Source organism: Ruditapes philippinarum, unplaced genomic scaffold, assembly GCF_026571515.1.
Source record: "Ruditapes philippinarum isolate M1 unplaced genomic scaffold, ASM2657151v2 ctg797_1_1_1_1, whole genome shotgun sequence".
NCBI classification, from domain to species: domain Eukaryota; kingdom Metazoa; phylum Mollusca; class Bivalvia; order Venerida; family Veneridae; genus Ruditapes; species Ruditapes philippinarum.
In genome coordinates this window covers 30,477-86,130 of record NW_026860514.1, presented here as the reverse complement: position 1 = coordinate 86,130, position 55,654 = coordinate 30,477, and the positions used below count along the sequence as shown (strand labels likewise).

At 31.4% G+C, this 55,654-nt stretch overlaps 1 protein-coding gene across 2 annotated transcripts; it reads left to right on the top strand.

Moving 5' to 3' along the window:
• Positions 1 to 6,102: 6,102 nt before the first annotated feature.
• On the top strand, positions 6,103 to 33,147 carry LOC132760428 (dymeclin-like). 2 transcript variants are annotated; one of them, XM_060752406.1, is made up of 16 exons: positions 6,103 to 6,282; positions 13,969 to 14,108; positions 16,925 to 17,071; positions 18,057 to 18,184; positions 18,585 to 18,669; positions 19,350 to 19,475; positions 19,987 to 20,120; positions 20,953 to 21,147; positions 23,056 to 23,070; positions 25,297 to 25,478; positions 26,201 to 26,326; positions 27,050 to 27,163; positions 27,844 to 27,938; positions 28,523 to 28,649; positions 29,502 to 29,798; positions 30,427 to 33,147. In XM_060752406.1, exons 2-16 carry the CDS (start codon positions 13,969 to 13,971, stop codon positions 30,568 to 30,570), a joined length of 2,055 nt encoding a protein of 684 aa, XP_060608389.1. In that variant the 5' UTR covers positions 6,103 to 6,282; the 3' UTR covers positions 30,571 to 33,147. The 2 variants fall into 2 exon arrangements, with proteins under 2 accessions (XP_060608389.1, XP_060608390.1); XM_060752407.1 differs by lacking the exon at positions 23,056 to 23,070 and having other exon boundaries at positions 6,104 to 6,282.
• The last annotated feature ends 22,507 nt before the right edge of the window (positions 33,148 to 55,654 follow it).

The window sequence follows — 55,654 nt, the reverse complement described above, 5'->3', positions numbered from 1 at the left end:
TTCAAGTTTCTTACATGTCATATTTAGATAAGCTAAATAAATGGCCCTTTCAATATTTAATCTGGCACAATTTTTACTGAAATGTCTAATTAAGATTACCCACGATTTATACCTTTGTCTTTGCAATACTATCATGTTTCTGTAAAATATGTAAATAAAAAGGCGGGAAAATGATGCAATGATGGAAAATTTGAGAAAAATATTTTTTGAGCTGATAAATTGATGCAAATTTTTTATTTGATGAAAGTTATTCACTAAATGAACAAGATCATTTAAAATCCACTTTGATTACTTGAACAACTGATTTTTTTTTAATTAATTTTTTTGCTCATCTGTGTATCAGTGTATTGATCTGTTCCTCTGACAAAGATATTGTATACTTTAACTAAAATTTGCAGATCATGAACCAAAAAAAGTCAGAAAATAATAAAGAAAAAAACAACACTATCACACCTTCGGGGCACATGTTTTGTGTCAAACCGGTGTTATCAGTGTCTTGACAGCTAAAAACTTTAGAAAAATAGAACGTGTTCTTACTTCCTTGCAAGGAATTATCTTCTTGGATGTCACATAATTTCTCTTTCAAACTCATTCAAGTAGGGTGTCTACACTATCCAATACAAGAGAATATGATACTTGCATTCAAGACTTGGATAGGTGTAGACGGGCCCTAAAGTAGACCCAGTTTTACTTCGGCCGAGTATCTTTTTTAAAAGATACTTTTTGTTTCTTTTGGCATTTTACTTCATAGCATAAACGTTTTCATTACACACATATTTCAGTTACAAATATTCTTATTTTCCCTCGAAACATGATAATTTCAATAATTTTATCAGATCGAAAAAAACAATACGCCAGCTTATTTTATGATCACTTGACAGTAACAGTGCATTACTTCTCGTTATTCCCACGTGCATAAACTACACGTCACGTGTTAAAATCGCTTCAATAGTTCTTTGCCACATACTTCCCATTTACATTTTACTTTTTCATCTGTTGTTTACCCTAAAATTTCTTCAATAAATCATAGAATCTATACTCTGGAATCCAAAATGTCTGATTCGAATAAAACAACAATGGAACTTGAAAAAAGCAGGTCATTTGATCCTCGTGTGTGCTTCTAAACAGAAATATATAGACAAAATTCTCTCAGTTGAAATACAAAGATGTAATAGCATGCAAGGTGACCTGAATAATTTGAAACAAAGCAACTCTTAGTTAGGAGATGATATTCTATATTTGCAAGTACGATTGATGACGGACAATTTCTTGTTCTTTAACATTCCTTACCTAACAACAGACGAGATCAAAACTGTTCATTGTAAATTCTCAACTTTTGTGAAAACAATCTAGAAATGTCAGATGCTATGAAAAACATAAAATTTGATCGTGCTCGTAGAAAAGGGAAATTTCTGTCAAATAAAACACGCCCCATTGTAGTCCCCCCCCCCCCGATAGAGCTTTGATAAAACAACAAGCCACAATGTTATTGAAAGATACAGATTATCGGATTAGTGGCAAGTATCGAGACAAAGTGCAAGAAAAAAGGAAGGATTTAATTCCCGAGCTTATCAAAGCACGGGAAGAGGGCAATGATGCAATTATTTCGTTTGATCGAGGTCAACGATCAACCAGTATTTCACCTGAAGATATGCATGTCTGAGTAGAATATAACGGAGGTACAGTTAATGTTTGTCTTGTGGAATGTCCAAGGTTTCCAGGATTAATTAGATTACAATGATTCTTTAACTTTTATAAACAGATAATTATGACAGTATTCTTTTGACTGAAACATTGACTTCTTTCAGATCGAATGTATGCATTGATGGATACCTGAATTTTCTGTGTGCTAGGCGTAAAACTAATAAAAAGGCTTAATGTTTTAGCGGAGGTTTAATTGTGTATTAATGTTTATTACAGAAGTCATTTTAGCGGAAAGATTGACCTTGTTAAATCCGATAATATAGGTATACTTTGGTTTAAGATCAAAAGTGAATTATGTTATCTAGCCTGTGATGCGTTTTTCTGTAAAGCATTTTTTTTTTCGGAAGAATCATCTGTTTATTAACATGAAAATTCGATATTTTTGTTATGTGATCTACTTAGTCAAATAAGTGCCGACTTTAGTCGAAATGAAACTCACTGAGATACGTATTGGTACGGGGACCTGAACAGTCTAACACGGGAAACCCCAGACTTACATAAAATATAAATTTACAGAGATTTGTGGACATGCTAGAAATGCATGATGTTATGTTACCTGTAAGACAATCTGCTGATAAAATATGTAACCCGTTTGGAATAAAATTACTCTCTGTATGTAAGCAACATGATTTACTCATTGTAAATGGCCGATTAAAAAAGGGTGATTTTACGTATCACTGCTAAAATGGAGCTAGCGTTGTAGATTATCGCATTGTAAATATCTTAGGTTACTGTAATTTGAATACAATGAACCGAATTGATGGCTAAACATTTTTCACTTGTTTTAATAACAGAATAAATAAATGGTGCGAGACAGAAAATATATTTTGTGAAACAGTTTGGTTTTAGAGTTAAAAAATATACAATCGATTGTATATTTTTATTACATTATATTATCCAAAAAGTGTTACATGATCAAATTGAATTGTATTGCGTTTTTATAGACTTCGAAAGAGTTAACAGAGCAGCAGTATTTGTTAAATTGTTAAAAGAGGGAATAAGCAGTAAAATGGTAAATGATATAAAAACAATTTATGAACAGGTTTCGTCATTTGTCGAAAATGCTTGTACATTTTCAGAATTTTTTTATTGAAACAAGGAGAGCCACTCTCACCGATAATGCTAATACTTTACAGAATCACTTTAACTATGTATATCAATATTCGAAACAATTGGGTCTAAAGTTCAATATAAGGAAGACAAAAATTTGTATTTAGGAAACACGTAAATCTGGAGAGCAAAGACAATTTTACATTGATGATAATGTTATTGATATTATAGATAGTTTTTGTAAAGGGATCATTGAGATGAAGTATGATCCACTTCATTTTACTGACAAGCATGTAATTGTTATAAACGATTTGACATTCAATTCATCTTTTAAAACATTATTTGACTTAGGTTCCAAACAAATACGTCGTTTTCCTCACTAAAACTTGTAAAACAAGATCAAACATATCACTTAACAAGATACATATCTTAAATACAATGACTAGCGCTCGGCACAATAAGCATTGCATGTATGTTCCTACCCTATATAAGTCCATATGAATAAATTGACCCCCGGCTGAGATTTGGTCGATAGAGACCCAAAGGGCTTTTTACCAGAAAATACAACATGTCAAGTATCTTAGCCTTAGACATTGCTGTTACATACCGTAGAAATTTAATATGTTTTTTTCCTTTTTTTCAATAACTGTGAATTTAAAATACTATAGCAGAAAACATGAAAAATATATTCATGAGTTATAGGCAACAAAAAAATCGTACCATATTCACAGTAACTGTTGGCCCCAGTGAACCCCGGTTTGCACAAGCAAAGGTCAAAATCTAATGCCTGAATACAGGTGCCTCCATTCCGACAGCGGCTTAGCCGACAATCAAGAACCACTGAAATTGTATTCACTGTTGCGTAATTTGTATTCATAGTCACTAATAGTTTAAATATTTTTTTTACAAAAATGCATCAATATTGTACAGCCAACAATAATGTTTTTAAATCAATTTAGATATCTATCGATATTTTTATAAAAGGCAATTCGTCTATGATAGATGATCAGTATTTGTTTTGACAATATTCAGAATCATACCTGGCAACAAACCGAAGAAAAAAAATATGTTGTTGGAAATAAATATATAGCAGGTAATAAAGTGATCTAGAACAAAATGTTATTTTTTATCAAATATGATATGTGTTCATACGATATCATTTTTAACTTAAAACTCTATCAACATTTTCAGAAATATATCCTAAAAATATCCAAATAACAAATTTCTGTTGTTTTATGCATATTTGAAATATTTATGAAAAGTGTGACCATTGTTGACATTTTTTTTTCTAAAATTCCTATAATTTAATCTTTAAATGTCGGGACACTCGAAATTCTTTAAAATAATTGAAGGTATATAGGTACAGTATTATTTATTCTTTAAAGAAAAATCGATTTGGTATTAAGTTTCCCAAAACGAACCAATAAATAAAAAACATATAAAATTATTTGCATTTAACATAGGTTACAATACTCGTTAAATTCTGAAAAGGGCATGATATACATTAAAAAGTTTATTGGGAAATGGATTTTCCAGGGTATTTCTTTAGACAGTACAAATGTTAAAATTTGACTATTGCTTCCCAATGGCTTTAAGTTTTAGAATTGTTGAAAATATTTTTATATTTAGTAACTGTAACTGCTCATGAAAACATATCACATGTTTCCTATTGTTAAACCCCATTGTAGTAATTGGAAAGCCAGTTACCCATTCTTTCTTGCATAACACTTCACTAGATAGGTCCATTGCTCAAATATTTGGTAGAATCATAGTAGGACATGCAACAGCGTGTCTTTAAGGTTGATACTATTCGAGCGTTTAACAGCGCTTATTATTAAAAGCTCTTTTGGCAGTAGTTCCTGAAAAAGGAAGCCATGGTACCTTCATTAAAGATAGAGTAATATCTTGTACGTACTTTCTTGCAGTTTTCACCAGAAAATCCTAGCGGACATTCACATGTATATTTCACCAGCTCCTGCACACATTTCCCTTAATTCATTCAAACACGGGTTGGGTGAACAACAGTTTACAATAAATACAATTCATCAATTTATAAATTTTTTCCAAAAATAAAAAAATAAAAATAAATAAATAAATAAATAAATAAATAAATAAATAAATAAATAAATAAATAAATTTAATGATTGGATGGATAGATGGATGGATAGATGTTTGACAATTTAGAGATTTTTAGAAAAGAGCATCTTGAGATTAAATATATGTTTGTGTTAATGATCAAAAGAACAACCTCACTGAGCCTATCAAATTAGCTATCTCGTGGTCACGACTTAGTATCTCGCGGCCACGAGATGAATAAAAAACACACACATGTCACCTTTGTACCACCGTAGTAAACTGTTGTTTAAGCAGTATAAGATAGCTAAGGAGATAAATTTTTGCTTATATCATTTTTAATAAAGATATGAAAATCAAATGATTACCTTTCACTAGACAAAAGACTGTCCCTTTTAGATGCTTGTGATTTTTAGCAAATTGTAATACATTCCTGGTATAATATTGCACATAATCTAATGAGTAACGGATAGCTTTTGAGTGTAGATAGGCAGATGGAGATCACTAAGGATTATCTCAAAACAATCATTCATAAAGTACATGCCCTGAAAACATGTTCAGGAGTTATTGAAATGAAATTTTTTACATAAATTTTCTAATTGTAAAAAAAGGCAATACAATAGACGCTTAAATATTTCATGAAATTTTACAACAATTCCTCAAATTCTAAAATAATATGGTAAAAAGCTTTGGTAAACCTTTAGTTTTAATTACTTAATTGTGACAGTAATTTGACTAATTAAGTATATTTTGAGACCATTTACCCACTACATAGACATGAAAAATCCATTACTGACAAAATCACTTGCTGATTATTTTCAATTATACTCAATGACAATATAAGTTTTGTAGGCAAATGTTCGATAGAAATGATAAAAAAGTGTCATGCACCAAACAAGTCAACATTTTTATTGCTTTACCTGTCATGCACCAATATCTTGTTTGTTTATATTTTTCGAACGGCTCGAAAAAAAAAGTACTGCGTAAAATTCTAGATTACTAGTTCTGGTTAGTGTAAGAAAAAATAATTAAAAAACACAAAACAAAATTAACGGAGAAAATACCACTCTTTCAGTTGGTAAAATTGTTCAATAATTGTGACTCAAAAAGAGCAATTTAACTGACAAGCTATCCGCTTCGCGCTTAAATCCGCTACTCCCTCAACAACTGTAACTTAAGCCGGTGCTAAGTGCGAGGGAGACATTTTTTTTTTATTCATTACCGTAATACCGTATCACTTTGTTGAATACGGTATGATACGGGACAAAAGCGGACAGAAGTTAACCGGAAATACTCTTCAGCTGCGACGTGTTTTCCGACTGTCAAATTTTTGACATAATTTGTTTTTCTTCATTATTTCAGACATGAAACTAAAATAATACAAGAACAGGCTACAGTTTATTGCTTCTTTTATTACTGCTCATTAGAAAAGATACATTAACATAGATAACAAAGGCAAATACCTTTAAATCAATTGTTTCACAGTTGTTATTTTGTGGGTGGGGTGTCATCATCCATAAAATGTATTCAAGAAGTTTTGGTTGAATCTCTGATTCTGTGAGTTCTAAACCTGCCTGCCAAAGACTAAGCCAGTAAGAGTTGTCCCAAAATTAGAGCTGTTGTTCATTCGATGCAAATCATATCGATGATGTATCAATATCAAATGACAAATATTGATCTTAATTTTATTTTTGGGCCCGTACGGCTAGCCAAAAGTTCTAGCCGTACGTGAGTCACGTACGACTAGCCAGGACACACTGTATTGGCTAGCCGTACGGCACTTTTCAAGAATATATGGAAGGCGAAAGTGCATATGTTAATTATGACTTTAAGCGAGGATTTTAGTCAAGAATGTTTACTTTTTAGAGATTAATCGACGTGTTGGCTACAATAAAGAATGTACTTTGTCATCTCAAGACGTCGAGAAAAAAGGTAGTCAGACTATTCTCTCCCTTACCAGTTCCTCCCATGACGTTTCCTCCCTGACGATTCTCTCCCTATTTTGGGGGAGAACTGTCTGCATATTTGCAAATAAGCAGACGGTTCCTCCCCATTTTTAATTTTATTAATGCATTAGTATTGGAGTATATAGATGTTACATAAATGGTTAGTTTAATATTTATTGATATGAAGTGTCTAGATGAATGGGTATGTTTATTAATTATTAATATAAACTAGAGGGAAAAAATATTGTACTGAAGTATTTAGATGTTAGACAAATGGGTAAGTTCAATATTAATTGATATAAATTAATAAAAAAATATTTTATTGAAGTGTTTAGATGTTTTATAAATGGATAAATTATTACTGATATAAATAAGAGAAAGAAACATATATTATCAAAGTATTTAGATGTTTAATAAATAGGTATTATTACTAATTGATATAGATTTAATAGAAAAGAAAATATTTTAAGCATATTTATTTATTATTCTGTTGTTTTTTTTAATTAGATCTCTTAAAACTGATTAATGCATTTCAATACCTAAATTTCAAAACTTTTGAAGTTTTGTATAATGAAGAAAGGTGTTAAATACATAGTGCATTAAGTTTGCTGTCAGAGATAATTGAGGTGTTTATTCATTACTCAAGAGTCAAGGTGTTGATTAGATTAAAATAGCTGTGAAAAGGTGTTGACGAGTAAGTATTTTTATTAATTATTTGGTTCTAAATATTACTTCATGTGAAAGACTAGAGTGATGTTCTTTAATCAATTTAGTATAAAAGTAAATGTGAAATGCTTATTTATTTTCTAGAATATACTTGTTACCATGTTATTCTCTATATAACAAAAAAATGAATATCACTAGACGTTTACATAATTACAGGTGTATATCAGTCACTGGCCAGTTATCTTAATCTCTCACAATGAAGGTGTTGATAGGATTAAAATACCTGAAAAAGGTGTTAAATTTACAAACACTTTTCAGATAAACATAAAACATAAAATGCACTTAATATCAAACACATTCTTTTAATAGTCTTCATTGAGAAATATTATTGAATTAAGTCGAAACTAAAATAATAACTTAAAAAAATAAAATTGGGGGAGAACTGTCTGCATATTTCAAATTTGGGAGAGAACCGTCAGGGGAGGAACTGGTTAGGGAGAGAATAGTCTGTCATTCGAGAAAAAATAGCGTTTGGTTGCATTTAAATAACATCAATTGAAATAGTTTACAAATTTTGATAATAATCCTTTTTTGTTTCATTAAGTTTAGTTTCTAAATTGAAAAAAAAAACAACAACAACAAACAAACAAAAAACACCGAAAATAATTGTTGTTGGGTTCTGATAATTACGTCAATTACCGACGGTATAAAAGTTTGTCCACCGTCCATCATTAAGGAAAGTTTGCATTATTAAATTATTTTTCCTTTTCAACGTTTTTTTATACTTTCTTTTTATTTATTTATTTATTCCCCTCCGACAGGGTCTTTCAAATAGATTCTATTTGAAAGACCCTGCCTCCGATCATTATTAATTCGATCCGTGTGCTTAATTAACAGATTTAACAATTCATCTTTCAAACAAATCATTAGCATGAAAATTAAGGATGTTATAACATGAACTTCTTTGACACTTTATCTTATTAAGATAGATTATATAACGCTTACTCGTATTTTTTTTTTCAAAATTGCGGAGCATCTTTATTAAAGTGAACACACTAGGACAAATGCGGAGATTTGATTAAAATCGTCGTTTAAGGACACAAAATAACATATGCATTTTCGACTTCCATATAATTTTGAAAAGTGCCGTACGGCTAGCCAATACAGTGTGTCCAGGCTAGTCGTACGTGACTCACGTACGGCTAGAACTTTTGGCTAGCCGTACGGGCCCGTACGGCTAGCCACTTCCTTTATTTTTTCTATCTGTAATGTAGATTTCTATCTGCATGATTTTTTTAATGATTAAATTATATTAATGTATCTAAAATGGCTCGGTATCTACATATTTTTCAATGTAAGATGAAACACAACAGCGTTCGTCAACAAATGACACAACTCCTTTCCCTTAGCTTGCACTTAATGACTTAGCCTGGAACCCCGTTGTATCGATCTATTAACCCATAAATCACAACTGCAGTTAAAAACATTAAATTTCCCTGAATCTTTATTTTGTATCATTTATTTTGATTCTTTTGTCATAAATATTACATGGCAAACATCACTGATATATAGTTTTTAGCTTTGGAATATAGGATTATTTACAGATATGTCAAACAGGTTGAAGAATTAGGTCATGCCATTATATCGATGCATTGTGAGAATCGCTCAGTTAGTCAAAGTTTGGGAAGCCTGACCCATCTTTATGCTAGATTTTTCAGTCAATTAGAATCAAAGATGTCTGTTTTAAAATGTCAGCATAAATTTAGGAACTTTCAACAGACAGAAATGTGATTTTAATAAGAACACACTATTTATAAGTCTATTTATTATCTACAAAGTCTGACGGTATTGGAAACATGTTTTTGGTCATTTTTTCGGCTCGAAACAAATGCGAAAGAATTTCGTGACACTGTCATAAATGTTAGCAATCAGAAGCTAGTGCATTTTGCAAAAAAATCGAAAGATTTGTAAATAGATCGATACAATGAATAGCACGATACAATGGGGTTCCACTATAATATCAGCGGTCTCACTAAAAAGCGTCCCGAAGAAATTTAGTGTCCCGAAGCGTCCCGAAGCATTATTGTTAATTTAAACAGTCAGAAGGGTTATATTTATTGTAAATAATGTATATTATTATGTATTGAGGTATTTATGGTAGAAAAAAATAATCTTACTTATCATTTTTTCTATTTATATAAAAAAAAACTAACATACCTTCGACTCCAGTTCACTTGCTCAAAAACCACCGTATACCGACAAAGCGTCCGGAAGGTTTAATGTTTATCTAAACCAAAATTATTTTGAAATACTTTGTAATTTTAGTTAATGAAATAGTAATGTAAGTAACAATAGCGAGAAAAAATGTTTTCCATACATAAAATTATCTTTATAGCGCCCGAAATCGTACATCTATCCACGCATAGTTCAAGTTGCTAACTGACTAACATAGCGTCCCGAAACGTATTCATGGTTTTTATTTTTATCTAAGCAAAGATAAATCGTAATTAAGTTCTTTTATGATATGTGTAAGTGACATTAAAAAGGAAATAAACATTTCATCCACAAAATATTATTTTACAGCGCGAAAACTGACGTTTCCCATGTTGGGCTAACAAAGCGTCCCGAAGAATTTAGCGTCCCGAAATGTCATGAAGCGTCCTGAAGCATTAATTTTAATTTAAACAGTCAGAATGGTTATATATATTGTAAATAATGTATATTATTATGTATTGAGGTATTCATGGTAGAAAAAAAAAATCCTTCTTATCATTTTTTTCTATTTATATAAAAAACAAACATACCTTCGACTCCAGTTCACTTGCTCAAAAACCACCGTATACCGACAAAGCGTCCGGAAGGTTTAATGTTTATCTGAACCAAAATTATTTTGAAATACTTCGTAATTTTAGTTAATGAAATAGTAAGGTAAGTAACAATAGCGAGAGAAATGTTTTCCATACATGTCGGTATGCGGTGGTTTTTGAGCAAGTGAACTGGAGTCGAAGGTATGTTAGTTTTTTATATAAATTGAAAAAAAAAGATAAGTAAGATTACTTTTTTCTACCACAAATACCTCAATACATAATAATATACATTATTTACAATAAATATAACCCTTCTGACTGTTTAAATTAAAATTAATGCTTCGGGACGCTTCATGACATTTCGGGACGCTAAATTTCTTCGGGACGCTTTGTTAGCGCAACATCGGAAACGTCAGTTTTCGCGCTGTATAATAATATTTTGTGGATGAAATGTTTATTTCCTTCTTTATGTCACTTACACATATTGTAAAAGAACTTAATTACGATTTATCTTTGCTTAGATAAAAATAAAAATCATGAATACGTTTCGGGACGCTATGTTAGTCAGTACGCGACTTGAACTATGCATGGATAGATGTACGATTTCGGGCGCTATAAAGATGATTTTATGTATGGAAAACATTTTTAGCTCGACTTTTCTATGAAAAGGGGAGCTATCCTACTCGCCCCGGCGTCGGCGTCGGCGTCGGCGTTGGCGTCGGCGTCGGCGTTGGCGTCACACCTTGGTTAAGTTTTTCGTACCACCCCACTTTATTTCAGAAGTATTACAAGTATGGCTTTGAAACTTACCATACTTGTTCACCATCATAACCTCCATCTACAGACAAGAGTACATAACTCTGTCAAGGTTTTTGACAGAATTATGGCCCTTTTTTGACTTAGAAAGTGTATTGAGCTTGGTTAAGTTTTTTGTACCACCTCACTTTATTTCAAAACCATTGGAGGTATTGCTTTGAAACTGACCATACTTGTTTACCATCACGACGTTCATCAACAGACAAGAGGACATAACTCTGTCAAGGTTTTTGACAGAATTATGCCCCTTTTTGACTTAGAAAATACATTGAATATGGGTAAAATCCACTTATTGCCTTAACCCTTTGAGATATTGCTTTGAAACTTTTAATGCTATTTCACATCATTACCCCAATCTGTACGCAAGAGAAGGTAACTCTGTCAAGGATTTGTTTTAAAAATTAAGGCCTTTTATCGACTTAGAATCTTGGTTAAGTTTTTAGTACCAGTCCACTTTTTGACTGAACTGTTTGAGATATTAATTTGAAAGTTGGAATACTTGTTTACAATCATGATTCCCAAACATGTCCAGGAGAAGGTAATTCTGTCAAAGATTTTATTTGAATTATGGCCCTTAACTGTCAATGTTTTGTATTATAGGCAAGCACTAAAAAACTTAAAAAATCTAAAAAAATTCATTCCTATCCACTTGTTCACTTTACCATAAATTATGTCATATAAACATTGCTGTAATATTCAAGGGTATCAAACAACTAGTTCACTTTAAAAATACAGAGATTCTTGTATTGCCTTTTACTGCAAAAACTTTTTTTATTGGCAAGCAATAAAAAAGTCGAGCGCGCTGTCTTACGGACAGCTCTTGTTTCTCGCTATTGTTACTTACATTACTATTTCATTAACTAAAATTACGAAGTATTTCAAAATAATTTTGGTTTAGATAAAACGCTTTGTCGGTATACGGTGGTTTTTGAGCAAGTGAACTGGAGTCGAAGGTATGTTAGTTTTTTATATAAATAGAAAAAAAAAGATAAGTAAGATTACTTTTTTCTACCACAAATACCTCAATACATAATAATAGACATTATTTACAATAAATATAACCCTTCTGACTGTTTAAATTAACAATAATGCTTCGGGACGCTTCAGGACGCTAAATTTCTTCGGGACGCTTTTTAGTGAGACCCAATATCAGTAAGGCAAAGCCTCAAAGCCAGCTCTTTGACAGGAATTATAGTATAATTTAACACATTTTATGTTTTCAAAACACTTAGAACTGCACACTTTCGGCCCTGCAATTCACTCTACACCATATTTTACATTTTCGTTTTAATAAAACTGCCATTCAGTATTTTATTTATTCTGGTTCCCTGTCCTATTATTGTTCTCATAGAAGTGCGTAGCAGACTAGTCAACGCATATGTTTTCAATCAGAATTCCTCGGCTTTTATTGTTTTCTTGTAATTCGAAAAGTTGTGATGTGTCAATTTCCCATAATTTTGTAGTACTTCTGGCAAAAGTTTTTAAAACCATCATTATCTAGCAGGTACTTGTCTTGCGTTACTGTAAAGCTCTCTTCGGGCCTGCTCTTCAACCTCACTATTAAATTAAGTTGCTTCCCGTCTAATCCTTTTTAGTATTGCTTGTTGTAAATGTAATTTATTTAAATATTTTCTTATGTGACAAAAATAATATGTTAAAACCAAATATTGATGATACACCAATATATTAACAATAAAATATTATATATATATATACTATGTATAATTACTTAAAGTCCTGTCTTGTCTATAATTCTGACAGTCATTGAAATTTTTTTCAGAGTCACTTGTCCTGCGGGACGAGAAGCTTCTAAATCCAATGTGCAGACAACATTTTTCTATTCATCCTGCATCAAGTTCTCTTTAATTCTCCTTGTAATTACCAGCGGACAAGTGGAATTTTTGATCTCTGGATTTTCGTGCCTATTTAAATTATTTCAGTAAAATATATTTATTTGTTCATGAAATTTAATTATTATGACTTGGCTTGTTTATAAATACAAATACAGAAAACATGATTTTTTTCTCATCACTGCTTTGAAATTTATGTCCGTTTGGAACAGCATAGTTTTAGACATGGACATCTGCTTCTGTACATGTTTTGGGTGAATTGTCATAACTTCTAGACATTTTATTGATAAGTAAAAATTATAGATTTTTTTAAAATGTGTATGAATTATTGGTCAACAAAAAAATGTCAGCAATACATCAATATTGTTACTATCAATGACAGCTCTACCCAAAATTGATCATAGGGGTCCAAGTCTTGTAAAGTGTTCTGTCCATGAAAATTTTGACTTCAGTATATACATATGTAAATTGTTACAGCCTCTGTGGTTGAGGGGTTAGAGTCGATGACTTCTAATCCAGTTACCTCTCTGGCGTGGGTTCGATCCCCGGGAGATGCTTTGGTAGTTTAGCTCAGAGGAAGGTAGTCTAGTACTGGTGTAACTCTCCAGGAACGATGGTTAGGAAACTACCCGCCTATATGACTGAAATACTGTTGGGAAAAGGCGTAAAATGAAACAAACAAACAAACAAATATGTAAATTGTTTGTTTTTGTATGTCCAGTTTAACATTGTATTTCTAGATTTTTATCACTGACCTAAAAAAAATTAATGTTATCTTTTAAATGTGATATCTACTTTGTCCAACCATATTAAATTAAATTGATTTTAAATCGCTTCGGAGATTTGTATAAATTGATTACCATGACAACTTGTCTTAGAAATTTATTAAAAGCACAATAGGTGAGCCTGTGCCTATAATAGTGCATATTGTGACAAGTATAAAATGATCATATTATCTAAAGTTGCTAAAACAACGGAACCTAATGATTTCATTATAAAAATTACTTAAATCTGTATTTTATTTTGTTTTAATACATTGTTCATTTTATCTTGTAGATGGGGGCTAACAGTAGCAGTTTCAGTGATTTAGCCACCAATCCATATCTGATCAGATTTGCCGGTTCCGAGTCCATTTCACCTCAAGATCCATTCTGGAACCAGCTGTTGTCATACACTTTCCTTATACCTATAAATAGGTAAGTTCTCTATTTTATAATAATTGAGCCGCGTCATGACAAAACCAACGTTATGGGTTTGCGACCAGCATGGATCCAGACCAGCCTGTGCATTCGCACAGTCTGATTAGGATCCATGCTGTTTGCTATCAGTTTCTCTACTTGTAATAGGGTTGGTAAGCGAACAGCATGAATCCTGATCAGACTGCGTTGATGCGCAGGCTGGTCTGGATCCATGCTGGTCGAAAACGCATTACGTTGGTTTTGTCGTGTTGCGGCTTAAGTATATATGTTTTTATTTTTGTAAGTTAGTAGTTTAAGTTGTAGAAGCTGAAGGTCAAGCCTGTGACCCTGTATTTGTATGTCAGGTGGACCATGAAACCTGATTGTGAAATTGGATCAAACCCTGCTTTGAATTTGTAGCAGCCTGTTCAACGATTTCAGCATATCAAAATAAAGAAATAAAATTCATTAATGACAGATGAATATGTAATTTTTTCAAAATAGACTTCACCCTAAGTAGTCCTGGTCCATTTTTCAAATGCTATGTAATACACAGCTAAAATGGGAACAAACAAGAACAATTAGTTCAGTACTTACACATATAGTACTGTATTTGTCATTAACATAATACAGGTTTTTCTATTCTGCTGAATCATATTAGCGCTTCATGATTTGCATATATTTATACCCCCAAAAACGAAGTTTGGGGGGGTATATAGGAGTCACCCGGTGGTCGGTCGGTTGGTCGGTCGGTCGGTCCAGACGTCCGTTGCATTTTCCTTGTCCGGAGCATAACTTGAAAACTAATGGTTGGAATTCAATATAACTACATACAATGGTCAAGCACATTGAGAGGAAGTGCAGTGCACAAGAACCATAACTCTATCTTGACTAATTACAGAGTTATTGCCCTTTGTTACTTTTCCTTGTCCGGGGCATAACTTGAAAACTACTGGTTGGAATTCAAAACAACTTCATACAATTGTCAAACACAATAAGGGGAAGTGCAGTGCCCAAGAACCATAACTCTATCTAAAGTAATTACAGAGTTATTGCCCTTTGTTGCTTTTCCATTGCTTTTTTTTTGTTCGTTGCATTTTCCTTGTCCGGAGCATAACTTGAAGACTAATGGTTGGAATTCAATATAACTACATACAATGGTCAAGCACATTGAGAGGAAGTGCAGTGCGTAAGAAACATAACTCTATCTTGACTCATTACAGAGTTATTGCCCGTTGTAACTTTTCCTTGTCCGTGGCATAACTCGAAAACTACTGGTTGGAATTCAAAACAACTTCATACAATTGTCAAACACAATAAGGGGAAGTGCAATGCACAAGAACCATAACTCTATCTAAAGTAATTACAGAGTTATTGCCCTTTGTTGCTTTTCAATTGCCTTCTTTTTTTTGTCCGGAGCATAACTTGAAGACTAATGGTTGGAATTCAATATAACTACATACAATGGTCAAGCACATTGAGAGGAAGTGCAGTATATAAGAAACATAACTCTATCTTGACTAATTACAGAGTTATTGCCCTTTGTTACTTTTCCTTGTCCGTGGCATAACTTGAAAACTACTGGTTGGAATTCAAAACAACTTCATACAATTGTCAAACACAATAAGGGGAAGTGCAGTGCACAAGAACCATAACTCTATCTAAAGTAGTTACAGAGTTATTGCCCTTTGTTGCTTTTCAATTGCCTTCTTTTTTTTTGTCCGGAGCATAACTTGAAGACTAATGGTTGGAATTCAATATAACTACATACAATGGTCAAGCACATTGAGAGGAAGTGCAGTGCATAAGAAACATAACTCTATCTTGACTAATTACAGAGTTATTGCCCTTTGTTACTTTTCCTTGTCCGTGGCATAACTTGAAAACTACTGGTTGGAATTCAAAACAACTTCATACAATTGTCAAACACAATAAGGGGAAGTGCAGTGCACAAGAACCATAACTCTATCTAAAGAAATTACAGAGTTATTGCCCTTTATTTCTTTTCCATTGCTTTCTTTTGTCCGGACCATAACTTGAAGACTAATTGTTGGAATTCATTATAACTTCATACAATGGTCCAGCACATTGAGAGGAAGTGCAGTGCATAAGAACCATAACTCCATTTTGACTTATTACAGAGTTACTGCCCTTTGTTTCTTTTCCTTGTCCAGAGCATGGCTTTAAAACTACTGGTTGGAATTCAAAACAACTTCATACAATGGTCAAGCACAATAAGGGGAAGTGCAGTGCACAAGAACCATAACTCCATCTTGACTAATTACAGAGTTATTGCCCTTTGTTACTTTTCCATTGCTTTCTTTTGTCCGAAGCATAACTTAAAACGTACTGGTTGTAATTCAAAACAACTTCATACAATGGTCAAGCACAATAAGAGGAAGTGCAGTGCACAAGAACTATAACTTTATCTTCAGTATTTATAGAGTTATTGCCCTTTGTTCTTTTTCTTTGTCTTTCTGGACTTATTACAGAGTAATTCAATTAAACTTCATCAATGGCCAACCACATTGAAAGGAAATGCAACATACATAAACCACAATTATCTTTAATTGCCCACAACCATAACTCTATGTTTCAATTCTTTTACAAGGTATTCTGTTACTAGTAACATCCTCATTTCCGAAGCAGACTTGTGGGGGTATTAATCACATTTAGTGATAGTTCTAGTTTAGGGATAAAATTTATTTTTAGCACTTCATGATTTGCATATATTTTAGGGATAATATTTATTTTTAGCACTTCATGATTAGCATATATTTTAGAGATTAAATTTACTTTTATATAATAAAAGTATTTATTTTGTATTCTTGTAGTTCTGATGGTAAACTGTTGGAAGAATCCACAGCTTTAACATGTAAGAATCTGGCAATAAACAACTGTAAGACGGGAAACTTTGGTTCCCTGATCAGGGCGTTCCTCATCAGATGTACCGAGCTTAAAGCTTCCACAGAAACCAAAGAGTAAGTCTAAATGATTGCTTTATATTCAAATCTTGATCTGCTGTATTAGTGTGAAAGTTGTCCTGTTTTGAATTTTGGACCATTTCAAAATAAAAGGGATTTAAATACCAACATACAAAAATTAAGGTACCAACCGTAAAGAGTGTGGTACCAACAGTAAAGAGTGTGGTACCAACAGTAAAGAGTGTGGTACCAACAGTAAAGAGTGTGGTACCAACAGTATAGAGTGTGGTACCAACAGTAAAGAGTGTGGAACCAACAGTATAGAGTGTGGTACCAACAGTAAAGAGTGTGGAACCAACAGTAAAGAGTGTGGTACCAATAGTATAGAGTGTGGTACCAACAGTAAAGAGTGTGGTACCAACAGTAAAGAGTGTGATACCAACAGTATAGTGTGTGGTACCAACAGTATAGAGAGTGGTACCAACAGTAAAGAGTGTGGAACCAACAGTAAAGAGTGTGTACAACAGTATAGAGTGTGGTACCAACAGTAAAGAGTGTGGTACCAACAGTAAAGAGTGTGGTACCAACAGTATAGTGTGTGGTACCAACAGTATAGAGTGTGGTACCAACAGTAAAGAGTGTGGTACCAACAGTAAAGAGTGTGGTACCAACAGTATAGGGTGTGGTCAGACTGTAGGCCAGGCTTTATTCTGGTGGAAAAGGCTAATCACATTTGGTTCCAGTAGGTAACGGTTGTACAGGTCTACATCATGATGAAAAGGTGAACTCTTAGGAAAAATCTCTGCCAGTTCTACTCATTTGTGAGTTCAGGAGTAACGTCATTTCTTTGTAGTTTTGTGAAACAACTGTTGTTTTATTTTTACTCTTTGGATATATTTCAAAGGGGATGACTGTCCATGTGTTAAGATAAATGAAAATATGATGAAACGAACCGAGATACATGTAGAGCTATGTGTATGATTTCAATAAATATTTTCTGCACAGACATTGTTATTGTGATTTTTCTTGCATTTCTTTCCAGTAACATTTTCACATGGCAGACGTATAATGCATTGTTTATCATACGAAGTGTGTGTAAATACCTTGTGGAACATCTTAGTGAGGACCTTCTCATACAACAGTTTGAGGCCCTGTCTCCACAGAAAGATGGTAATAATTATTTAATCTGATAAAAAACATATACACTATTTTCCAGTTTTATTGAAATGTCGTTTATTCATACAATGTACATTATAGCGCAAAATGAGATATTTGATCTTGTATCAGAAGTATGGGCATGCATAACAAGGAATAAAAGTTCATCTGGAATGAAATTTTAACCAGCTACACTGACATTTAAAATAACAATTATTTGAAACGTCAATAGAAAGGCATTGGCCTCTTCCAGTCCAGCAATCAATAAATTTTTGTTTGTTTCTCTATCCTCCTCAAACAGACTTAAAAATGAGTACACCAGAGTCATTTATAATACTTAAGATATAAAAATGCATATTGAAATTTGCAAGATTTAATTTACAATCAACCTATACATTAGTTTTTTTATTATCAGGTTCCTCTTGTTGTGAGCTGACATGTTCAGTTGGTGAGGAGCTGATGAATGCATTGGTAGAACTTATTGTTGACGTCCCCGTGTTGTAAGTATATTGCTTTTACAGCTTTCACTACAGTGATAACGATTTATTTTAATGTATAGCCTACACAGAGTGGCCCTTTGTAGGACAACAACAGTATCAAATTTTTCCCACAGTAAATTAAACCCCTCTAGGGCAACATCCAACATTTTCTGTCTAAAAAGGTGTAACTGCCATATGATCACATCTGCGGATGTTTCAAAATTCTAAATTTTTCTGCTTAAGCCCATGCTAGGGGGTATGGACGGTAGTTTGCACTTGACAGTACTGTCCATGAACAGGCTCAATCAAACGGAGACTGCAACATTTTCAATTTTACCGTGTTGGGCTTTCTATAGGGTGGTTGTACTGTAATATTACCAGACCATCTTGCACATTCATGCCATCTGACCTGGCTCCATACTGTTACCTGCTTAATTTTCATTAATATTTTGTAATTAAAAAACCTAATACTATAATTGTAAAGGATAGTTTTTGATGTATGATTGTAAAGCATAGGTCTTGACTTATTATTGTAAAGGATAGCTCTTGACATATGATTGTAAAGGATAGTTGTAAAGGATAGTTCTTGACATATAATTTAAAGGATAGTTCTTGACATATAATTTAAAGGATAGTTCTTGACATATGATTGTAAAGGATAGTTTTTGACATATAATTGTAAAGGTTGTAATCTGTTTCAGGACGTTCACATATGCTCTACACCTGGAAGCATTGAATACTTTACTAACCCTCCTCTCTGTTCAGATGTACCAGCCACAACCTGCCAGTAAATTTACACTATATAAATACATGATGGAAGGCAAATGGTAAGATTCTTTTTGTTTTACATGTAGCATTAATTTTATACCAGATAAAAGATGAATTTGTTAGTTGTTTAAACAGAATTTATGTTAGTTTGTGTGTAGCAAGCTATAAGCTTTTAGACACATTCTCGAATCTGTTCCTTGAACCAACCAGTAGTAAGTTTTAAGTGTGAAGTTTTTTGCTCAAGGAAAAGCTGCTTGCCCCTCACAGCTAGCAATTATTAGATAACTAGTCTGACATGTAAATCAAGTGTTTTTATGTATCATGGAATTAGTGTTCCTGTGGATAACTTATTGACTTCCAAAACTAAAATCCATTGACATTCTTGAGCTGGATTGTTTGAATAACAGTTGGGCTATTCTACTCACTCAAGCATCAGAGTAACACTTTGTTATGGTTTTACAATTTTTACTGTAAAAAAATTTATCAGTTGCTGCTTTGTAATTGTATCGCTGAATATTATTTTGTTAATTTGAAAGAATCTCACCTAGGAGTTATGTTTTTCATTTACAGTTCTATCCATGCATGTTTAATGGTGAAGTCATTGTTGAGAAACTATGTTAACCAAGAGAAATGTCCAAGTGAATTGTATAAGAATACGACAGATGGTGTAGGGGCATTGGCAAGCATGACTGCATCATTAGCTTGTAAGTTAAGATAGTGTATCAATGATAATTTATTATCATATATATAGTGTCTCATTGATGATTTATTATCATAGAAAACTGAAGGATATTAAGCCTAGCTGGTATCGATCAGAAACAAAAACTCTCTTCCAAATTTTATCCAGGGTAAACAAGTTCAGGAAACTTAAAGATCAGTATTAATGCTAAGATTAACTTGTGAATTTTACACCTCTTGTGCTGGAAAGAAAAAGACTAACACTTAGTGGTGTATAATTTGGTTCTTAATATCATATGTATCCTGAGAGGTGACTGTGGCGGAGTGGTTTAAGTCATTGACTTCAAACCTCTTGCCTCATACTGCTGTAGGTTTGAGACATGCAAGCATCTTTGGACTCTTTTCGTGAGAGAAAGCTCTCCAGCTAGCTTACGGAATGTCAGTGGTTCTACTCAGGTGCCTGTTTGTGCCAGAAATAATGTAAAGAAGGCCACAGGAGGTCTATCTCCTCCAGGAAAGCTGGAATATGACCTATACTGTGTTGGTGCAATCTTTAATTTAAACCCCCAAAAATTATATATTTCCTGTTATTATTCTAATGTATGAAATTCTATTTCGTAATTGAAATATATTTTACATCAAGAAAATTTGAATTTATAGCTCAGTAATTAGTTTAAATATCTGGGATGAATTGGAAACATAGGCATTCTAACTTAAAGATAGCAAGTCTGCTGTTTTGAAATAATGCACATTTCAAGCCCTTTTTTTTACTCAGAAGATTATCTGATATTACTAGAATATATGACTAACATTTATGCTAGCTTTTCTCATTGCTTTACTGATCAATTATAATTTCAGCAAGTCTATGGTCAGTGGTAACTCTAGGTATTGGCTCCTCATCCAACGAGAAAAAACCGGAAGAAGAATTTAATGAGACTTTATTAGCCAATCAGAGTCTGTTATTTTTGTTGGTGTTAGCCAATCACTGCACCAGCGACAGGGCTTTAAATAATCCATATAGACAAGCTTTGTTCCAGTTCACTAATTCACAAGGTAAATATACTATGTAGATCTTCATGTTGAAGGTTTCAGGTAGTGAGAATTTTTTCTTTATATAAAGTTTCTATAGAATTATTTAAAATAGAGTGAATATGGAATATTTTTCACTGAAAAATGGTGATTTTTGTGTCGCCTCTACGGAGTAGTGGCGACATATAGGGATCACTTCTCCGTCGTCTGTCTGTCCGTCTGTCTGTCTGTCTGTCTGTCCGTCCGTCACAAAACTTGTCCGGACTACTCCTCATAAACTACTGGTGCAATTTCATCCAAACTTTACAGGAATGATCAGTACCAAGTCTAGTTGTGCATATTGTCAGCATTTTCCGGTTCAATGATTTTTGTCAGAGTTATGGCCCTTTAATAATTTTTAATTTTAAAGTTTGTCCGGACTACTTCTCTTATACCACTAATGCAATTTCAATGAAACTTTACAGGATTGATCTGTAGCTCAAGTCCTTGCGCATATTGCACGGGTTTTCCGGTTGAATGATTTTTGGCCGAGTTATGGCCCTTTGATAAAAAGGTTCCTTTGTCTGTGTGTTGCCAGATACACAAAAGCTTGTCCGGACTACTCCTCATAAACTACTGGTGCAATTTCATCCAAACTTTACAGGAATGATCAGTACCAAGTCTAGTTGTGCATATTGTCAGCATTTTCTGGTTCAATGATTTTTGTCAGAGTTATGGCCCTTTAATAATTTTTATTTTTAAAATTTGTCCGGACTACTCCTCTTATACCACTCATGCAATTTTAATTAAACTTTACAAGATTCATCGGTAGCTCAAGTATATGTACATATTACACGGGTTTTCCGGTTGAAGGATTTTTGGCCGAGTTATGGCCCTTTGATAAATAGGTGTTTCTTTTTTTGTGTAATGCCAGATACACAAAAGCTTGTCCGGACTACTCCTCATAAACTACTGGTGCAATTTCATCCAAACTTTACAGGAATGATCAGTACCAAGTCTAGTTGTGCATATTGTCAGCATTTTCCGGTTCAATGATTTTTGTCAGAGTTATGGCCCTTTAATAATTTTTATTTTTAAAGTTTGTCCGGACTATTTCTCTTATACCACTCATGCAATTTCAATGAAACTTTACAGGATTGATCTGTAGCTCAAGTTTTTGCGCATATTGCATGGGTTTTCCGGTTGAATGATTTTTGGCCGAGTTATGGCCCTTTGATAAAAAGGTGTTTTTTTTCTGTGTGTTGCCAGATACGCAAAAGCTTGTCCGGACTACTCCTCATAAACTACTGGTGCAATTTTATCCAAACTTTACAGGAATGATCAGTACCAAGTCTAGTTGTGCACTGTCCGTCTGTCTGTCACAAAAATTGTCCCAACATGAAATTGGCCATCATGAGGCGACACATGTGATTACTGATCGCTCTTGTTAGATATTTTCAAGAGTATATCATAAAAACAATCACTTTGACGTAAAATATAGTCAATATTTACTCAAAAGAAACACAATTCATGTTTTTTGTTGTTTTTTTTATCTGGTAATAAATTCTATAGATTTTGCATTAAAACTAATGGGAAATTACCAAACAGAGGCACTAAATGAGGTTAATTTTTCAAATATCTTTGTAGGTATAGAATAGGAAACAAAATTATTACTTGCATTTTTCCAAACTATGTGATATGACTTATATTTCACTGGTGTATTTTTAGTATCTCATCAAAAATTATAAAACAATGTGATATGATGTATATTTCATCACTTGTGTATTTTTAGTATCTCATCAAAGATTATAAGACGATGCAATATGATATATATTTTAAACATTTCATCAAAGTCTTAAAACTGTGTGATATAGTTGATATCTCACTGGTTTGTTATAGAATGTTATTGAAAATTGTAAGACAAAATTTAAGATGAAATTATATTATTACTAGATCCAGATGAGGACAGTAAGTAGCTTTGTATGTAACCCATTGGTCACAAAATGTGTATGTTAAATAATGGTATATTTGATAGGTCTGCCATTAAGAGGATATTACAAAAAAAACAACAACAAACATTACTGAATGGAAAATTTCAAATGCAATTAAACATAGTCTGTTTATGTGAAATAATGATGAGTTCAACTGTTTATCTTAAACATAGTCTGTTTATGTGAAATAATGATGAGTTCAACTGTTTATCTTAAACATAGTCTGTTTATGTGAAATAATGATGAGTTCAACTGTTTATCTAGCACCATCTCACTTTTACACTGAGTTAAATTTTCAGTATTTTAGTTTTTTTGTTTCTTATAGACAGTCCTTTGATGAACCGCCTCTGAACATTTGTTTAACCCAAAGATAAACATTTTGTCATCAGTTTAGTACCTTTTTCTGAAGAATTTTGAAATATTAAGCTACATGCATAAAATGGACTTGGCCTGATTTGAATTTGGAATTGTCTGTTGTTATATTAAGGGGTGTTGGTATCAAAAATCTTAATTTGAGCGGCCATCTGTATTGAGAGGCTGACCGGACTGTGCAGATTATGAGATATACTAGCTCACTTGACTCTATACTTGTAGCATAGGTCTTACTTTATGACCACTAGCATTCAACAAATTCAATTCGCACTCAAATGAATTCTTTCCTTGCTCCCCACCTCCCCCCTCTTTCACCATATAGACTTTTAGGTGTATATTACTACCCTTTTGAAAAAATTTATACGTGGTAAGCATGTTGTATTTTAAATTTTATTTAAGCATAGTAAATAAGGTTAAAAGTATATATTTGATGGGAAATAGTTTAAGTTTTTGGAAATAGTTTAAGTTTTATTGTTGTGGGTTGAATTGATTTTACTGCGAATGTATGATCATATAAAACTTTTGTTACTTTTTCTTGTATTTCATTTTCCTAGTAAGACATGAGTTTTATTTTCTCAGTTTCCATTAATTTTCATTTCAGCCTTAAACATGGGTTAAAGTATCTGTAGATAGTGAATTACATTATGTGCATTAACTTACTAATGAAGTGTACTTTAAGCAGATATTTTATATTTTTACTGAAATAGAAAAAAACAACATAAACAAAATGCCTATAAATCCTTTATTTTTATTAACAAATCATAATATAGCAAATTAGGATAGATGGCTATGGAAAGCTATTATCCTTTCAAGTTTGCAACAAATAAGAAACACAGTACAACCTCTGCATAAAAACCCCTGTAGAGCAATAACCTCTGTGCAGCAACAGTACTAAATCATCCAAAAGTAAAACTTCACAATAAATTTAACTTCTCAATATATTTAACCTTTCATTATATTTAACCCTCAATATATTTAACCTCTAAATACTTGTACACACATCAAGTAGCACCTCTCAAAATAGTTAACCTCTCAATTAAAGTAACCTCTCAAATATATATAACCTTTCAGTATAATTAACCTCTCAATAAATTCAACCTCTCAGTAAACTTAACCTCTCAAATTATTTAACATCTCAATATATTTAACCTCTCAATATATTTAACCTCTCAATAATCTTAAACTCTAAAATTAGTTTACCTCTCAATATATTCAACCTCTCAATTTAATTAACCTCTTTAAAGCAGCACCTCTCATCAACAAGCAAAATCTGGGTCTCACAGAGGGTGTTCCTGTGCAGAAGTTGTACTGTATTTCTTTTTGTTGTATTTTGGAAAAACAAGATATTTGTCCTATCATTGAATAAGTTTCTACAGTATTGTTTTAGCTCTTTCATTAACAGATGTAATAAACTAGCTTATAGGTCAGTGGTTCTTCTTAGCTACCTATTGGCCTGAAATACGCTACTAGCAGAAAGCTGGAAAATTGTTATATGAACTTTACACAGTTTTTCTGCTACATAAAACCTAATCAAACCAAAATTTTGACGGATGGACCCTGTCCTACTAAACTTGTGAAGTGGATTTGTTCTGATTTGACCTTTAATCTGTCCATTGTTAATTTGAGGGAAATTTCTGAATATTAACAGGTAATTGTCTTTACAGTTTGGTTTGCCTGTACAGATGTGTAGGATAGCCTTTAAGACTGGTTGCTTTGGCAAGATTTTATTGCAGCTACTATTTATTGAGTTGATACTGATTATCCCAGACAATTATTATCACAAATTTTGGAGGATTAAATAAAAAAATCAATATAATATATATTTTTTCAGACCAATCTTCGGGACCTACCCCTGTAGCTCAGATAACGTTCAAGATGGACTTCATGGAACTATATAAAACATTGTGTACGACACTCCGCGATGATCAGACAACATTATTACTTTATCTTCTTATACACAGAAATCCTAACATGAAAGCTTTCATATTGTCACGGACAAATATTGACCAGTTGGTAAGAAACCTTTATATCTTACCTGAATGTTTAACTTTACAGGAACATGTCACCAGATTGGTGCTGGTTTTTAATGAAAAATTAAACAAAAGTTAACTGTTACCATTAAAAGAAAATAATAATAATAGTCTAGTGTAGAAGTCCAATAATTCATATTAGCCATGAGGATTTAATAGTCACAGGAATAAATATACCTGAAATTTTTTTTTTTAATCCAGAAATTGCCCTTATTCTTTAACTGGATTAGGATAGAATTATGGTGAATCAAATAGCAAATTCTGTCAGAGATTACAAATTGCATGCATAGTGTCACATATGATATTTTTCTTAAGGTAATAAAGAAAGAAAAAGATTTGTGTAGTCTATTGGATTTGTGTTGCTTAATGAAAGTAACTCTCTTAACTTTCTAACTTTCTTTGAATTAGTATGAGCTGTGAGATGAGATATTTTTTACATAATTTGTGGTCTTAAAATGTGTAGGAGTTACTGCCCCTGATCAGACTGAACATCTACAATATGTCATTAGATTGCCATTACCTTAGCTAGTGCAGAATGATTCAACATTAATGAGTGACTGCCTTCTAGCTTCATAATGCAATTATTAAACAGTTACTGCCCTTTAAAGAAGAAAATAAGGAGTTACTGGCCCTTGAAGTAATTCTGGAGCTACTGTCTTATGACGAAATACATGTAATTGATTTTGGGAAATTTTGTGTTTTCAGGTGATGCCATTACTAAAGATTTTATACCATGCACAGGATAAGAATTCTCACCATATATATATGGCTCTGATTATACTACTGGTCTTGTCCGAAGATGATGTATTTAATAAAGCCGTACATGAAGTTGTAAGTTTCTTCTTTGTGTAGTATTGTAAATCTCAAATAACCATGTGATTAAACTTTATTCTAGCTTCTCATAAATTGATTTAAAAGCCAGTTTCTATTCTGAATGGTTAAGATTATTAACTTCAAACCACTTGCCCCTTGCCGCTGTTAGTTGGAATCCCATAAGAGACTAAGGGTTCTTCAATATGAAAAAGCTATCCAGCTTGCATATATGGAACATCCATGGTTCTACTCAGATGACTAATGTCATGCAAGGAATGGCACCTGAGGTATTCCTTGCCAGTTAAGCTTAAAAGTTGCAAAATGACATCTAATGTGTTGGTGATGTAAAACTTAACCATAAAAAAAAAAATGTGCTGTCGGTGCGAAGTAAAACTTTGCAAAAAAAATGTGCTAGGTACACTTTTAAAGTAAAATGAAGTTCCTTGAAATTTTATTTTTCGCAATGATTTTAATTACTGGAATACATTTTAATTTAGCTCAAAATCTGCTGAATTAATGTAATGGATTTGCTATACTTTCCTATTTGGAACAGTCATTGCAATATTTAAGGAATTTCAATATCAAAGTGCAAAAATTAAGCTAACACTAGTATAGAGTGTGGTAAGACTGTGATATGCAGACTGGCCTGGCTATATATTGATGGCAAAAGCTAATCTTGTTTTAGTTTAGCAGTTTTAAAGGTAAAGATTTGCATTTTTGTTAAAATTTGTATTAATTCAGGCATTAAAGAATGTACCATGGTTTAAAGAGAGATCGATGTCAGAGATTTCACTAGGTGGACTTCTGATTTTAGTGGTGATCAGAACTATACAGTTCAATATTACAAGAATGAGGGTAAGTTATCTGTTGCTGACAGTGTCCTGTAATATACACATCCCCAAAATATGTTTTCATTATCCCCAGATGTAATTTGGCCATATACATTGTATCTCTTACTAAGAGAGTGAATAAGAAATATGAAAAAATACTTATATTACCCCACTAGTAAGAACACTTAAGTTTTTACAATGAGAATATGTAAAATAATGAAATTTTCATTTTATTTCTTGAATATTTCTCAATATAAGTATGTAACAAGTGAGATTGATTAAACTGAAACTGATAAAAATCAAATTTGTTGTTCTAATCTTTATACAGACGATTTCATTATGCTTTAAAGTTTCTGTTTATTTTAACCAATACCAGAAAATTGCATGATTTATGACATTGTAAGGGTAGGGTGTTTGATTTATTACAAAGTTAGGACAGAGTGTTCTGACATAGTAAGGGCAGTGTTTGATTTATGACATAATGTTTGATGTATGACATAGTATAGTGTTTGATGTATGACATAGTAATGGCAGAGTGTTTAATTTATGACATAGTAATGGCAGAGTGTTTGATTTATGACATAGTAATGGCAGAGTGTTTAATTTATGACATAGTAATGGCAGAGTGTTTGATTTATTACATAGTAAGGGCAGAGTGTTTGATTTATGACATAGTAAGGACAGAGTGTCTGAATCGCTTTTCAGGACAAGTATTTACACACCAACTGTTTGGCAGCATTGGCTAATATGTCCTCACAGTTCACAAATCTTCACCAATATGTTTCACAGAGACTAGTCAGGTATTTCTGAAAGCTTTACCCTCATAGTATAAATGTAATCCTCATACTAGTATAAATGTAATCCTCATAGTATAAATGTAATTATTTCTTAAGTTTCATCTGTCCATTGTCAGTGTACAGGTAATTGTGCAGGTATCGTTACTTCCCATCTTGAACACAAACATATTATTAGAAATGAAAAAAAATTATTTGCACAAGCTGGTAGGAGTCACTGTGTATGATAATTATAAGGCGTATAACCATTAAACCATGTATAAATACATAACAAAGCAAGATAAAATTAATATCTCATGCTGGTAAAAAAAGATAAAAGTATTATGAACTACATTGAGCAAAGAACTGGCGTCCTAATGCCATGGTTTATTGATGTCATATGATATATAAGTATTCCTTTTTTATGCTATGCATATTTCGTGCACTAAAAAAATTTATTCAACATGTATTACCATTCCTTTTTTATACTGTGCATATATCGTGTACTATAAAATTTCACTGAACTGCCCGGTTCGTGTATTAGTAATAATGGTGTGATGTGTGTTGGAAATATAAACTTTACATGATATATTGCACTGGAAATGTTTCAGTTTGTTTGCACAGCTGTGTAAGAAACATACAAAGTTAGTTGATCAGATACGTCAGGCAGCCATGAAAAGTCATCAATCTGCTGAGAAAACACCAGACGACTCCGACGAGGAAACGCAGGAAGATTATGTATGTACAGAATTCCTATGATTTGTAATGATTCTGTAAGACTAATATGAGCTGCGTCACGACAAAACCAACATCCGCCCAGTCTGATCAGGATCCATGCTTTTCGCTATCAGTATCTCTACTTGTAATAGAGTTGGTAAGCAAACAGCATGGATCCTGATCAGACTGCGCAGAAGCGCAGGCTGGTGTTGATCCATGCTGGTCACAAACCCATTGTGTTGGTTTTGTCATGACGCGGCTCATTTATTGATTTGGTCTCCATGATTGAATGATTGAGGTAACTGACTCATCACTGTGGGTTTGAATCCTAATAGAGTGGCAATGTGGCCGAGTGGTTAATGCATCAGATTAGTAATTTAAGGATTGCGGACTGCATGGGTTCAAACCCAGACAGGGGCAAGCTGTTGTTTCCTTGAGCAAGAAACTTTACATTCATTGCTTAGTACTGGTTGATACCAGGAATGAATTCGTGAGTGTTTCATTAAGCTTATAGCTTCCATCACAATCAAACTAAAAAAAAAATATTTGTATAAATTAATTAATAGAGATTCTAAATTCTTTTGATTGAGGAAGAAACCTAGATAGTGTAAGGAAAGTTTTCTTTAAGTAGTGTTTATGCATGAAGTAATGGAAGATGTGTGTAGAAAGGGGGGGGGGGGGGGGTTGGGGAAGGACAGGGGGGTACCTGAGCTTAAGCTGTCAAATGACTTTTCAATACAATGATTAAAAGACCTGCCAAAATAGCATAGTTACAAACAGGTCTTTGATAAACATGTATATTTACACATTTATAACAAAAGATATCCATTGATGTCAGTTAATTAACTTAATCATATGTCATTATTTTCACAGATGCAGGATCTAGCAGTATTAGAGGAAGTGATCCGTATGGTGTTAGAAATCATAAACTCTTGTTTGTCCGCAAACCTTCATCACAACCCAAATCTTGTATACACGTTACTCTATCAGAAAGACTCTTTTGCCATGTTTCGGACTCATCCAACATTTCAGGACATTATTTCAAACATTGATACTGTGTTAGCCTATTTCTCAGGCAAGCTTGAACAAATGGGTGGAAACCCAATGCCCACAGAAGTGTTAGAAGTGATAAAACAAGGTTCACTGCAGTTTAGGAGGGATCGCCTAAAGGTTTGTAAAAGTCTTGTTAGAAATAAAAATATTAATTTATATATTTCCGACTTTATCTAAGATTGAATTATGAAGAAAGCTTGAAGGCAATTTGAACCACTATTGATGCTGATTTCTACAAATAGATATAGCCCTGAGGTTATAAAGAAATTCTCAAAGTTCTCTGGTATATGTTTGGTCAGAAACCAGCTTACTGTCCAATGAAGATATTGAGATATTGAGATTTGAGACTACATTGGAAAAAGTTTTATAACCTTGAAGCCTGGTGTCATATTAGGAAAAGTGATCATGACCTAAAAAAACAACACTTCTTATATTGAGAGTAGAACACCATACCCACTTGATCACCTTAACCGTAAAACGTTTTTGATGGAGTATAAATCTGTTAATATCGTTTATAGTTTATATTCAATGAGGATACATATGTAATTGATAATTAGTTTTATATAGATAAAAAAAAATCTACCAATTATAGAGTTTTAAATATAGCTGAACACCCCAAAACTGTTAATTCCAATTATGAATAAAGCTGTTTTTGTATAATTAAGATTTTTACCAATTATACAGACTTTATACCCAAAATGCTGTTTATTCCCATTATTAATAAAGTTGTTTTTGTATATTTCAGAAATTTCCAGATCTAAAGTTTAAGTATGTGGAGGAAGAATCGCCAGAAGAATTTTTCATTCCGTACATCTGGTCCCTCGTGTATCACTCATCAAATCTGTACTTCAACGCATCTAAAATCATCTTATTCTCCTTGAGTAGTTGATAAATTTATCAACGAGAAAAGTTTTTTTAAATTCTGTACATCTTGTCACTTGTGTGTTTATCGTCTAAAATCTGCAACTTTACTGGCCATCAACATTTTTTGAATATGCTGGTTTTGGACATTCTTTATGGAGTTCTTTATATCCCTCTATTTAAGCATTTGAAACCATTTTTCTCTCTTAAATTTGTCCACATATAAAAATTCATCCTCATACATAGCTATGTCCTGCATTGTGATTGGCTAGCTAATGTCATTGACTGTGTTATATTGGGGAGTGTATTTAAATGGAATCATTTTAGATGATCGTTTATGAATAAAATTGACATTGGAAGAAAATTTGAAAGAATTGTAGATTATTGTAATAAATCTTAAGTTAATCATTCAAGTTGCTGTAGTGTGACAGCCTATACTTGTCTTAGATTTGTATAAAAATAATTAAAATGAAAGCAAAATTAGCAGCATTACTCTGAGTAGTATGTTGATATAAGAGTTTAATGTATTCTTCCCTTTTGCTACACATTTCCTAGATACAACTATTGGTAATGTAGCTAACAGTTACAAAATAAATCAGTACTAATTCATTATAGGAAAAAGATAAAACAGTGCATTGTAAGAACGGTGTTAATATACTTGTAAAAAGAAGTTGATTATTTCTTTGTGTTTTTATTTCTGTGTCTTTCCTTTTCAATTCTTTCTAATAAGTATTACATTCAAAATTTTCTTTTACTTGGGTGGTTTTATAAAGAAAAAAAAGCACTAGTAGCATGTGATTTTCTGTTGATAACATATCAAAATATTGTGTAACAGTTAATTTCATAAAATTAGCGTGATGCATTTATTTACTTTACATTTTTGTGTGTGATAAATTCAGTAATTAAGAAAATCTGTTTCAATATATAATTATAGTTAAAGATACTTATAGTTAAAGATTCTCTAGTTTATTTGAGACATTACATTCACTGCTTTTGTACAATTTTGTGGCTGCATATTTGTTTTTCAAACAATTGTAATCAGATCATGTTCTTTGAAATATTATTTCAGACTAGGAAGTACAATAAGTTTGTGACTTAAAATTTAATACACAAGGGCAGGGAAGTGTGGGCTTCTCATTCGAAGAAAATGTGATTCTGTAAATTTTGTAAGAATTGATTTTGTGAAACAAAACCTTTCTTGACCTGTATATAATATTGTTTCTTATGCAAAATTGTGTAAATATTGGACTTTGTATCATAGTTGATGCTTATTTTATAGAATTTTAGTACTTATATCCCAATATTGTAAATGTTGTTACTAATTATAGATTTAAATGCATATGTGTTACTATTTATAGATATAAATGCATATGTGTTGTTGATATATATATTTTATGTTGTTGAAACTTTTTACTCAGACAAATTTCTAAACCGCTGTTAATTTTGAAGTGCTTAAATGCATATGTGTTACTGCGAATTTTGAATATAGTGGTACAGAACACGGGCAAATATTTTAAAACTTCTTATGTTTTTGTGAAGTTAATTGTTACATGCCAACAATCATGTTAATCTGCCCATGATAAACATAGCATGATTTATATTTTTTTCAAAGGCATTTTATATATTGTTTGGTTAGTTTGGATAATGCCCTTGATATCATTTTATAATTACAAGACAAAAAATTCAATTTTCAGAAAATTGGTTTTAATTTTGAGTACATTGGGGTATAATATTTCACAACATGGAGATCAGCTTTCCAGAAATAGATCATGGTCTTCATCAATTCAATGTAATTGTCAAGTCCTGGTTAATCGGCATTTTTTCTGATTTAACTAAAAGTGTCATTGTAAGAAAATTGAAACATGATTGTGATTTCTTTGCAAATTAGTCTATCTTTTTACTCTGTCAGTTTCGTTCAAATCTTTGAAAACAAGTACTATTTGGTATGAAAGGACTATGTTCATCTTGAAAATATACAGACATTGGATTGGGGCTTTGGTTATGTGGCCAAGATATACGTTTTCAATCAAAGGATCGTAGATTCAAGCCATTCTTAGGCCATAAGGAACTTTTCAAATAAGAAACCTTGGTTGGTTATTCCAATATTTGATAGATATAATAACTTTTTTTTACAATTAGTTAAAGCAGCATGCCTCCAGACTAATTCATTTAATTTTTGTAAAAAAAATAAAACAGAAATGTAAATGAAAATTTATTGTACAAATAAAGCAATTTAATCTAGCCAAAGGATTTTTTGCCCTAATAATTATCCGACCTAATAATGATCTGGCCTAAGGATTTTTTTTATCTATAATGATAAATGAAACAAAATGTACAACATTAATATTTATTCAGAAGGAAACAGGATGGCATTATGGTGATTCATTCATATTTTGCATAAAATAAAAAAAAATCAGAAAGTCTCTACTGTACAAATAAAGCAATTTAATGCTGTACTTTATAATACCGTAATAAAATGATGAAATAAAAGGATAATACTTTTCTTAAGATAGATTTTTATTCCTCTGGAGATGTGCAGCCATATATAAATAAAGTGTTGAGTTTAGAATATTAAAGGCCCATTATGACCCAGAAATACTTTTATTTTATTACATGTTTTGCAGTAGATTACTGAACTATAACGGTTAATTATATTCTGATAATTTCACAGTAATGATTACCAAATATAATTTCACAGTAGCCGAACTATATTTGGCGTAAAAATAAAATATTTATCATTAATGAATGTTTTTTTTTCAGCGGAAATGTAGTCAATCATAATAAAAAAATGTACGTGAAAAACGTTAAAGTTCGTAAATATTTACGAACGTGTGTGAAAAAACATCTAAAATTCTAAAAATAAAATCATGGAATTAATATTTTTGCTTCAACATTGTGAGTCATTATTTGATGACGTCATGAAGATAAGAGCATGACGTTACGCGGCAAAAATCAGTAAAATGGTATAAAATCGTTAAAGAAATCATGAAATAAACAGAAAATTTGTTTGTTTTACATGTAAGATCAAATAATATTTCACTCGTGAACCCCAGCTATTATATTTTCACTCGTGGCTACGCCACTCGTGGAAAATATTGCATCTGGTGTTCACTCGGTGAAATATTTTTCGATCTTACACTGAAACAAACAAATATCCTCTATATAATTCTCAAAAGCTTTTTATTTTGGTGTACTTTTATAGTTTACAAATAGATAGTCATTTTCCAATTAACTGAACAATTTCTTTCTTCTGTTGCTTTTTGACAATAAGTACATTATAGTGATTTGTTATTTTATACGGAAGCAAATATATTTTTTTTTTTGCTACTTTAATGGCAAATTTTTTTCTTTTAACGCATTTTCCTGGTTTTTAAGCATTTTTACATGCTTTTAAATTTATGATTTAAAATGAAAATTAAATTCATTTCCCTTTTCTGGTAAAAAACAATTTTAATCGTTCCGGAGGCAAAATTTACCTTTAAGCATTTTATTCTTATTCTTAGTACAATATTCATTGTTTTGCTGTTACAATTTTGTAATTATATTTTCCAGTTTATATTTTAAATATTTGATGGGATTACTCTTGATGTATTGAAATATTAGAGTTTAGTTCACTCATTATGACATATTTGTTAACATTTGTTGGGGAAACAAAAACTATCACTCTTACTAGACTATGTGTATTGAATATTTTAATAAAAAAGAAATTAAAACATCCATTTTTTTGTACTATTTTTTGTAATTTTATTTACTAAATTTACAAATTTTTAAAATGTAGGTTTCCTGTTTTTTTAAGATAAAAAAAATAATGAAAAATAAAAATTACAAGTTTGTTCTGGGGTTAGGAACAAAATGATGAAATAAAAAAAAACAGATTGTTCTAGTTATGAACAAAAATGATGAAATAAAAATAAACAGATTGTTCTAGTTATGAACAGAAATGATGAAATATAAAACAAACAGAGTGTCCTTTAGTTATGAAAAAAAGATGAAATAATAGTGATGAAATAAAAAATAAATAGACTGTTCTTAAGTTATGAACAAAAATGATGAAATGAAAAAATAAACAAACTGTTCTTAAGTTATGAACGAAAATGGTGAAATAAAAAATAAACAGATTGTTCTGTTTATGAACAAAAATGGTGAAATGAAAAAATAAACCGATTGTTCTAGTTATGAACAAAAATGGTGAAATAAAAAAATAAACAGATTGTTCTATTTATGAACAAAAATGGTGAAATAAAAAAATAAACAGATTGTTCTAGTTATGAACAAAAATGATAAAATGAAAAATAAACAGATGTTCGACCTTCTCCGGTCTCAGGTCTTCAACGGTCACTTTATATATATAGTGACCGTTGAAGACCTGAGACCGGAGAAGGTCGAACATAAAACAATTGGAATATACCTTTCGCTTTTGATAGAATGTTTGTATTACAAAAAGAATTATCCTCAAAGTTTACCAACTAATTTGGTCAATCAGACTAATTATATATATATTATTTTGCATTTAAATAAGGAAAGCACACTGTTTTGCAAACCTAACGCAGTGTAGGTCATACGATGCCGAAACAGAAATAATGATTTTGGGTAATCTCGGATGTTACAAACTTCAAAGCAACACCAGGTGTCAAAACCACCGCACCTGCTGGAGCTAAAAGATGTATAATACACTCAAGTTATTCGAACCCATTTAGTCGCCTCTTTCGACCACACAGGAATAATCGGTGACTGTAATTATCATACCTCAACCGTTAAAGGCAATCCGTCACTCTCAAGGGCTATATTTACTTTTTAGTGAGACTTTTATTAAAAAAAATGACTTTGAAATTAAAAACAAAAACACATTCTGATGTCTTTTGAATGTGTGTGGGGAATGAAATATTTTGAAAAAAAAACAAAACAAAAAACAAACAACATTTTATAATTTAAAACATGTCTATTTAGATTGACACACACCATATTTAGTTTTTTCAAATAACTTTTTGCCCCCAAAACTCTTATTTCAGTCCCTATTATTATAGGATCTCTTTTATTTTAGTATAAAGTCTTTCCAGATTATCAGAAAGTGATTTACGTGATCTTTGTGATCTTTTTTCAAAAGTGGTCTTGGGAACATCATTGTATCCCCTTGAATTCCGCAAAAAAATATAATAGTTTAACATTCAATGCCCTTTAACTGCATTCGTTTTATGTGTTTTTTAGACTGTGTGGACTTTTTCCCCTACACTACTTTTCAAATAAAAATGCATTTTGTTTAATTTTTGTTTTGTTTCGGTTTTTTTAATTTCTGGCGGGATTTAAAATCTGTCAAAGGGATGTTTCATATTTTTAGGAAGTGTATTTTGTATTCTTTTGATTTTTTATTTCTAAGAATTCTTGATTGACATTTCTAGTCAGTTTTCCTTTTTTTTAATTTTGTATATTTAGATTCCAAAATTTCCCTCCTTGTATGTTCTGCTTGTTTAAAATTATTTTTTTCTTAAATTTGCTCTCTTTTTCATTTCTCATTTTGTTTTTTTTTTTTGTCATAAAAGTTGAAATTTAAATTTCTATTAAATTAATTTGGCGTTCCCGTTCAGCATCGAATTCCCTTTAAGTTTTTTTTTTGGGGATATTATTTTAAATTTTCAAACCCTTTGATGTTTTCAAACGTTAAGTGTGTCTCAAATTTTTTTTTGCTGAGATGATTTTTTGAGGGCGGAACGGTTTCGAATGTTTTTTATTTGACAATGTGTTCATTAATGGGATCCCCTGTGTCCCCAGTCTCATCTAGCTTAAAAATTTTGAGTAAATTAAAAGCAAAAAACTATTTACTGATATCCATTTGTATTTTTTTCCATTTTTTATCTTGAAGAAAGGTAATTTTGCTTCTTTTTTGGGTTTTTTCTTTCCCTTTCCCCCTTTTCGTCTTTTTAATTCATTTAAATCCCTTTTTCTTTTTTTAAAACGAAAAGAACTTGGCTATCGCCGTCCTTTTTGTGTCAGGATATTTTGTTCCAGGGTTTTTTCAAAACAATTTTTCAACGCAGGAAGAGCTTTGAGTTCAGCCTGAAAAATTTGTTGAATTGAAGAATTCGCGTCTTTTTGAATCTAAAATTTTAAAAATTAAAATGTTATTTTTTTTTTGGAAAATTTAAAAGTTAAATAGAAAATTTTATAATTTTTATGTAATTTCCCGGGGCGTGGCCCCCATTTTAACTTTGAAAGTACTTTCGAAGAGGTCCACCAGCATTGTTTTGTACCAAATATCTAAGCTAATAATAACATAATATAGATGTCTAAATGGTTAAAAAGAGCTTAAATATCTGAAAAACTTAACTAGAAAGTGGAAGAAGTTTAAGAATATGTAAAGCTTCAAAAAATTCATGTCCTTTAGATCAATTAATCATTACACGCGTAAACCATTTCAGAAACATCATTTATATTATTTTAACTAGTGTAGAATGGCCAATGAGATTCCTATGATGGCTGATTTATAATTTCTAATAATAAAGTGTCGAGAACTATTTGATGCTCTTTCTATTAATGTACGCAGACGATATGGTTTTTTAGTAAATAAAAAAAAACCTTCAACCATAGTAAAGTCTCAATCTTTTTGAATATTTGGGGTTTTTTAAATTAATTTTGAAAAACTAAAGTATGAATTTAAAGGAAATCAACTCACAGGATTCAAAAAAATTTTGAAGTGATAATCTTTAAATATTGGGCGTACATTTATTGAAAATGGTAGTTTCAAATACCATAAAAATTAAGAAACATCCCTCGTTTTTTTTCAATAAGCTTTTCCAAATATTTGACAGAACAGTATTTCCAACATCACAAAATATTAAATTTTTCGATATATTAGTGAGGTCAATCTTAAATGACTGATCAGAAATTTGGGGCTTGCAAACATTTGGCGTCCAGAGATTGAACTTGTATATATTAGATTTTTAGCCCGACTATTCATTAAGAACAAGTAGAGCCATACTAGTCACCAGAGCGCCGGTGTCGGCGTAACCACTTATTTTAAAGTTTTTGTAATGCCTCAAATATTATCAAAGTCCATTGACGTATGGCTTTGAAACTTTGCCTACTTGTTCACCATTATGATCCCAACCTATAGACAGGAGGTTACTCTATCAAGCATTTTGACAGTATCATGCCCCTTTTTCAACTTAGAATTTACGTTAAAGTTTTTGTAATCCCTCAAATATTTTCAAAGTCCATGAACAATTGGCTTTGAAATTTTGCACAATTGTTCACCATCATGGCCTCAATCTATAGACAGAAGGAGGTAACTGTATCAAGCATTTAGACAGAATAATGTCCCTTTAAGGAGTTATAATTTAAGTAAAAGTTTGCGTACCACCTCAAATATTTTCAAAGTCAATTGGCATATGGCTTTGAAACTTTGCACACTTGTTCACCATCATGCCCCCTACCTTTAGACAGGACGAGGTAACTCTATCAAGCATTTCGAAAGAATTATGTCCCTTCTTCAATTTAGAATTTACATTATAGTTTGCGTACCACCTCAGATATTTCAATATTTCATTCACATCTTGCTTTGAAACAAAATGTCACAATATGGACTTCGATGGAACACAGGCTGATCACAACTACCATACAAAACAAAGCACAACTCTGTTCAAACTATTTAACATTTATTTACAAAAAAAAAAAAATGAATATTGCGATTGTTTAAAATTTAAATTTAAAATTATTACATTATAAACCGATTGTCCCTTATATCATTGTAAAAAGTTTGCTATAAAATAAAATAAATAAAAAAATAGCGAGTCTGATTAGCGTGATTCTGCAATGTCCAATCTACCATCGACAGCACAACGTCAGGTCCATGTGTTCCTTTACCATATGGACCTATAGTTTGATCTTTGTCAATCAGGAACATGCCACCCAGCCACCAAGTCTTATCCCAAACATCTGGATTTTATGCAGGGTTAAAAAGTATAATGGGCCCATCTGGTGAGAAAAATAAGGCAAACTGACGTTCTGACTGAAAGGACAAATTTTGTTCAGTCACTTTTGGGAATACTACGTTGAATACACTCAATATATAGATCACGTTCCTATGAAATAAACTAGAAATGTGTCATCATGCCACGGATGCCCCCGCATGCAGCCAAAATTTCAGATGTTATAATATTTAGTTCCAATTTATTTTGCACAAATTATTGTTTTCATTTTAAGTTATAAGCCCTTAAAACTTTTCAATGTTAACACAAACCATTTTCATACAATGTTCAAGGCACTGAAATTATTCAGTTTCAACCTTTTGAAAAAAGCATTTTTCATATTTGTAGCCAAAATAATGGTTACATACATTTCCACAAAAGTATGAGTGCTGAAACTGAAAGTTCAAAATTTTTCCAGCATTCAAGAAAGATAAGTTTGTCCAAAATCATTGAACCACGACCAAATTCAAACTTAAACTGCTTATTCCTAAGATGTATCTATATTATTTTCAAAGTGAAAGGGACATAACTCTGCCAAAAATCATCGAACCATGACCAAATTCAAACTTGACCTGCCCATTCCTTTGACATATCCATATGTCAAATTTGAGTTGAATATGTAACACTGTTGGGTAGATAATAACCAGAAACTGTAAATTTCATATTATTTTCAAAATGTTAGGGGCATTACTCTGCCAAAAATCATTGAACCATGACCAAATTCGAACTTGGCCTGGACATTCCAAAAACATATCCATATGTCAAATTTGAGTTGAATGTGTTGTACTTTTGGGGAGATAATAAACAGAAACTGAAAATTTCTTATTATTTTCAAAGTGAAAGGGGCATTATATACTCTGCCAAAAATCATTGAACCATGACCAAATTTTAACTTGACCTGCACACTCCTTTGACATATCCATATGTCAAGTTTGAATTGAATGTGTTGTACCGTTGGGGAGATAATGAACAGAAACTGTAAATTTCATATTATTTCAAAGTGAAAGGGGCATTACTCTGCCAAAACATTGAACCATGACCAAATTCAAACTTGGCCTGGGCATTCCAAAAACATATCCATATGATAAATTTGAGTTGAATGTGTTGTACTGTTGGGGAGATAATAAATGAAACTGAAAATTTCATATAATTTTCAAAGTAAAAGGGGCATAACTCTGCCAAAAATCATCAAACCATGACCAAATTCGAACTTGACCTGTATTTTCTCATGACATATCCATATGTCAAATTTGAGTTTAATGTGTTGTACCATTGGGGAGATAATGAACGGAAACTGAAAATTTCATATTATTTTCAAAGTAAAAAGGGCATAACTCTGCCAAAAATCATCGAACCATGACCAAATTCGAAATTGACCTGTATTTTCTCATGACATATCCACATGTCAAATTTGAGTTGAATGTTGGCAACCGTTACTAAGATAATGAACGGAAACTGATGATGACGGAATGACAGAATGACGGAAGGACGGAACAGGGTAACACTATATGACCCGGCCATTACATGGCGGGGGCATAAAAAGAAAGAAGAGAGATCCACAGTAAAACATAATTTAAGTGACATCATGCCCATTCAAGTATAAATAATGAGTGAAAAGGTCAAAACAACTTGAGATCTTTCCATAATGGGTTTCAATTTTAAATTATAGATAATAGTCCATGTGAATTATCAATAACCCACATGAATCACAATAATTTCTATAGATATCCTTCAGAATATGTCGTTGACATTCTGTTGAGAGTGGGGCAGGCCTTTTATATTTTAGGCAATTTATTTTATCTTATCCTAAACATTTTTCATAATCGATTATTGTTCAATTGCCATTATCATATTTTGTTTGTTTGTTTTGAGTTTTACGTCACACCGACACAGTATAGGTCATTTGGCGACGTTCCAGCTTTACTGGTGGAGGAAGACCTCAGGCGCCCTTCCGTGCATTTTTTTCAGGCACGAACGGGCACCTAAGTAGAACCACCGACGTTCCGTAAGCTAGCTGGATAGCTTCCTCACATGAAAGAATCCAAAGTCCCTGTCGGGATTCGAACCAACACCGGTGAGTGGCAAGTGGTTTGAAGTCAACGGCCTTAACCACTCGGCCACGGACGCCGCTACCATTATCATATAACAGTCAATCTTTTTTTAAATATATGGTCAATTTTACAAACAAATAAGCATAATGTTACATAAAGATAAATGCAAAACAGCGTATTTGAACGCAACGATTGTTATAATCGCAGTAAAATAATCATGATATCACCTTAATAGGTAACACATGGAGCTAGTTAATTATTATTAATTCTTTAGTGTATTGTGTCTTATTTAATTTTATAAAAGTATTCTTTTTATAAAACTAATAATTTGCCTATTTTTTTATGGTATGTCAAATATATGTTTTAATTTTATATGTATAGTAATATATGTATTATTGTTCTTTCCTATTATTACCTTTTGTACAAGAAGTATGCGGTCCCACAGTGATGTCGTTGTTGCTAGTGTCACATCCTCAGTCATTGTACCTGATATCTGTCTGCGCAGCTTCTCACAAGTGGCACATACATCATCTTTAGGGCTAGCTATACGTATATGTGGTAAACATGTCCGTCAGATGTCTTTAAATAACGTGAACTCTAAAGTGCGCACAAGGGTATCTGAACAAGACTGTTTGTAAAGTTGGTGCATATATTTTTTGGTTATGTCAGACGTCAGATACACTTACGGTACAAGGGACTGCCGCTAGTGGAAGACCTCTTTCTTTAGCATAATTTCGAATGAAATGAACAACACGCATGACATCACCATACGTACTATTAGCGTGCTTTAGTTTTCTTCTGCGTTGACATGCTGCCGTGGAGTGACGCCATGTTTACTGACATGTTTAACTATGTTCTCTTATGCATATTAAGGTAATATCGTAACACAACATGAATGTTCATTGGTACACCTTTTATCATGACACCCGAAATGTCTTTGAACGCTGCCTTGTTTGCCACGTTTAGTTTTCTTGTCGTTTCCCTCAGCCACTAACGACATGATACACAGTTCTTTCTCCTCCTTTGTCATTTTCCTGATAGAAAGAATATGGTTGAGTATATCATCAAATTTAAACTTTGTATGACAGTTAAGACGACAACCACAACCTTATAACTATCTGTGTATCATCAAATGTTTCACAACTTTCTTCCTCACTACTACAACTATCTTTTACATCATTATCCGACTGACTATTCGCTACTTCAGGGGTAAAATCTCATGCTCTCGCAGATACAATTTCGGTTTCGTTAATACAATTTTCCTCGTCTGAATAATCTGATTCAGTATCGTCAGTGTTATGTATCGGAAACTGAGTTTTGAGAGTTGAGAGTTTCAAAGGAGTCTGAAAAAAAACGAATTTAAAAAGGTTGGCATATAGTTCTTCCGAAACGATCCGAATAAAGGGATTCCAGATTTAAGAATGAATAAAAAAATATGAGCAAAATGAACAACGACAACAACAAAAATGAATTAAAAATGTTGACATCAGACGGGAATCGAAATCGATTGATTAGCGTAACAGGCTATTTGTTTCTCAGTTTTGTTTAATAGACTTACTCAACAAAATAACAAAAATATAAGATAAAGGCAGGTGTATGTGACATCATGTGTGTTGCTAATTTATTTTTATGTATTTCAAAGCGTACGGGTATCTACTGTAAACGTCGGTGTTATCACAAATTGCACAAGTCAATCATTTGAATTATAAATTATACTTTAAAGACACTTACCTCTATCTCTTCCTCTTATAAACTTTCCTCTAAATTCCAACGTAAATAATTTTTAAAAACCACAAGAATGCACGATAAAAAGCATTTTTGTGTATGTGTTTACGCAAGAAGAGTGACGACATTTAAATGGATGTAGTGCACACTTATTTGCGCGTGTCATTAATGATTAAGACCGGTTTCTTGCGTCCTGCGTGATATGTATAAAGACTCTAGTTATTTTTTTTTCAAAAATACAGGGGCAAAGTCTCAGATGCTAAACGCGAAACATTATTCTAATAATAGCTTTGCGATCAAAATTCGCCCCGTCCCAGGAGTTCATATTATATAGAAATCTAGTAAAAAAGATAAAAAATATTCTTCAACGATTTTAGCTAAACCATATTCTGGTGGATCTCTTCAAACATTGTGTTAAAATTACAGTCCTCAGCTCCCTCCCCGGAGGAACATAGATTTTCATTTTGATATGTATAATATAGTATTTTTTTAAAATTCAATCAATTTATAATAATTTATTTTGAACCGATTAATATTATACTATGAACATAAGATACATCTGAAAATGAAGAAAATTAATAAATCACTGAAAAAGATAACTCACGAACGCACAAGCAAACAATTCTGCACTTACTCGACAACGTAAATCAAATTGGAAGGTAATGATTGGAAATACGAATTTAAAGTCTCGACTGAGCCTAGCCGAATTGTCAATTAATGAAATTGAATTTCTTTCAATATGAATTAAAGTGACATTATGCCCATTCAATTATTTCTTTCCATTATTCTTCCAAAAAATAACTCACGTGACCATATGAAATTTCTGTAAATATTCATCAGACTTGACCTGTTATGTTGAATTCATAAAAAAGTTTTTCTTTTTATATTTTAGACAGATTTATATAATCTATTCTTAATCTTTTTACAATAGTCAGTCTTTCGAAACATACAGTTACTTTAACTTAACTTGAAAATAACAAAATAAGCAGAATGTCACAAAAATGAAAAAGGAGAAGAAAAAAGTTTTACCTGCAGTAATTTTTCAACTCCACCTTTATATTTTATGTGTTGATATTATCTTCTCATAGTCTTTTTTATATTAATCTTCGTTATCATTAAATCAATTGTTCAATTTTGTAAGTAGTTTAAATTTACTGCCACGACAAGAAATATTCAATTCAAATTAGGTTTGCACAGCAGGTAACCAAGAATGAAAAGGCTTAACAGAACACATATTTACCTATTATGATAATAGGTTGGTTACAGTATACACGTTATTGGTGTCCGCGCCGGAGCGCGACGACCTTTATGGAATGCATTCAGATTTTGTGAAAGGGCAATCGTAACTTTTCGGCCCTTTTCGCGGACGTTCCGATTGGTGAAAGGATAGTTTTTGTTTATTGATTTTTAAAAACGAAACAGTCATTCGTGTTGCGCCATGATAATTAATAACGAGCTAGAGGATTTTGCAGGAAATGAAATGCAAACATATTAAACTTTATAAATTTATCTAAAGGAAATTATTGTAAAAATATAAACGTAGGCCATTTTTTACAAATTGTTATATCATAGCATTATTATTTTTGTCTTTTCCGTAGGTTCTTTCCGGTAAGTTAATGGCTCCTTTCTTTTTGTAAGGCCTTGATCGCACTTCTGACATTTTTTACATTGCATATTTAAATCGACCATAATTTCCCGAATTTTTGCCGTAAGAAGCAATTGATATCATGGTCGTTTGAGTGAAATGTTGATTTGCGGAATACTGTGACATTTTGATTACATTGATAGAAATGTAAACACACCAGTGGTTCAGACGAGGCTTTTTAAGCAATTCAACAAAGGAGTAGATTGATCTCCCAATAAATCAATTAACAATAGCCCTTTACCTATCACTTATGTCAAGTAGCTTTTATATCTTTGACTCGCATGAACATGATGTTAGTGAATTTCCTCATACCTGTTTAAAATTCAGGTAACATTCTTCCATAATATAGATAAATAATGTTTCACCATATCAACATGCCATACAAATTTATTCATGATTTTTTTTAATGTACCATTATTTTTGTTAACGCGTATAACAAAAAAATTGGTATTTTCGAAATTTATCCCAGTGTGTGTTCTACCTGGGACTTGAAATATAACTATTGTATCTATAAATAGAAACCTTTTTGTTAAATTTGACATGAAAAAAATGCATGTTATATTACTATATTATTACTAGTTACTATTTTATATACTGTTTGTATATTTGTTACATTTATAATAATAAAAAAGTCTTTGTTCATTTTGACTACTGTTTTGTATGTTCCAAACAAAATACATTTAATATTCTAATCTCAAGCCAGCCTACCAAAGTTCATGATGACCGCCCTTTCATTTATGATATACTATTCTGGTAAAGTCCAATTAACCATTAAAACGTTTATATAAGAAGATAGCAGGTCATCAGATGTGTACTAGTTCATCGTCACTTTCTGCATTTCTTGCTGATGCTTTGCATCAATGCTTTTCTTGTGAAATCTGTAATACGGTATTTTTAGGCCGAGGGCCATCTTAAACCAGTTTGACAATCATTATCTTCAGTAATGTTGAAAATATAAATATGCTAAATCATATGCCTACAAGACTGGTAAGGCATTTAGATATGACAAAACCGTATTTCGCTTTAACGTTCAGTACGTACTACACACTGCGTACATATCACGGAACTTACCAAAAGTTACCGAAAATCTATCGAAGGGTGCATTGATGGTATATTAGTACATGTAAATATATTTAACAAATACAGATATTTAATGTCAGTAATAAAGCCAAGACTACGGACTGAAATAAGATTTGATTATTGAGTAGATTATTTGTTAACATACATTTGTGCTACCTATACCAAGATAATAATCCAATACATGTTCAATAATAATAGTTAAAACAGTGAGAACATGAGAGACACTACTTTTTGATGGTTAAATCAAAAGTATTGATCGAATCTTAATAGACTGGAAAAAAGCATCAATATAGTAATACCTTTAACAACAGCCTGCTTCAGTACAAAACGAAAACATTTAGCTGGGCAGCAAAAGGATGGGATGTCAAAGGTGTTTCTTTATATGAAAATATTAAAAATATATATCTATCTTATCAATAACGAAAGTACACCGAAACAAGTAGGAACCAGAATGTCAGTAAATAGGACATCAAGGAGAAAAGTGTCAATTTTAGTAATGTGATTCGTTTTTCGATGTTGAACATTCAAGGACTTGTTGGTAATTGATATAATAAACTTAACAGTGTTGAAACTTTTTTGAAAATAATGATATGCCGTTTTATCCATTATACATATTACAAAGTTGACAGACATCTCACTTCAAAAATGCTCGTAGAAACAGCGGAGGCATAATAATCTATCAGCATATGTAAAGTTTTTGAAAGCCACATGTGATAATATATTGTGGTTAAAATTTGACAAAATTCTGTTTTATTTAAAATGATATCATTTTTTGTCTTTGCTATAATGTAGCCACAGGTAGTAGTAGAGAGGTAATGAATGATACATGTATTTTTTATATACTTTTAGATGATATATTGTATTTTCATGATATTTTTGGAGAAAAAATTGTAACATTTTCATTTCTGGCGATTTTAACAGCAGAGTTGGGAAATTGTTAGATTTTGTAGGGGAGGAATCACTCTTAAAACTTAATATTCTCAATTAAATTTTCTTCTATGTTTGTCATATATCATTGAATAATGCTGTGCAACTGGTTATCTGCCTGTGAACCAGATTTTGAAATATTTGGAATAGTGTGTCTGGCCACACTGAAATACAAAATTGTTCATTTTTAGGTCCCCTGCCCCCTAAAAGGTAGATTGTAGCACTGAAGATTTTATTTTATGTCATGAAGAATTTATTCTTTTTTTTAAAACATTTGAAATTAAAAATTCAAACATCTTCTTAGATTACTGTGTTTTAAAGTTTTCTTTTTATAGTCAAACAATGATTCAGACGGGTGTTATAGATGGCCCTGAAGATGAAAATGTTGTACTGGTAGATTATTTTTATAAATGGGACAGCGGAAAGAAAGATTTATTTTTAGAGAAGTTAGGGTATGAAGCTGATGAAAAGTTGCATGTTTTTATCGAACAGTTAGACTCATTATCGCAAAAATAATTTATTGACGATAATTTAATGCAATTTAATTAATCTTATACAGAAATAAGTGATCCGTTTATAAAGAGAATATCGTAAATATAACTTCTGGTCAGAATAATAAATGGTATGATAACGATTGTAAGCAGATACAAACATAATTTTATAATAATCTGAATTTATATAGGAAAGAAAAGAGTATAGAAAATAGGTTAAACATTGTTAAATCTAGAACAGAATATAAATCAATGGCGAGACAAAAACGTTTTAATTATGATAGAAATTAGACTACAAAACTAGAAAATCTGAAATATAAGAAAAAATACTGGAAGCTATTGCGAATTTCGTGTCCTGAAAACCATAAAAAATAGTAAAAATAATTCCACAAGCCTATTTTGCGACATATTTGAATGCGGTCAATAATTCTGAGTCAGTTTTTTCAAACCACACGAAGATGTAATTTATTTTAACGAAATATTTAAGGGAGATTTTAATTCTATGTAGAAATTAGGGAAAATGAAATTTTGCAAGCGTGTAGTGAATTAAATAATGGAAAAACTGGAGGACCAGATCACTTTTTGAACGGATTTTTTTAAATATGGTATTTTTGTGTTACTTCTATATTTAACCAAGTTGTTTAATAAACTTTAAGGAAATGGGAATTTCCTGAATGCTGGTCAGATGGTTTTATTATCCCTTTATTCAAGACAGAAGACCAGGATCTTCCAGAAAATTATCGTGGAACTACATAGCTTAGTACATTAGGCAAACTATATACACGTTTTTAAAACATCAAATAAACTAAAAGGGCAGAATATTTTTAAAAACTCTTAAATCAATATACTCAACTATAAAAACAAAAATTAAGATAAAATAATACGTTAAGTAATGATTTTTCTTGTAAAGTGGGGGTCCGTCAAGGGAAATGTCTGTCCCGTTTCCTCTTTATAATGTATTTGAATGATTTTGAAGAAACTTTCATATTAAACAGATTTAAAGATATTGGAATGTTTAAATTGTTTTTACTGTGATATGTAGATGATATAGTGATAGTTTCCGAAATTTAATTGGGACTTCAAAAAGGGCTTGACATTTTAAAAGAATATTGCGAAAAACGAAGACTTACAGTTAACTCTAATAAAACAGAGTAATGATATTAAAAAAGGTGGCAGAAATAGAACGAATTTAATTTTTACGTATGATGGAACAGACTTAAGAAATTGTCACAGGTTTTCTTATTTGGGTATTGTTTTGTTTTTTACAGGAGGGCCTTTTTTCAAACATAAGATGCGTTAGCTAGCCAGGCACTAAAAGCAATCTATAAACTTAAACTGTTTATACAAAAATTCACAGATCTTCAAATGAGACATGTTTTAGAACTTTTTGTTCCAATTTTAAATTACGGATGTGAAATTTGGGGCTTTGCGGAAGTAAAGAAGCTTAAAAAACATTCATGTTCATTTTTGTAAATCATAACTAGGCGTATGACTTCAGACTCAGAACTTTTTTTATAGTAAATTAGACAGAATGACGCTTGTACATGTTTAATAAGAATAATTTATTATTGGTTCAAAATTATAAAAATGGATTAAAGTAAATATGATAAGAAAATTTATACTATGATGTTAAATGACATACAAAATAAACCAAATAAAAGTTGTTGGGCAAAATCTTTAAAATATTTGTTAGCAAGTTTAGGTTTCTACCATGTTTGGCTTATGCAGGGTGTAGGTAATGAAAAAATATGTATTAATTTGTTTAAGCAGAGACTAAAAGATACCTTTTTACAAGACCTTAGTAGTTCAATTGAAAACACAGCACGGGCATCTTCTTACAGGTTATTTTCAGAGTTTGGTTTTAAAGAATTCTGGTGCTTAGTTTAAAATATCCTGGTCCTCTATTACAATTTCCAAGTTTGATATTACATTGATGCATTAAATTAGTTAAATATTCAGACACAATAAAATAGTCAAGTCTGCAGTATATTTTTGGTGTGGTATTTGACCGCCATGTATATTGATATGCGTTTTCATTTAGTTTCCTCCATATATCAATATGGTAACATTCTTTTATGATATCTTTGGGTTTGATTCTTGATTTATGGTATGAACCAAAAAGTCCATTTCTTTTATCCTTTGTAGGATTAAGAACTGTATAAAAATCACCCCCAATTATGGAACTTTTATCATTATTTTCAAGAATTTATTTTTTTCAAGAAGTTTGAAAAAAAGCTTCATCATTATATGTTCATACAATATAATTATTGTATCTTGATCTTTCAAGTTAAGTTCTAATGCTACAAGACGTATTTTATAATTTCTTTAAAGCTGATAACTTCATATGTTTCTTCTATATTAAGAGGGATTGCAACACCTTCACAGTTAGAATTGTTACCACTGAAAAAAGACTCTCCCTTCCAATCAGATTTCCAAAATCAGGTAGTTGAGTTTCCTGTATTAAGTATATTGAAGTTTTGAAAGATTTCAGCCATTGAAAGACTTGTTTTCTTTAACTTGCATTTCCTAAACCCCTAACATTCATTGTGGTTATTGTAGATTCCGTATACATGAATTATTAATTTATAAATGAAATTTTGGATGTTGTTAAGAAAAGAAACGATCATTGTACGAGATAATAGTGTTCATTCAAAATGAAGGTGAATGCAATTTAATAATTAATTTCTAGAGTTTTTAATGTTAGAATATGCCACAAAATTGCTAGAAAATCATGCAGGTTTAAAGAATATTCACACGTTGGCTAGACTTGTTTGCTTTGAGGAAAATTGTGTTTAGAGAAAATTCTTAGTTCTGTATATGTGGTGACACGAAAAGTGTAATTAGTGATGTGATGAAAAAAATCACATAAAATATGGATTTTATCAGACCGTTATCAGATCAAATGGTAAGTGGCTATCATTGTATAATTCCACCTGAGTTATAATAATATGCATTTTTCAAATAAGAGTTAACTATTTCTAATCTATATTATTAAAATGTGTAAATCACCTGAAAGAGTTCGTGTATGGACCGTCTGAATGCTTTCCCTATATGAACATACTATCCAAGAAATAGCACGTCATAAGGAAATTCTTAACAAAAGAATGAATATCAAATATTGGCATTTACAGATACTCTTAGTCGAAACCAAATAAATAGAGTTAGCATACACGCGGATAATTAAGTATTCATATTCAAAATAGTGTGCTTCATTTATAGCTTTTATTTTATAGTTAGTCACTGACCTCTAAACTAGACTACTGTAGAGAATGTTTATGAGCTATCTGTATTGCTGTAACTTAGTGAAACATTTATGTTCTCAATCGCAGCCATAGCTCAGTACTCAGTGACAAACCATATATGTACATAGTTAAAAGTAACAAATATAAAAATATATATAATACACATATTGTTCATGACCATTTTGCTGCATTTTGAATATATGTTTATCACCTTATTTAAACTATAATAAAGATTTGTAAATAATTACCAATACAATGGTTATGATATGGCAGAAATATATAAATAATGACATATTCATTAGTGGATATTTCAACAAAATGATGATATATTTTCTATAAATATAATAATGCTAATATCACATGTATTAACGAATCATACTGTAACAAATATCAACATGTATGAACAAATCATACTGTAACAAATATCACATGTATTAACAAATCATACTGTAAAAAATATCATCTGTATTAACAAATCATACTGTAACAAATATCACATGTATTAACAAATCATACTGTAACACTTATCACATGTATTAACAAATCATACTGTAAAAAATATCATCTGTATTAACAAATCATACTGTAACAAATATCACATGTATTAACAAATCATACTGTAACAATATCACATGTTTTAACAAATCATACTGTAAAAAATATCATCTGTATTAACAAATCATACTGTAACAAATATCACATGTATTAACAAATCATATTGTAACACTTATCATATGTATTAACAAATCATTCTGTAACAAATATCATATGTATCAACAAATCATACTGTAACAAATATCACATGTATTAACAAATCATACTGTAACAAATATCACATGTATTAACAAATCATACTGTAAAAAAATATCATCTGTATTAACAAATCATACTGTAAAAAATATCATCTGTATTAACAAATCATACTGTAACAAATATCACATGTATTAACAATCATACTGTAACACTTATCATATGTATTTAACAAATCATTCTGTAACAAATATCATAATGTATTCAACAAATCATACTGTAACAAATATCACATGTATTAACAAATCATACTGTAACAAATATCACATGTATTAACAAATCATACTGTAAAAAAATATCATCTGTATTAACAAATCATACTGTAACAAATATCACATGTATTAACAAATCATACTGTAAAAAATATCATCTGTATTAACAAATCATACTGTAACAAATATCATCTGTATTAACAAATCATACTGTAACAAATATCATATGTATTAACAAATCATACTGTAACAAATATTACATGTATTGATATAATCTCACTTATATACTCAGGTCGTATGTCATTATCAGCATTGTTTACATTTTACATGTATCGATAAACGCTTCTTGTGTTAATTTTGGGGACTGACAACTATAAATTATGTCAGAATTATAAAGAGTAATGATTTATTTCATTAATTGTTCACATATTTTCTTATAATCAGCGTATCATCAAAAGCAACAAACTTATAGTCAATCCATGGTACTAGTCATTTTTAGAAATATTATACGTATCAATTTATCGTATTTTTATGTAAACTTTCGTAGAACTTTAGCTCAGAATTGTTGATGTTCGGACGTTCGGTTGGTTGACAGCGTTCTTTGTGTATGGAAATGATCGTTTCCGAACGTCAAATGTTCAGTTTTCGAACGTCGAACATCGTCAACCGACCAAAACGTACAGTTGAACATTTTTCGAACCTTTTTATGTTCGTTTTCTCAGATTTGGCATAAATAGGCCAGAAAACGATCAACTTCAGTCAGTTTTCATTTAACTTTCGGTTAGTCTACATTATTGTCGTGTTCTTCTGAACGGCAGATTTTACTTATTTTTAAGGCAAAATAAAACGAGGTCTTTAGATTATTATTTTACATTTAATCAATTATTGTCTAAGAATAATTGATAAGAACTTTATAATTTTTGTTTCACATTATAACGGTCACTGACTCGACCAAACTTTATATTTACGTTGTCATATTTTGAATAGAAATTAAACGGCAGTCGCGGTAATAATATATGTGAAGTCTATGTAAGACATAGCTATCGGATATTTAAGACTGAATTATATACATGTGTTGATGTTATTTACAATACTGTTATTTGAATATTTGACAATTGAATTTATTAACAGTTTAACACTAATTAAAATTAGTAAACTGTGAACAGTCTTTCTTCTTTGTGAGTCAATTTTAATCTTAAACTGGCGTACCTCCAGAAGTAAGGAAGTGTTATCAAGTACTGTTGAGTACAGTGTCCTAGCCATACAGAGTCATACAGAGTAGCCCACTATTGACAGATGTCGTTATAGCATATTTCAGCCAAATAGATCTATATAGACTTTGACAGTCATCAGAATCAAGTATCAACAGTCCCTCTAACCCTAACAATTTCTATTTTTTATAGAACATTATTATAATTTGTGATCGTTTCATTGTTCGTAAATACAATATCGTTCTCTACAGTCCAGTACGATTATTGGTCACCAAGTCTTGAGCACGTTACCACATTTTTAAGAGGATTAAAGGGGCCTGGTACCATATAGCTGGACCGTAGCGTAACAGTATTAACAAATCATACTGTAACAAATATCATATGTATCAACAAATCATACTGTAACAAATATCACATGTATTAACAAATCATACTGTAACAAATATCACATGTATTAGCAAATCATACTGTAAAAAATATCATCTGTATTAACAAATCATACTTTAACAAATATCACATGTATTAACAAATCATACTGTAACACTTATCATATGTATTAACAAATCATACTGTAACAAATATCATATGTATTAACAAATCATACTGTAACAAATATCACATGTATTAACAAATCATACTTTAACAAATATCATATGTATTAATTAATCATACTGTAACAAATAGCACATGTATTAACAAATCAAATAGCATATATATTTAACAGAATTATTACACAATGCCATACACTCAATGAAATTAAGTTTGAGAAAAATAAATGAATTGATAATAATAATAATAATAATAATAATAATAATAATGATTAATAATTAACAACAACAACAACAACAACAACAACGACAACAAAATGACATGAAAAACATGGAGAAAAAGAAATGTAATTACCAATGTCTACGTATAAATATGATTAACATGAAATTATGCTGAAGCAGTTGCTCCCTTTTACCATTTCTGTATCATTATATTGTTTATGAACACTTACTTAGTGTTTTCATGATAATATCAAAAATCTACATAACTTGATAAGCTGTTTTTTTCAATGTTTAACAGTTGGGAAAATTTAATAATATTTGCATTCTTAAAGTAATATTGTTTTATAAAATGTTTTCTATACTCCTTTAAATAATGGCAGAGCAGAAAATAACGAAATTCATCACCAAAATCATTAAGTTCATATAAACAACAATTCCTTTCGTTTAGTGGTACACCCATTCCATCTACCTATTTTCACTGGTAATCTATGATTTCTAGTTCTAAAAGCTGTAATTATTTTACAAAACTAATTTAGTGCTATGTTACAGTATTTATTCATGCCAAAATTGTCCTTAAATAATCTGAAATTAAGACTACTAGTTGCTTTGCTTGCTGTATCATTACATTCTTGTAAATACTGATCATTTAATTTCTGTTTGACAGCTAGAGGAAACCATTTGCTATTAATTTCAGTTTGTCTATTCCATCTAAATCCAAATCCATTTTGCATTATTAAGTTTTTAATATACATTAATCATTTAGATGTGAGTTTTCTTTGTTCTTGTAGTCCATATAATATTATATACATATTTTTGGATAATTTATTGCTTGTAGGGTCGGTAAGTTTACTGTTCATAATGGAATATAATTATTATTTTACCATTCCTATACAATGCACCTTGGACTGTGCAGGTTTTTTTTATATTTAATGGACTGGAGCGCAGCGTAGTTCTCAGAAGATCAATCATCCATGATAGATACAATTTTCTGTTACACATGATCTTGTCTTTTGAAAACTCAGCAATTGAACATAAATGTGTCAAGAATTGAGTTATGCCTCTTTTTGACTCAGAATTAAGAAATGTTTTTCGTACCACTTATTTAATACACTTGATGAGATGCCGCTTTGAAACAAACTTTGAATTTCTTTCATAGTTGTTAGTGACATTATCATTCCCACTTACAGGCAAGATTATATAACTCTGTCGAGATAAAATTATGCCCTTTTTGACCTTTTTACTTAAATGTTTCGGTTTAAGCTTTTAAACCACCCCATTTATTATACATATGTATACCCTTTGAGATATTGCTTTAGTCACCATTATTCCTACTCCTGGTGAGATTCCATAGCTATATCAAGAATTTTACCTTAATTACTTATGTTTTTTTTTCTACATCATAAATATAAACTTAATTATGCTTTTTTCTACTTCATAAATATAATTATTTATGTTTAACTTCACTTGACATATCCAATAGATCTGTATTTAAACCCCTTTCAAGTAAAGTTTCAAAGAACCTCTTCTTATATATAGACTTGCATCTAAATTAGGAAAGCACACGATCACAGAGGGATAATCGATGACTGTAGTTATTATGCCTCAACCGTTAAAGGCAACCCATCACTCACAAGGGCTAAATTTAGTTTGTACATGTATCATGAAAAAGTGAAACTTCTATTTAAAAGTGTAAAGACTTTGAAATAAAAACAAAAGAACATTCTGGTGTCTTTTGAATGTTCGTGAGAATTAAATGTTTGAAACAAAAACTTTAGGTCTGTTTACTATCAATTGAATGATTGACACACACACACACACACACACACACCATATTTCGCCTATAAACTTTTTTTTTGCCCAAAGCTTTTATTTCAGTTCCTACCGCAATAATTATATGATCTCTTTTATTTGGGTATAAAGTCTTTCTAGATTATCAGAAAGTGATTTTCATGATCTTTGTGATCTTTTTTTTTCAAAATGTGGTCTGCGGACATCATCTGTATCCACTTGAATGTCCTCAAATACTATATTATAGCCAACAATGCCAATTTCCATTGAACGTGCATTTCTTTTTGATGTGTTGTTAGACTGTGTGCGATTATTTCCCGATGACACTAGCCTATCAAATAAACATGCATTTCTGTTAAAAGTTTGTTTAGATTTCGATTTTCGTAATTCGACGGAGGAATTCTCAGAATCGGCCAATGGGATGTGTTCATACTTCAGCGAACGTGTAGTCTGTATATCATCCTTCAATATTTAGATTTCCAATAATTCACTTCTTTGGTATGTTCTTCTTGCATTTCAAATATTTGTTCTTGTAGTACGCATCTCTTTTTCATTTCGTCATTTGTCTCTCTTTGCTTAAACATAAGATTTGGAAAATTTCAAGTTCAAATTGCAATTGGTAACATTCCCGTTTAGACATCGGAACTTCCTTTGACTTTATGCGTTCTATTTCCTTAATGTATTTAGATGTATCTATATTTACCACATCAAAAGCCTTGATGTGTTCACTTAACGATTTAAGTGTGACCTCAAATTTCTCTTTGCTGCAGTATGAGTTTGTTTGATGGGCGAAACGGTTTCGACAATGTGTTCACTTCATGGAATGCCTGCATCATCAGTCTCATCTAGGTTAAAAATTTTGAGTCAATTTAAGCACAAGTAAAATGGTTTCCTGCGGGGAACATTTTACATGATATAAAGATATTTCATTTAACTTAATTTTTAACAAAGGGGTTTTGGGGAGAGGGGGAATAAATAAACTTTATATCAGGGAAAATAGTTGACAATAAAGATCAACATAAAAAAAGGGCTTTCAAAACCTGGGGCCGTTTGGGGTTTACCGGGGAAGGTCGGAAAATGAACAATTAAACTCTTTTTAAGAAAAAAGATTAAATAGGGCCCACCAAATTTTGAAAAGATTTAAAAACAAAAAATAAAAGGGAACACACAAGTTTTCGCAGAAAAATAATTCTTTTCTA

Excerpts from the sequence above, each read along its gene's own strand:
- LOC132760428 (XM_060752406.1), top strand. The coding sequence starts at position 13,969 with ATGGGGGCTAACAGTAGCAGTTTCAGTGATTTAGCCACCAATCCATAT. Across the intron at positions 19,476-19,986 it reads TACATGATGGAAGGCAAATG|TTCTATCCATGCATGTTTAA; the intron begins GTAAGATTCTTT and ends TTTCATTTACAG. Across the intron at positions 28,650-29,501 it reads AGGAAACGCAGGAAGATTAT|ATGCAGGATCTAGCAGTATT; the intron begins GTATGTACAGAA and ends TTATTTTCACAG.